The 59,249-nt window shown below is 39.4% G+C and overlaps 4 protein-coding genes and 1 long non-coding RNA gene across 7 annotated transcripts; 4 read left to right on the top strand and 1 right to left on the bottom strand.

The window, feature by feature from the left end:
* The first annotated feature begins 4,390 nt into the window (after positions 1-4,390).
* add3b (adducin 3 (gamma) b) lies at positions 4,391-28,324 on the top strand. Of its 2 annotated transcripts, none has more exons than XM_034237848.1 (15): positions 4,391-4,799; positions 10,860-11,091; positions 12,222-12,366; positions 13,547-13,698; positions 15,430-15,510; positions 16,495-16,644; positions 16,949-17,092; positions 18,023-18,121; positions 18,854-19,027; positions 20,600-20,860; positions 21,065-21,181; positions 21,669-21,758; positions 22,806-22,929; positions 26,216-26,311; positions 26,593-26,855. In XM_034237848.1, exons 2-15 carry the CDS (start codon positions 10,891-10,893, stop codon positions 26,841-26,843), a joined length of 2,085 nt encoding a protein of 694 aa, XP_034093739.1. In that variant the 5' UTR covers positions 4,391-4,799; positions 10,860-10,890; the 3' UTR covers positions 26,844-26,855. The 2 variants fall into 2 exon arrangements, with proteins under 2 accessions (XP_034093739.1, XP_034093740.1); XM_034237849.1 differs by lacking the exon at positions 4,391-4,799 and adding an exon at positions 9,759-10,053 and having other exon boundaries at positions 26,593-28,324.
* A 3,398-nt stretch (positions 28,325-31,722) lies between these two features.
* LOC117560815 (max-interacting protein 1-like) lies at positions 31,723-40,909 on the top strand. The gene is made up of 6 exons (XM_034237877.1): positions 31,723-32,067; positions 33,130-33,232; positions 33,505-33,534; positions 34,896-35,010; positions 38,039-38,210; positions 38,969-40,909. The coding sequence occupies exons 1-6, from the start codon at positions 31,839-31,841 to the stop codon at positions 39,130-39,132; spliced, it is 813 nt and encodes a 270-aa protein (XP_034093768.1). The 5' UTR covers positions 31,723-31,838; the 3' UTR covers positions 39,133-40,909.
* A 250-nt stretch (positions 40,910-41,159) lies between these two features.
* On the bottom strand, positions 41,160-54,054 carry smndc1 (survival motor neuron domain containing 1). Of its 2 annotated transcripts, none has more exons than XM_034237878.1 (6): positions 54,015-54,054; positions 45,540-45,659; positions 44,913-45,055; positions 44,474-44,629; positions 42,179-42,332; positions 41,160-41,787 (listed from the first exon to the last, which is right to left on the bottom strand). In XM_034237878.1, the coding sequence occupies exons 1-6, from the start codon at positions 54,027-54,029 to the stop codon at positions 41,650-41,652; spliced, it is 726 nt and encodes a 241-aa protein (XP_034093769.1). In that variant the 5' UTR covers positions 54,030-54,054; the 3' UTR covers positions 41,160-41,649. The 2 variants fall into 2 exon arrangements, with proteins under 2 accessions (XP_034093769.1, XP_034093770.1); XM_034237879.1 differs by lacking the exon at positions 54,015-54,054 and adding an exon at positions 45,997-46,252.
* On the top strand, positions 47,551-48,744 carry LOC117560814 (alpha-2A adrenergic receptor-like). Its single transcript, XM_034237876.1, has one exon. The coding sequence runs from the start codon at positions 47,551-47,553 to the stop codon at positions 48,742-48,744; it is 1,194 nt and encodes a 397-aa protein (XP_034093767.1).
* Positions 53,135-54,990, top strand: LOC117560817. The gene is made up of 3 exons (XR_004571244.1): positions 53,135-53,274; positions 54,431-54,486; positions 54,882-54,990. It is a non-coding gene; the product is annotated as an uncharacterized LOC117560817 (long non-coding RNA).
* The last annotated feature ends 4,259 nt before the right edge of the window (positions 54,991-59,249 follow it).

Here is a 59,249-nt window from a genome sequence, read left to right as displayed (position 1 = left end):
GAAGTGTCAGAAATAGTTTTTGATCTTCTCCCAGAGATGAATCCAAATGACCAGGTGGGTAATGTGAAAAACTCAGCGTGGTATTTCAGATCATAAATACTTTTGTTCCTTTGATAGCGCCCAGGAAGATCAAACAAATAAATAAGCACTCTGGGGACAATAAAAAGGTTTTAAAAAACCTGCTTGACACATCCTGGCATTAAATTCTCTCTCAACATTGTTTTTACATAATAAAGTTATTGTATCACTCTTACATCTAACTTATGGCATATCAAAGTATAACAGCCCTCAGAGGAGTGATCGTCCACATCATGATCTCAGTCATTAAAAGTCAGTGAAAGTACTTTTTAATGACATGTTCCCTTGTTATTCTAGAAATAGCAAGAAAAATAATTATGTTTTATAACCCAATGTCAGAAACAATTCACTGACCTAGAAAACATAGAAAGTTTCTCAGTGTGTGTTAAATATGTATCTCAATGAAGCTCTCTTATACAGTGTACTAATAAGGTGAGGTATTTTCCTCTTAGTTATATGTACTGCCGAATATTTTGGTTGTATTATTTCTACAGGTAGGCATAGAGCCAGAGAACAGTTGATTACATTTTGGTAGAGCTCCAGATCTGGGATTTTTACCATTAGATAGTTATTGTTTTTAACCCATATGGATTTAAGGCAGATAGAGGCTTGATTCCAAATGATGAGGGTTTGTTTGCATGTCTTTTATTTTACCAGTTTAAAGTATAAATGACAAAAAAGAATGATAGTTGAGAGCAGGTTTTGGCGGAGTGCGGTCTGAGTCTCTCCCAGTTTGAAGTGTGATGCCTCCATCCTTCTTCCAGGTTTAAAGAACTTCAGGACAAGAAAATGATGATCAAAGGAGGGGTTAGGCTTCGTTTTTTATTTTTAAGAAGTTTGCTTTCCATTCTTTTGCCCTGCCTCGTGACTCTTTGCAGAAGTAGTAATTGCCTCACAGGGACTCTAAGGCAGCGCAGTACTCACTTAGACGCTGTCTTGGATATCCGTCTATGTCTCTGTTCCTGGGGTAATTAAGGCTCGGAGTCACCTCCGGAGATACTGTGGCTCCTCAAACTAGCTTGCTTTTGTAATCCGTGTCGCAGGGTAAAGCGTAATTCAACGACACAGTAAGCCAGAGTATAGGGAAAACGTGCCTCATGTCCTCCTGAGTGAACCTGTCTGAGTTCATTTGTATTGTTTAGGATGACAGAGGCATAATTGTTTAAAGAAAGGGGCTATTTTGGTCGGTATTATGGTGCTGCAGATGGTAATAACACTATATTTGCAACAGCCATTGGGCAGCTACCTTGGGTCTTTTTAGGAGTGAGTCCTCTACCCATCAAACATTAATACTTTGGTGCTGTCTGTTGTCAAGCAAATGACCAGGAGCAGACAGCTAATAAATCCAATTACGGAAGTGAATAGCTTTTGTTCCAGATATTTTTAGGCTGAACATAATATAACCAGCAAAAAAAGAGGATAGTATCAGCTATCAGTTATGATCAAATCAATGAAGAACAAAATCTATCTCAAATTAAGCAGCAGTGCATCCCAGTTGGCTCCATCACAACCACAACAACAATGAATTGCTTTGTGCCCGAGACAGCCTCTTTAAATATTTTTGGAATATGGTCTGACAGCACCCTGTCCTTCCAACATAAAGTGAAACCCCACTCGGGGCTTTGCCTTTCAGATCAGAGCCTCTCTTCTTTTGCTCTGTAGCAGCCAATGAACTCTGGTTAGAGGGCTGCAGGGAGCCAAGAGCGCTCCAGCCAGTCAATGAAGGCAGCCTGATTAACATTTTCATCCTATCTGTGTGTTTCTGTCAAAGGAGTAAATGTGGTGTAAATGACCAAAGCAAACGTCTTGGCTAGTGCTTGAATGACAAGAGCACAACACAAGAATGGCACACTGCAAAGGCTCTTGAATACAAAAACCGTAGCCATGTAGCCTCTGGGGAGAAGCTTTGATTTATTTACAAAACGGTTAGGCTCTGTGATCCCCAGTAGCTAACCTAGACCTCACCGAAGGTCCGAATCCAAACCATGGCTGTTTGCTGCATCTTGTCCCATCTCATTCAATTTTTCCAGTCTATCTTTATCCATATAATAAAAAGGAATAAAAAGACTAAAGAACATCTTAAAAGTAGCAGCAACACTGCTGGTGCATGCTCATGTTGTTGTCTACATGAAAGCAGCTCAAGAAAAACTCTGAACTCTCATCTCCAGCGTGTCTTCCTGGGGAAGAAAAGGCTCATCTGTCTCCGACTATCTATGCCAGTGCCATCAGATGATCATCCTTTCACTGCTAGATTAAGGCGATGCACTTCAGGTCAGCCTATCAAAGGTGTGTGTGATTGGTAACATGTTTTAAGGTGATGTCGAGGTTTGATGCTAGCGATTCTGACAAGTCAGTCACTGGTACAAATGATTTCTTTCTAAAAACTCTGCTGAAAAATCTCTTAACTTGTGCAACTCTTAAGTTTAATTCACACAATGTTCGGGTTTCTGCTGGGGAAAAAAATGTCTTTAAACGTAATGCTTTGTAGGATTTAGATCTGTGAATATGACCCACATCCCAACCAAAAATGTATTTGATCACATCTTAAAAGATCCTTGACAAGTTCTGCTCATTAGTTTAATTGAAGCATTTCAAAGTCATTTGTGGGGCTTATATAAAAGACCATGTCAGATGAAACTGAGTTGTTTTTTGCCATTTTGTCACAACTGTTACATCAACATACCTGACATGTCCCCTCATACTCTGCGGAAAGCCCTTCTGTAACCAATTGTTGTGATCATGTCATCACTTTTCTCTGAGGAATATCCTTTGTATATTGAAGCCTTGTTTATGCCTACATACTCATGAATCTGATATTCAGATAAAGGTTGCTGCAGCAGGAAAGCTATCTGCTGTGAACACGTTGCTATGAAAACAATTTGTTTGTGATTTCACTGCATAATATAGTTGAAGTATTTACTTCTTTGACCTTCTATATGTGTGATCTATTGTATAAGCAATAAACTTCACATAAAAAAAATAGATTCCGGTCTCTTTTGCATGTAAACAATTGCTAGTGGTGTTTTGATATTATTAACCTTCTCATTAAACGTGAGTAACTCAATGGTATTCATCCCATAAAACGTAGTTATTGAAATAACCTAATAATCACACACGCAGGTGTATTTCGACTCAAGCCAGCATGTCAACAGCACAGTATCTGACTCACAATCCTCACAGAAATAAACTGAGGTATGTTATTCCAATTCTGATGCACAGCCCAAAGCCACCAACACCAGAGTGACGCTCACTGCCCCCAGATTCTTATTCTCTTGATTTTCCAGAAAGCTGGTTCAGCCTGTCCAAAAACGAATTGAGAGAGGGAGTGTTTGTGACAGGAGGAGACACAGGCGGTGAGGTGACATATTCTGCTGTCATTATGTTTGCAGAGTCCTCACTAGATGGCAGTGTAGTGTAGGAATATTGTTTGACAACTTTTACCAGACATGGCATCATTTCAGAAACGTTCCTTCTGAGTGGGTGTGTGCTGGTACAACAAAAATGCAATAACTGCTCAAAGATATGGCAGTATCATGTTGATGTTTATTTTAATAACTTCTCTTCATCTGACCGTGACCTTTGACCTCACTGGCCACACTCTTTGGCTGAGGCCATCCTGTGAGTGGGAGTGGTTCAGTGGTTTCAGAAAGCTCAGGAAATGAATGTTTTATCAGCCTGTGCAAAGACAACAACAACAACAGCGTGGTGGGGAGGAACGTTTAAATTTAACTCATCAGTTGCTGCCAAGTTAAATAAAACCATCAGAGGACGGTTTCCTGTCGGTTTCTCCTCCAAAGCATCTGGACTTTCATTAGATGGATAATATATATGCGTATCGAGAACATAAACATTAGATATGTACTATAGATATAGCAGAGCCTTGTTGAGCTGGAAAACGTTCACGTATTTCACTCTCTTGGTGTTTCCTGATGGGTTTTTAAGTGCTCTCATTGTTTTGATAAGACAAACTGCACCCAGAGCGACCTATCATTTGCATGCATCCGACATTTACATGTTGATCATTTGTCATCATTTTATGTGCATTTCTTTGTTATCTCTCCACAGAATTAGCATGCACTGTCAGATGCCTGGTGTATTCAGAAGGTGCCGTACCGAGGGAGAGCAGCACATCCTACTCACTCACTGTTAGAGAGTGCGTGGGAGGAGGTGATAGCGGGCAAGCATTCTGTGTGCAATCCTCCTCGACAGCAACATTTAGAATCATGTAGCAAGCTCAATATGCAGAGGAAAAATATGCCTGGCAGGAAATTGCTGCAGTTTTCCTCAATACATGGTTAGATACAGATTAGCTATTAATTCCTGCTTGATACAATATTTAGTGTTACCTTCAAAATATCTTTGATTTAAGGGAATAAGCCTGCTTTAAAGCAAAGAAGGTTATATTTAAATATAACGGGGGTGGAAGCTTGTCCCACCCATTTTTCTTTTCCGTCCACTCCATGCCCATCTCAAAGCTTGGTCTCCAGAACCTCCTCTGACAAGTTTCCTTGCTTTCCTGTGAGAATAGGCAGCCGCCGTCATTGAGGAGCCGAGGGAGTTCAGGAGATCAGAGGCAAGCAGCAGTTGCCTCTCTTCTGGGAAACCAGATGACCCTCTTCAAAGTGATAATGTAAACAGCTAGTAACTGTTGGAACCGTGGGAGTTTGAAGTAAAACCTGAAGAATTCTCCTGCAGGATAAAGTGTAAAAGCAACCAGCACTGTAAGTTGTATTCTTTTTACCTTTTTACACATAACAGCAGGCGTTCGTTAAGTAGATGAGGTATGTGGGTTGTTGCAATTTTGTGATCTGTGGGCTTCGAAGATTTGAAAAATAAGAGATTATTTTCAATGCGCTGATAGAAGATAAGGCACACTTTATATGGTACATTAGAGTATATTTTTTTAATGGGGATCTGTGCTTTATAGAAAGGAAGTCCAGAATATTAACACATGGTGAATATGGTTCACATTAAATAACTTGGTTTGCATTAAAAAAGGGAATTATGTATTTTTACAGCATTTTCTAGCTTTAACATTGTAATACATCTTTATTGCTTAACTGGCCTGTCTGCAGCTGCACTGTCAACTCCAGCTGCAGAGGCTTCAAACAGCTGCTTCCAATTACTGTCAACCTGTAGAAACATTACTCCGAACAAGCATTTGTTGACTTTAGATGTGGGGCTGGGGCCGAAATAGGATTTCATAATATGTGTGCCTGATGATGTGAATTATAGAAAGCCATAAAAGTGAAAAGGCAGGTCATGACCCAAACCCTTTCACCCGTAGCCTACAATTGACTGTTCCTGTTCAAATTTCTACCCATTTTTTATTATATGAATTTTACGCTTAGCTAAGGTTAGATTACGTTTTATGTCGTCAGCTCATGGCTCGGGGAATTCCATAATGAATGGCAGTCTTTTACTTAACTGGCAGGATATGTTTGTGTTTGTAGTTAATGTCAGGTTTTTACATAAATGTTAGTGGTTTGCAGGATTTACAGCATTAATAAATTAAAAATCAACACTTTTTCCCAGTTGTTATTTTGTTACAATGTGACAACATACCAGGGATCTGTTAGCCAGACCGCTACCTCAGCCCTGAGTTAAAGTGAACCGCACACAAACCACTAGATCTCCAACATGGAGGCCCTCCAAATAAAACCACAGTAGGGACTACGACCACTTAGGTAAACAATGTCTGTCTCATTCCACTCCACTGCGATGTGTGTGTGCGACTACATGCATGTGTGTGCCAGTGCGGTTCTACACCCAAAAGCTGTGAAGGCACCGCTCCAACTGTAAATGTAAATTGTTTCAGGTTCAAAGTATGCTCTGTTGTTGCCACCCACCCTGCTGTGAGAGTGTAGCCAATTTTAGCAAGTTGAGCGCTGATATATTCTGTGTGAAGTTATCAAAACAATGGCATTGTTGAGTAGCATAAATAAAAACTCAGTGTTACGAGATTCTTCTCTCTGCAACCTTCCTGAAGGGAAGATGCCGAAGCTTTGTGTGCAAGTTTGACTTAATGCAAATGTTTATTTATATGAACAGTATTCCTGAAAAACTACAGTAGAGAGGTTATTGTTTTCAGTCAGGGAGCTACATGCATATATGCTCAGTAGCAAGCTTATATATGTGTATCTAAGGCTGTGAGAATTTGTTTCAAAAGACCAAATGTCCATCATGTTAGAGTTCCTTTAATAACCACTAAGAGCACAATCTAAACTGCATGACAGAATGACTGGAGAACAACACAGAAAACAGGGTCAACACATTTAAGCTCTTAACTATTTAAAGTGTTAAAAGTATTTCAGATGTGGTCAAAACACTGTTTAGATGTATTCACACATCACTTTCGGGGTTTTGATTGTGGACAATGAGCAGCAATTGGGTAGATACTTGGGAAATAAATTAAACACATTAAAATATTTGGATCTGGAAACAAGAAATAATCTTCCTAGATTACTGTGCTCTAAACAATTGGTATCATTTGCTTGCACTCAAGGGTCAAGGGTCAGGTTGAGTTGATAGAAAATGTGCCCGGCAGTGGCCAAAGTATCATTATCAGGAAATGGTTATCAGGGTCTGGCTAAGCTCTGAAAAGGTTATGGCCAATATTTCAAAGATGTCTGTAGTTGGAAGGGTAACAGTTGTGATTTCAATCTTCTAGGAAATCAATACAGAATGGCTTCGGTTAATGAGAGAGTACAATGAGCCTTGTGCTGTAATTACAAGGAACAGCAGTTAATCAAAGAGGCAGGAAAATGTTTTCTTGTTCGCATTGTATTTCCATGGACTGGTAGAGTTGTGTTTCTTTCTTAGTGCATTTTGCAGATAGCAGCCTCTTGTCTGTAATAGTGGATGTCAGCAACCATTCGTCTCCTTACTCAGCCTCAGACAAGAGACAGCATAAGCATTGATTACCATGGAAACCACATGGCAACAGCCCAAAGACAAAGTAGTCATCTTCCCTCCACATTAATCATGACAAAAATGTACATGTGTTGCTACGAAGCGGTTCAGGGCTTTCTGGAACAAGAGATCTTGTCTCAATGAGACCTTTCAGGCTAAATAATGAAAAACTTTACAGAGAGGTTCTGATAACCTTGATGATGATGCCAATTCAAATTATTACATAATTTCCAATAACAAAGGTCCTGTGAGAGCAGAATCTGGTATGTATTGTACTTGCCCTGCAGTACTTTAGTGTTATTGAGACTATCGTGCATCAGATTGAAGATAAAAGGGTTTCTTTTGATTCCACATCATTTTACAGCAGTAAGAGACGTTGTTTTATTTTACTAAGATATTGTAATAATATCCAATGAACCAAACACTGTTACATAAGTCTGCTTTAATGTAGTACCGTATTTATTCAAATCACCAGTTGTAATCTGTTGAAATTATTATGAATGATCTCAGGATAAAAAGCTATCAACAATTGTGGGAACAAATGAGGCACAAGTGACGCATGGAAATAATGAAAGGCTGTTTTTATAGAGATTGCTTTATTTGGATTAAGGGATTACTAATTTGAGTTCTGGTCCTAAATGATCATAGAAACAAGCTTAATAAACGTTTCTGGTCAACTTGGGGCCTTTTCATCCTGTGTTGGCAGGTTAAACACTGATTTTTTGATGTAAGAGAAGAGGAAACTTCTGTGGATAATTTGGCTACCGTAAAATGTCCTTTACGATAAACAATGAAGAATTTTAACCTAAGAAGCATCCTACAATTACAGCAATGGACAACAACTCCCATATTGCACATTTAATGATACTCTACCAATGTGTGACTAAAGACAACAGTGCAGATAATATCATGAGCCTTCAGTGGCCTCCTTTAAATTCTCCTTTTACCTTCACTGAACAGTATGTGGGCTATATCATGTAAGATACCTCGGCTTTTCCCAGTGCAGAGAAACTAGATAAAAAACCAGCCTGCTGTCATAAACCTCCCCTCCAACCATGAGCAGTAGAGAGGAGACCAACTATAAGAGAGAGAATCTCCAGGTCAAAAGGTTGTTTCATGCATCAACACTTTCTCAGCTCTGCCTGCCAAAGTGCCAGACTTATTTTTAAAGCTCTACCAAAGTTCAACCACAACACGGTAGGCCTACAGCTCATTATTCTTTGCACTGATGTCTCTCTCACAGTTTTACTGTGGATCATGGCTGCATTTGTGTGTGTGCATGCGGAGGTAGTGGAGTAGCTGGTCTGTGACAAGACAAAGGTGTGCTTTTATCTGCGGACATCATTATCTCGGGCAGTAATCTGTATGAATGAGACGTCGACTAATAACACCTGACATTTGGTCAATGCTTCCAAGACAGACGGCCCTCGCTGAAAAGTTCAAATAATCAGCAAGAATGCGGGGGCTGGCGGGTGGGAGGATGTTGTGTGTGTTTAGTGCGTGTGTGTGCGCAGACATTTAAGCCTGAATGTGGTTTCGGTGGGAGCTCCGCCAGAAACAGGGAGGCAGGGATCCAGGGATCCAAGGTTTCAGGGTTCACGCAGTTCTGTAGTGAGAAAGTTCTGCTTTTCATTACATCTATATGTCCACATTATGTGCTCCGCCTCCCAGACTCCACTCTGTTTCCTGGCATTGTTATGTCAATCAGTGATTCAATCCTTCTCTCTATTACTCCCAATAATATTTGAGTGTGTCTGATTGTGTGTGATTAAAGGGATAATAACTCTCTGCTTGGCAGGAGCATGGTGCTGAGAACATAGGCATTCCAGAGTTGTAGTCAGGAGTGATTTTTAATATTGCTGCAATACTCTCTGGAGAGACTGGCCAGTAAGGCAGAACATAGTTGAGAGGTGGCCTGAAGAGAGGAAAGGACCCCTGCTCCGTTAGCAGGATAAAACTGCACCGCTAGGCATTTGCTTTAATCTTGATCTTATTTCCTGTTTACTGTAAGACAGCCAATTAACGTATAAGAAAAGCAGGGTGTTTTCTGCAACAACCTGGCATGAGACTCCATTTGCAGGCGTAGGCTATATTGCTATGTTATCATCAGGTGAACTGTTGTGCTATGTGACTTACAGGAAAGCAAAGCTAGCATATTCAGAGATGCTGATTTGGAGTGTTTAAAAAGACTGGAGGCCTATTAATGGCTATATTAATGTGTTTTGCACATCAACGTGATCGGATTACAACGTGTTTGTGGATGTTGGTAATGTGAACAAATAATCAGAAAGACCATACTATTTCTGTTTAGAGTGAACATCTGTATTCCATTGCTTTCATTCTGAGAGCAAACATCCTATATGTTATAACACTTTTTTCAGAGAGAAGCACTTCCCGCTTTGAAGTGCTCGGTTTTGTTATGACTTGGCCATATAGCTTTGATGAAAACCTCTACTGAGGGGTTGTGGTAACACAGGAGCCTCAGTTATTTATGAAAATAAGTGGTAGGAGTTAATGAATCATACGAGACCCAGAGAGAAGAAGACTAATCAAAGAAATCCCAAACCCTGCTTCAAACTGCAGCAATTGTTAACAAGTTCCTTGAGGGATATTAGGGAAACAATATCACAGACATAAGGTCGTGAAAGTGAAACTACAAGGCCGTGCAGGAATATGACAGTAGCCTAAAGCTTGTATGGTTGTAAAGAAGATCCAAAAAAGCGGAACTGATCCTGAGTGGCCATTCCTTTGTCCCGCTGCACACATAAGGCCTAGTGGGTGGATAAGTGAAGTCACATGGTCACTTTTCCTTTTTCCCACACAAACACACCCATATCGTCCTCCATGCAGCCACTCTTCTTCATCTCACCCGCAGCGGGCAGTGAGTGTGCTCCGGCTGGATACTGTAGCAGCACCAAGTTGCGCTCTTTTCCCACCATGTATCCGAATCGGGAATAACATCCTTCTGGTTTATTTATCATCACTTCTGGAGCCACTGTCGGAGTAATTCGACTTCACATCGTCCGGAGTCAGTTAATTCACGAACCGACCACTTTGTTTCAGGTAATCTTCAAGTTACAGTAACTGTTCTCCTCGTGGGATTGTGTTCGCTTTGTTTTTAAGGAGCGTGTGTACGTTTCAAAGTGTAGCTCCGGCTAATATATCCTCTCCCCTCGGTGTTTTTCGCAGTATAAATGGTTTAAAGTTGTAATTTGACGCAATGCAACGAGTTCTCTGGATAACAGGCTGCTGCTTATTCAGAAGTGAACGTTTGCATTTGGTTTGGTGCAGTGAGACTATTTCATTTGCAGGCCTAATGTAATGTAGAAGACTCTATTGTATTCCTCCACCCCCACATCCAGGTACCCCAGCACTAAAGGTGCTAACTGCTATTCAAACTGGCACGTTTACATGAGGCCTTTGTTTACTGTTGACATTTAATCAGCCGCCTGCTCCTTCTCTCACTCTTAAAGAGTTTGCCTCCTTCTGTGAGAGAATAAGAGACTCAACTTGTGTGCTAAAACCTCCAAAGTTGTTGTTAGAACAACTAAGAATGAGACGTCTGTAAGTGTAAGATGTTCACATTCATCAGTGTGTTATTAAACTGTACTAAGCCTAGTTCAGTAAAAAAAAAAAACTTGCATGATTATGTGCACAGCAACACTGACTAACTCAACCTTTTTGCACATAATCAGCTTTGTATTCACAAATCTGCCATCACGATGAAGTCCTCCTCACTTGTGTCTCCATCCCTATAATTACATGAGTCACCATAACACCCATACAGTATATCTTCTGTAAAAGCAACACTCGCTGCATTGACAGCCCTGAATGTGAAGTAAGCTGCAATGATTCACCCTCTCTTGCAGATCCCAGAGGAAGAATAGGGGCAGTGAAGACATGAGTCTGGTGGAGGTGAGGCAGATGGCGGGGTCCCTCACCCTGTCCCTGTCCAGCAACGACCCCAAGGAGCGATACTTTGACCGCATGGACGAGAATGACCCTGAGTATCTCCGCAGCAAGATGATGTCGCCCGACCTGAAGCAGGATTTCAACATGATGGAGCAGAAGAAGAGGGTCACCCAAATCCTGCAGAGTCCGGTATGTAGCCCGCGGCGCCGTATAAGTGCCCTCCTACACACAAGCTTTCAGTGTGTATGAGTAATAAACAAGGCTTTTAAAGCAGGAGAGGCTTACTTTACCTTCACTCAAGACTGGCAGAAAGGCATTGTTTTGTTCTTGTTTATGTGAAGGTCATTTCATAGTCTTGTGCTAAGATATGGCTTTAGCTGTGAGTTTACAGCAACAAAGAAATGTGGTACTGTCACAGTATTTGTGTTTAATATGGAGGTTTCATCTCTTTATTGTTTTACTAGTGTTATTACAGATTATCTGTACTCACAAATTACCTACATACTTGTTAAATAAAGTATCTATATTGTAAGCTAAAGCTGAATAAACAAATGGATTAAAAGATCAGCTGTTTGAGGAGAAATAATCTAGCAAACACATTGATAATCGATAAAAATGTATGTTAGGTTTTCACCCAAAAATATCAAACAGTCTCTGGAACTTCTCAGATATTTTCGGTCTGTCTTAACACAATATTACATTGAATATGTTTGGGTTTCTGACAGTTGTTCAGACAAAATAAGCAATTTAAATTGGGATTCTCACTATTTCACTATATGCAGATACTTTATAGCTTAAACTATTAACCAAACAATTTAAATATTCTTTGGTTTTAGTTATTTTCTTTCTGCAGATATTATCTCAGAATGGGTGTATTCTGGCTAGATCAAGTAAACGGAGGCTCAATAAACCTGCCTATGAAGTGCATAGAAATAAGATGAGCCCACACTCATCTACGATTGCATAACAGGCCCAACAAGTGGAGCTCATCATCACCATGGGAACCGTGGTAGGATGAAGCAGAATGCTGGAGCTTAGTTGCTGCGCACAGAAAGAAAAGTGCCATTTCAAGAAGGCTCACAGACTAGTGTTGAAGGCAAAAATTGATTGTGAGGTTTAATGCGATCCCCCCTGCTTCTAGTCAAGCCCTTTCCCAGACATACAAAGAGGTTTCTAATGGTCTTTGGTTGATTTGTGTACTGATGTAATAAGCATGCTGTGCTCCCTGACATCTCGAGAAAAGTGTTGGAATGAGGTTAGGGTTGTGTTTATACTGTTGCTAGGTTAATGGAGCTTTACTCTTTCTCTTTTGTCCACAGGTGTTTAAAGATGAGTTGGAAGGCCTGATTCAGGACCATGTGACGAAGGGCACCAGCACTACAGGTCTCCTGGCTCTGAGACAGATTGCTGACCTGGTCATGTCAAGTACCTTGGGAGGGGTAGGCCCCCTGACTTCACCCATCAGTGAGTAGCAGTGTGTATGTGTGTCCCTCTTCAGGCCTGATTGACATTCAGTGTGTTCACTCTGTGCATTATGCAGGCTGAATATCTTCATTGTAAGACTCTTGTGACACTGAACAACCCTGAAACAGCAGAAAAGGCAGAAAGCTGTTTACAGCATTCTTCATTGTCAGTGTTTCTATTAAGTAGCACTCAATACCAGTCTTGATAATGAATTACAGCAGTTCGCAAATTTAATTATGTTAGCCTAACCTCTTGGCCTTGCGTTTCTGTATAGGTCACAGAGTACTCAATTCGAAAAAGTTTGGTAATCCAAACTGTAAATGTCTGGGAAAATGTCACTGTAGGTAAAGGCGCCTGATGACGCTCAAGGTAGGGAAGGCTAATCATTTACGAATTGTTATACAACCACGCAAACACAGCAATTTACTTGAATTCAAATTGTTAATTAAATCGAACACAAAGTTGATGACAACAAGCTCAAACAACCACAATCAAAATCATAGTCACCACAGAAAGTATCTGTGGATTTACAAAGTACTGTAGCAGTGACCGTTAACGTTGGTAAAGCAGAGCCATCAAATAAAATGTTACTGTGCAAACACACATACATCCTGTTCATATATCCTGCTAGCTGTAGCCCAGAGCACATGAGAGAACCTCAGAAGTAGCGTGCTTTAAACACACAGCACTAACAGACAACATAGATACATTTGATAATCTCATGTAGCCTTATACTACATGCTGATATTTGGAGTTATTGAACAAAACAACGTTTAGGGAACATTGGTCATTTTTGTTGTGGATGATGGAGTGCACAATAGTACAGGGACCAGTCATTTAGTAGGTCTTGGCCTTCTCTAGCCTTCATCCCCAGCCGCCCCTGACTGTAGGAAATGGCTTTTAGGGTTGCAAAGGCAGACTTGCTTTTTAAAAAAAAGCTAAAGTGGCTGGAAAAGAAAGCGTCCTGTATCATTTAATGCCCTTATATGGCATCACAGGCCAAAAATACCTTTTTCGGTTTCTCACTGGGAATTCTAAGAAATATCTTTTTTTTAGCTTCAGTTGCGGAGACTTTGGGATGTTTTAACCAAGTAAACAACCTTGTAGATGTTCAAATAATGCATATTTAATGTTGTGGATGCTTTACAAGTCACTGATTATGTTTTAAATGTTGGAGCAGGTGTTGGGACGGTGACTCCAGTCAATGACTTGTATGGCATCGAGTCCCCCTCCTATGTCAAAGGGGAGAAAACAAGTCGCTGCAGACTGGCCAGCCTCTACAGGCTTGTTGACCTCTTCAGCTGGGCCCGTTTTACGACCTCCTACATTACTGTGAGTACAACATCACAAGTTGTTGCCGCTTCAGTGCACATCTGCCTATGTATGCAGCACAAAGTCTGTGTATCTTTACCGGTGACTCATGTTTTCTGGTTATTGGGCTTAAAGTGAAATTCCTCTTTTTTCAGACCCCATATATTATTTATGGTTTAGAAAAGTCAGATCTGTGAATATGTACAGCTCCCCAACAGAAATATGTGATGAACACCTGGGATGTCAGGACAAAAGGCTCAGATTTTCCCAAAAGACAAAGCCTAGAAAGTCCCGTGATAAGGATAAAAATCGCCTTTTTATATATAACAGCGTTAATTTCTCCTATGCAAACTCTGCAAGCACTCATTTCTACACTGTAGAATCATCACTGACATTTTCAGAATAACAAATCTCTGATATTCATTCAATATAACTTAAGTTAAAGATGTTATTAGAGCCGAACAATAAATACAATTTTTATCAAAAATGGACAAATATTTGTTAAAAGCAGAATGTGTAAAAATACAATAAAAAAATTACTATTGTCGTTTGCAGAGATTTCTTGGCATGCACATTTTAAAAGGTCCCATGACATGGCCATTTCTACTGATCATAATTCCATTGTTGAGGTATACTAGAATAGATTTACATTGTGCAATTTTCCAAACTCACATTGGTTTTCTCATACAGCATCTCTGTATAGCAGGGGTATTCAACTAAAATTCAACGAGGTCCAGTTAGAGAAAATGTCCCCATGCAAAGGTCCGGAACATCAAAATGTCTAAGTTGCTTTATGAATTAGTGCGATATGGAAGTAGCCTGTAGCTTTATCAACATCTGCAATCAAATAAAGAAAGTACAATTCAAAAACAACAATATTTATTGTCAATTAACATTGAACTATACAGATATACAGTAAATACTGTAGATATGTGTAATGTTCCTCTCGGGCTGCATTTAAAAATAAAATAGAGAAAATAAATAAAATAGCTTTTGAAAATATGTGCATCTTAAAAGTGCTTAATTTTAGATAAATAAAATAAAGTGTAGCAGCAGCTTGAGTTTCTCTTTTTCTTTGTTAACCGTTTCACATCATGACTTAACAGTTTCAGCCAATTATAGAACAATATCAGTCTTTACACATCATAACAATTGGACAGTTTTAAAGTTTCTCTTTCTTTCCCTCTATATTGCAGTTCCTCTCTCACTTTGTTCTGTTCAGTGCGAGAATTGAGCTGGAGCTTGTCCTGCCAGGAGTTTAAATCTGGGCTGAAATGGTGTCAGGGCCATTCTCATACACACATGCAGGTGCTCATTGGTTAGCCTCGGTTAGCCTGCGCTGCGAATGGACGTGGGAAGGGAGGGGGGTGCTGAGGGGGGCCGCATCCCCAAACGCGGCGCGCCACAGTTTCGCCACGCTGCAAGGCTCCACTATCACCCCCCCCAGCACGTCACATTTTCGCCGCTAAAAGAGTGTGTGTGTGTGTGAGGAGCTCCACGAATTGGTCCATTTGGGTCGTCGTTACGTCACTTAGTACCAGGAAGAAAAAGAGAAATCTCCAACGAGGCGTTCTGGGGCAGCATAGACAGGTATTTTCTGTGTTAGAGTTTTACTCGCTACAGGGTATACTTTGGGGTTTGTGACTTTGCAGACCGTTTACATGCATAAAAACCTTCATAACACACAAGGGGACGGGTGATAACCGGAAAAGCATGACATGGTCCCTTTAAAACATGTTCTTTTTGTTTCAGGTGCGTGTAAGTAAAGAGCAGGACCATGTTCTTATTAGTCCAAGAGGTCTGTCTTTCGCTGAGGTGACGGCGGCAAATTTGGTAAGCACAATGACTTAATGTTTGTTAATATTTTCATTATCTTTATAATTGAATAAAGACTGCTTTGCAATTCAATGTTATATACATAGCATTGGGTAAACGTTTGTATACACAAACATTACATTTTACAGTAAGTGTGCTTAAAATGTTTTGTGATTTTACTCGGACTTTACAAAAAGAAAACACTTTAAATTGAAGGTCATATTAACTGGCATGTGCTCAAATCCCAATTGGACTCCTTACTTTACAGATCATACTATAACACATATTTGTGTTATATAGTCTGATGAGTTTGATATTTTTTTGAAATTATGACTTTTATTTACTTTACATATAAAACTCCAGTTGAGGTTTTCGAATAAAGCTTGTCATTTTAAAGAGGATATTTTCTTCCAAAAAAGGAGGTTATTTTTTTGGGGTGGTTGTGTAAATGTGATTTATGGTGCTGTTAAATTGCTGCTAGACATCGTTGATACAGGTGCATGCCTCCCTTTGTGGGCTGCAAGCATGAAAGCAAATGTTTGGACCGCAGTGAAAATGTTGTGTTTGAAAGGCTTATCTAGTGAAATGGATTGAAGCAAAAATAATTTCTTGGCTGAAAACATGTGATTTTCTGGACCTTGCACAAACAAGGACCTGCTTAACACAATACACATATAGAAGTAATTTGGCAGCAAACAGCAGGGAAGAATAGACCTCGAGCTACTAGGCAAACACAGACGTAAACAATGGAGATTACACAATTAAAAAACGGTACGATAAAGTCAACACGTAGTCAGGCCTCGAGGATAGACACAGTGTTTTTGTTGTTGATTCATTAATGTACACATAGTTTGCTTGTTTAACCGAAGACTCCACGGGATACCTTTTAATGGTTCAGGCATAATGTATGTAATTACTTGCGGGTTGCGTATTTAAAAATAGAATCCTGTCCTGTTCTAAAATAACAATGACTTTGTTCTTCTTTTTTTCTGCCCTGTGTAGGTGAAAGTGAACATAATTGGTGAGGTGGTGGACCAGGGCTCCACTAATCTGGGTATTGACGTCTTTGGCTTTGCTCCTCATGCTGCCATTTACTCGATGCGCCCTGATGTGAGATGTGTAATCCACATACACACCCCCGCTACAGCTGCTGTAAGTACGCTGCAGACCGATATTAAATGAGCTCCGTTCTAATCAAAGCATAAAATCTGCTGCTAAATGCTTATTTTGTACAAGAGAGAAAGGGCTGAATTAAAAGCAGCCCCCTGCTACTTATTTTAGACGCAGACACCCTGTAATGTGCTTTTATCCTTTCCTTTGAAGCTGGGCTGTAAAACGCAAAGCACATGATGAACATCGCTGTTGAAACTTTTATTTGCGCCTCATAGCTAAAAATGTGCCTCTATTTATATGTTAGTGCGTCACACTCTTGCTTGCTTTTATCCCACGTTAACAGGTGTCCTCGATGAAATGTGCAATCCTGCCCATTTCCCAGGAGGCTTTGCTTCTCGGAGACGTGAGCTGCTTTGGTTTCCATGGCAGCCTTGATAATAAAGAGGAGAAGGTGGAGTTTCAGAAAGCTCTGGGCCCAACTGCCAAGGTACTGTCAAACCAAGGGACTTCATTAGTGACAGGCTCTCTCTCTTCTCATGGGACAGAGCAGCCTTTCAACCACTGGGTGGAAGTCATGACTTATTATATTATACTGTATGCACAACTGGCTGTACTGTATATGAGGTCTTTCATATGTGTTGGTTAGCACATGTGAATGAGTTATTGTGCACAGTATTAACATAAAGAGATGATGTGTGTTACACTGTACTCTAACAAACATTTCATGTATTTCTTCGATTTGCAAACCAACTTTAACTAAAAGCATTGTAAAATGAGTTAATTCCTCAATTATTTATCAGATTAAATACATACATAAAAAGGGACACGATATTAGAAAACCCCTTTTAATTATCTCACATTTCATATATCGGTTATCACTTTCTTTTTCTGAAAGAAAGACGAGAAGATACTACTCTGTACCTGTCTGTTAAATATGAAGCTAAAAGCTGTATAAGATTAGCTTAGCTTAAAGTCCGGAAGCTGGCTGAAAGAGGTCGCCTGGCTCTGTCCAAAGGTAAAGAAAGATCTGTCTCTGAATTAGCTTCAGAGGTGCTGTTAGCTACCAGCCTCTATGCTAAGCTAAGCTATATAGCCTTATATTTAAATGACACACATCGTCTACAGTCTACACACCATCTTCCCAGATGTTGTTCAGCTCATATGTTCAGTATTTGGGGACAGTTTTGTTGATTTTGTTACTAGTTATGGATTTCACAGTTCAAAAAAAGGCACAGTGAACATGACATAGACTATTGCTCTGGGATGAACAGATTGTAAGAGCACTGCATGTGACATGTGTTGTATGTTGACATGAGAATATTTGCTGCTTAAGTCACATTGTAATAAGTGTATCTGGATATTGGTTTATCATGTCTCAGATGGATCATTCAGCTCAAGTGTTTCCTGTATTTTTAAGGTATTGATCCTGAGGAACCATGGCCTGATCGCTTTAGGGGAAACAGTTGAAGAGGCTTTTCACTACATGTACCACTCACAGCAAGCGTGTGAAATCCAGGTATAAAAAGCTTGATTTCCATTGTTTACGCTACCTCTTCCTGGAAATGACATGTACTTGCAATATTCAGTTCAAATACATATCTGAATGCGCCCTTGATGCACATTTTACACATTCATCATACTAGAGGGGCATACATCACATTTCCACAAATATCAGTGTGTCTAACATGCAATGACAAAAATCATCTTATCTTATCTGTCTCGATTTTGTTCTTTTACGTATGAATCAGACTTGGTTGCAAATAGCAAAGTATCACTGCAGGGCCTTAGCAGCAAAGCTGATGTGATATCTACCATACAGAGAGATTGGAAAATGCTAAATCAAATATATGCTACAGATCAGAGTTCACGGCCAGCCAGGTGGAACCCTGCAGAGGTTCTAAGAAAGTCCTGTTGCCTCGTGTCAGGGAGACCGTCGGGGGGTTGTTTATTTATCATCCTGCCGTGTCTGGACTGAATTTTCTTCAATTGTTTTTGACACATATTGACAGCCTGGCTGACATATTTACAATTATTGTGAAATGAAATCCTACTGCATCTTGGGAGAGATGGGAGAGACAATATATATGTTGTGAAATTAATGATCTCTGTAGTTAGTGTTTTACATTGCAGAATTATAGTTAATGCATTAGGGAAAACCATCATTGATTTTGCGAAGAATAACTATGTTGCTTGTTACTACATAAGATATGTAAGGGTATACAAGAATCATTTTGTTGTCTGTTTTTAGGTGAATGCTATGGGGTGTTCAGGCGGCGTGGATAATCTCGTTCTCCTGGACAGAGAGAAGTTCAAACCCCTGACTCAGGGCGCGTTCGCTGCCGGGTTAGTGATGGACAATGAGGTCAAGTGGAAAGTGGGCGAGGCCGAACTTGAGTCCCTCATGAGGATGCTGGACAACCTGGTAAGTGAACCCTGACCTGTGCCTATTACCCATGATGCTTTGAGTTTCCTGTTTCAGGCGTTTCCTCTGGAAGTCTTTATTTAAGAACACAATGAAACCAGATATGTTTTTGTAAATCTAATCTGAAAAAAGTGGAACATACGGCTCCATGAAGGCCGTGTAATATTTTTTCTCTACAACTACAGATTCTATTAATGACAAAAACATGTCAAACCATGTTTTTTGTATCTGTGGCCAACATGCTGTCTGCAGGTGTTGTTTCTGTACAGTGCTGCACTTCTGTCAGCTTCATCCCCACTATTCTAACCGCACAGCTAATGACCAGGCCCTGACATGTTCTGTGGACTGGACGCAGCCGATGTCAGGCTGTGTCTTCCTGAGTTTGCTTCTCTCGATAACAACTGTAGCTGGAGTGGGCTGCAGCTGTGTTAGCTCAGTGTGATCATAGCCCGCCCCCTCCTCTCCATCATTGCTTCCAGATGGTGAGGCGTGCTGTGGGCAGTCACATCCACACACAGACCACACAATCACTTAGTGCAAGAACTCTATTGTACTCAATTTAGGAATCAGAATTGGCGTTTTCTCCAAGATTGTAATGTATGACGCTGGGTGAAAAGGCCAGAGCTCTCACTTCAACAGGGGTACCAGTGTCCTTGGATTTGCACTATTTCTATTTTATTTGTATTTATTTGTACATGTCAAAACATTCTCTTGCACTATTTTCTCTGCTTTATGTCCTATATATTATTCATGTTGCACTATTGGAGGAGCCTGTGACTTAACTTATTCATTGTCATATCTACACTGAAGCTACTGTGCACATGAAGTGCCTTGAATCTTGAATTTGCTAGTCAGAATCAGAAACGGGTTTATTGCCAGGTAGGTTCACACGTACGAGGAATGTGACTTATATCATGGTGCATACATACAATTTAAAACAAAAATTGAGTTCTGAACGTGGTGATAATCTCTATGATAACTAGCTGAAAGGGAATACAGATACTGACCTGGTGCTTTAAGCTATTGTTTATAACAATGAATATGTAAATCGAGCGTATAAAAAGTGTTATTCCTCATACCATTTGGAAACTGTGCTTCTGGTGACAGTGAACAACATTGTGAATTAATAATCAAAGCCCAAAGCAGGGATCATTTTCCATTGCAAACTTGTCATATTGCCTGTGAGAAAATGCCAATTTTGATTTTGCTTGTAGCGTTGTACTGCCGGCTTCAGGCTTCACGCTGCGAGTTCTCATCGTCTCTCTCATCTTTGATGTATTGTTAACAACACACTCCTTTAAACCAAAGTGTTATCTATTCCCTCTGAAACTGGGCACATTCTGCAAAAACGCTGTTTGTATATACAGTGTTGTTTAAATATTTAGAAGCATTGTGTTAGTGGATCTTGGGTGGCCTGAACATCCTTTGAGTTTTGTATCTTTTGTAGTTGATAGTTCTTATTTAATGGATTGTGAGGGGAAACTGAAGAACAGTTAAAACTACTGTGTACAATTACACGTAAGGCAAAGAAAAACTGCTGAAGTATTGTCTCCACTTTGTGTGATCTTCTAGGGATACAGAACAGGCTACTCGTACAGGAACCCCATCGTCCGTGAAAAACCTCGCTCTAAGAACGATGTGGAGATCCCCGCCACGGTGTCCGCTGCCCCCCTGGAGGACGGTGAGCTGGGTCTGCGTAGCCCCTTCAAGTTTATGGCCCAGAAACAGCAGAGAGAGAGGACCCGGTGGCTCAACTCGCCCAACAGCTACTTGAGGGTCAATGTTCCTGAACACTCACCCAGCGGGGACGTCAGCCCCAGAACCAGGACCATGGTGCGTTGATTCTCATGTGGAGCTGAAACAAGAAATCAAATAATCTTACCCATGCTGTTTTGGTCTCTAAAGTTGGTCTAAATTCTAAATCTAAAATTGTTATCTGATACTCTCTGTATTATCCTGCCCTCTTGTGGCCTGTTTGCTAAATACAGATAAATACTGATCTTTATTCCTCAATTTGCACTAATTATTTTTTCTCAGTGGATGAAGTCTTCAGAGCCAGGCAATAACATTGGCACACCAATAAAGATCGAGGACCCAAACCAGTTTGTCCCTCTCAACACTAATCCCACAGAGGTTTTGGATAAGAGGAACCGGGTCAGTGGAAACATCATCACATAATTATCAATACTAAAGACTTAATTTGTATAATTGTTATTGCCTGTGTTATATCATGATCACAGCTGATATTGTAAAAATCAGACCCAGTTTCAAACTATAATAAACTATTAAAACATTACATTCTGTATGATAAACTTATGGCATAGAAACTGGAATAAGATTTATTTTTTTATAAATCAATACTGATCCTCTGATTTCGCTTGTAAAATGACAACATATATTAGTCCCTTGTGAAAATATTTTTGTTGACCAACTATTAACCAATTTATCAAGTCTACTAGCTGATGGATTGATAAACCATGAAGAAATCTACTATCATTGTCTGTGTTGTTGTGTGGTGTTTACACAAGTATGTCGAACATGCCTCTTGTCTGCTTTTGTAGTATCATGGTATTATAATATTGTATGAAATGTCAAAGATTCCTGAAGTTTAATATGATTTTTGTTGAATTCATTTATTCAGATTAAAGAACAGCACAGAGGTGACCTGATGACTTCCGGACCAAAGTCTCAGCTACTAGCAGGCATTGTTGTGGACACCGTAAAAGGACCAGTGAGTACATTTATCATTTTCAAAAGCACAAAGTCACTGGTGCAACAAAACTGCCTGAGACACAATATGTCACTGTATTGATTTTTCCTCAATTGCGCTGGCACATTTTCAAAAACACTGCATCAGAGTGTTTTAGAAAATAAAACACTAAGAATAAACTGTTTTTATTCTGAGCTCTACGCCACAACTGTCACTTTATCAACAAGTTCATCACCCACACAAAAGGGGAAACACTTTTTGCATAGATAACATTTTCTCAACCAAAAGACAAAAAAAGAAAGCCAATGTTAGATTCCATCAAGTACAGAAAAGTATGACCACCCATATATGTTAGATTATTCCTTAATAATGTATTAATGCCTAAGCCTCCTACATTGTGCAACAGTCCCTTAGTTCCAGGGTTAAGTCATTTTAACTTAACAGTTGAGATCCCTTTCAGTCTGACCAACAGGGGGAACAAGTGGAACAGGAACCAGAGACTTCCTCATACCTGACAACCTCACAGGGCCCTTTACTAACATTACATCCCATAAGCAAGACATTATACCTATATCATGTGATCATAAAGACAATTCTACACGACTAGCCATATTAAAACTGTCAATGTGACAGAAGACACTGCAATTGTGTATTCTCCTTTAGTTCCTTCCATAAGACATCCAAACAAACAATAACCCAATTACAAAAGTGAAAGATGTTGTTGCTGAAAACAGCTGGCTGAAATCATTGTAATGAATTACATTGATTTTGATGGCAGAGGTTAATGCAATGCATCACAGAATTAAATGAAGACATGAGATAAGAATATAAAAAGCATCCAGAAATGCATAAACCAACCAACATACATTTCTCTGAGATCTGAGGATTGCACACAAGATTTTTAAAAGTTCGATTTGTATGTGCGCCAAAGCATTGCAACCAATGTAAACATCACAGTCTGAAGAAGAAACATTCTGCTTTGTTCCATCAGCAATTATTTATATTTACTCAAAAATGCATTACATCAGTTGTCCAACTTTTTTTTTTTTATCCTCTTCTGTCAAACAGGCTTTCATCATCGAGGACGAAGAGCAGACTCGCTCTCTTCCCCCCAACCCTTTCAATGAGCTCACAGAGAAGATGCTGGAGGAATACAAGAGCCTGGTGGAAAGAAAGCAGCTAGGCCAAGAAGGTAGTCAGACGCTTTCGTTAGCATTTCAAAGCATCAATGTGCACCATTGCTCTTGTGAGGCACGGAAAACCTCTCCCTAATGTAATCCTACTTGGGTTTATACAGCTCATATCTGACATCATCCCCTGTAGATTGAGTGTGTGATGTACTGAAGTTAATCCTCTGCGGTCCCAGAGGTCATTAAAGAAATTGAGATGGAATGACAAAGCAGGGTCGGCGTCATGGGGGGTCATTCGCGGGCCATGCCCCCCCAAATGAGTCACTGTGCCCCCCCAATGCAGGGCGGGTAAGCCTTGCCACTTTGCCGTTTTTTTAAATCATATAAGTGAAAACGTTTCCACTAAAGGTTTTTTGTGTGAAATACATCAGAAATAAAGAATACACACATAAAACACAGCCTGAGGTGTGCTCACTGCTGCTCTCTGATTGGTGCGTTGCTTGACCAATGACCCCCGACCTTTGTTTTGTTATCATTACGTGGCTGTGTGTTTAGATGAAAGCCCAGTGGCGATCTGTTCATCTGTTATACTGATTATACAGTAAAGCCATCGAAAATAATATGATATACAGTACAGTACAAGTAGCCTACTTCTGGGTCTCTGTGTTTCATTCAAGCTCGGCTCTGTGTGTGTGTGGCACGAGCGCATTTTGTGAGTGCGCGAGCTGTAACGTGGAATGTTGTTGTTAGCATCTGGTTAGCTAGCTATGCTAACGGATAAAGAGCTGTTTCTACACCAAGGTGAAGGAGAGTCCTCTCCTGTCAGACTGAGAGGATCGTATAACCTCAGCTCAGTGAGGTAAGGACTCTCTCAGTAGTAGTTAACTTTGGTGTAAGTTATCTCAGTGGGTCTCAAACGGTTTGGTCACCATTTATGTAAACAAGTATTTGCGAGGAACACCTTTATATGATCATTATAGTTATTAAAAAATAAGAGAATAAATGAAAAACGGGTATGAAATACTATAGGACAGTAACACAAGAATACAGTTTAAAAGGGGAGTGATTAGTAAAATATCCATAAAGAAAAAGTAAATCTGTTTACAGTTCTGTTTAATATGGGTGTTGAGCAGTGGCGAGCCGTGACTTTTATACCTAGGCCCTCTGTGAATGTAGAGAGGGACCAACAAGCCCTCCCGTCTTCACATAACTCGCAGAGACGGCATTTAACCCTTCACATTCCAACAGAAACTGAACAGGCAGATTTGAAGGATTTATTTCTTTGGAAATATTATTTTAAATACAATTAAATCAAGTTATTTTTGGTAAAACTAATGAAAAATGTAACAAAAAATATATATACAAAATTATATATATATATATATATTTTATTTTTTTTATGTTTCAAATATTATTTTTTAGAATATCTTAGGCCCTCACAGAGGGCCTAGAGGGCCCTTACGGCTCGCAACTGGTGTTGAGAGATGTAGGCTATCCATAGATCTCTTCATGTTGCTCTCAAAGTGCACCAGATTGATCAACTTCAACTTCAATTAACTTCAATATTTTAAAAAAAATCTTCCCGGGGGAGCATGCCCCCAGACCCTCCTAGAGGAGGTTAGGTCCACCCCCACCTAAAACATGTTCACATGGATAGGATACTAAATACATTTGCACACTTTTTATATGGTGGCCTATGTCCATATGTTTCTGTTTTGGTGGTCGTGCCACAACCGTGCATTATGCACAAGTCATAGGTGCGCTATACAATAGCACTACACCCTGCAATGTGTGTGAAAGACAATAGACTTTACAGCATGTTTTTTGAAATTGAAGTTGCGTTGGTGTTTGTGTGTTGGTTGTTGATGGCAGTCCATCCATCTTCTCCCGCTTATCCGTGGTCGGGTCGCGGGGGTAGCAGTTCCAGCAGAGAGCCCCACACTTTCTTTTCCCTGGCGATATCAACCAGCTCTGACTGGGGGATCCCAAGGCGCTCCCAGGCCAGCGAAGAGATATAATCCCTCCACCTGGTCCTAGGTCTACCCCTTGGTCTCTTCCCAGCTGGACGTGCCTGGAACACCTCCCTAGGGAGGCGCCCAGGTGGCATCCTAACTAGGCAGTGACAAAGCTAATATTAAAATCTTAACAGCAATCTCTGACTTGCCAGGCCACCCATTAAATGTAGAATTAGGAGGAATTCTTGAACTTTTTAAATGAAAAAAGACACAAAAATCTATAAACTAATTGCAATTACTTGATATCTTAATGATTATTTGTTTATGATGCTAATATTTTAGCTTCATATTTTAAACACGTTTGCTGTACTTATATTGCATCCCCATAAAAGCAGTCTCATTAGCCTGTTGTCAAGGCAGTTGAAAGTCATTACCAAGCAATGGCATCTTCCTGTATCGAGGAAATGAAACGAGGATATTCCTGTGAAAATGCCTGCACAAGAACAGTGTCAGTTAAAGTTTGAGAAACCGGCTCGAGATACACTTTTTCTTATATTCCATGGAATGCTCTTAACATCCCGATGCAATGAATATCTTAAGTGCTTTGACAAAAAATCCATTAAATGTCTTCTGTGGAGCCGTAGTACTGTAAAAAGCACGACCAATCATCTGAGCCGGCCCGGCTAAAGTAACTGGATGGCCTACCTGCCTGTCAGCCTTCCATCTGGGCACAAACTTATCTCGTGCCCTCATTGGTCATGTGCGCGTTCATGTGTGTTGGAGGAGGGGCTCTGTAAGGAAGTGGCAGATTTCTTCCGGTTGTGTATTTTCAAATTCTAGCGCACTCGAGCTGGTTTCTCCAAAATTACCTACCCCACCTTTAATGGTTTCACTCTTGCTGCAAAGACATTGGTCTTGTCAATCTACTTGTGTTTTAGTTATGGCAGCAGACAAGAAAAAAGGTGTGTGTAGGAGAGATAGATTTATACTGCTGTATATTTGACTGGCACCTTTGTCTTGGAACGCATTGGCTAAATAATGTAACAATGTTCTTTACCATCTAGTGTTTGCTTTTTTACTTTGGAATGCTAGCAGCATGGGTCGAAAGATGTTAATGTCTAAAACCTTACTCTACTCATCAGGTCAATCATTTGTTATGTCTGCCTGTTGGGTTTATGACTAATAACCTGCAACAATATTGATATTTGCAACAGCCTCGGTTGTCCTTTGTGTTTGGAGCTAATTCGAAAATGTTAGCATGCTAACACTTTTCTAGGAGAGTGGAGATGGTAAACAATTGACATTGATATATTCATCTAACATTAGTCTCACTCCCATCAACATACTGGCTCTAATGAATGACTGACCCCTGATGACCTTTATCCGTTTACAGAAGATGATGATGCCACTGATGCAGAAGAGATGACAACATTTGATGGCTCTACTATCTCCCTCTCCCTCTCTCCATTAATGACGCCGATTAAACAAGGTAATTAGTCAATAGTCATTGGAGTCGATAGCAATAGCTGCTTGTTTGGTTATGTGTTTTATATCCATCTGGTGTCATCTATAAAAGGGATACAGTCTCTGTGTGTGTGTGTGTGTGTGTGTGTGTGTGTGTGTGTGTGTGTGTGTGTGTGTGTGTGTGTGTGTGTGTGTGTGTGTGTGTGCGTGCGTGCGTGCGTGCGTGCGTGCGTGCGTGCGTGCGTGCGTGTGATTGCACTTCCTGTCCACATCCCTCTCGGCTGACATTAATTTATCTTTTGACAGACATAATACCCAATGGGAAAGACCACTTAGATGAGACGGATGAGGATCTGAGCATTGAAGTATCAAAGCTGAGTGTGAGCACTTCAGAAACGGTGGAAATCTCCATTACATCGAATGAGAAGACAGGTGAGGCTCAGACCCCGGAGAGCCAAACCAAGTCCCCCAAGAAGAAGAAAAATAAGTTCCGCACACCTTCATTCTTGAGAAAGAGTAAGAAAAAGAAGGATGAGAAAGAAAAAGCAGAAGCCTGAGGGGAGCAACTGTAAAAAACGAAACAATAATAAGTGTTTTGCTAGGAAAACATCAGAATTGCCTTCTTAATTTGCAGCTTGTTGAAGGGAAGTGAAATAAGAGGAAATACTTTAATTTAGTCAGCTAGTCTCCAAGGACTGTGTTGTTTTTACACAGCTTCCTACATTCACAGCTATTATTTCATGTGAAAATGATTCCGAGAAGTGCCAGCAGATGGTAATATGGACGTGTTTTTGTCCCGCGAGAATTTGATATTGATCACTCCTGAAGGGCTCAGTAAAATGAAATCAAATGAAAAGTGAACATAAAACTGCATATTTGTAGTCTTTATTACCCATATTTTTAATGGGGTTTCAAAATGGAAATCAAAGGTTATGAAAATATCAGATTACAGTTGCGTATTTGTGATATATTTTTGCACAAGTTCATTGTTGAATGTATACTGAAAGCTAAGAAAATTGTTTAACAATTTAAAAATGTAACAATCACACAGGTAGTGTAACAATGGCTGAGCATAACAAGGTTTTACAACATTCAGCCTCTTCAAAAGTACGATTTGTATCTGAATCTAGTCAAGTTATGCTATCTTGTAATAATATATGTTGATTTATATTATAAGTATTACAATATAGTGTTTGATAGTTAAATAAATGATTTTATAGACTTTAAATATTTACTTTACCTACTAACTCTTATACTAAACATGCTGTAATTGGTAATTCAGTAATATTTCATATTGTTTTTACATTGACGTCAGTGGTATTGTTCCCATGGTTGCTGCTTTATCGTAATTGTGACAAGGAATGGACTGACTAACAGAAAGAGCCCAGTAAAGTGAGGAATGTTGCGTATTGATGTTTTTGGGTGACAAAGTTTGACATTTACAGAATTGAAAGAACATCAATGCTTGTTTGGACGTTGACAATGAAAGTGCCAAGCCTGAATGGCAGGAAGTTGAAAGTGATGGACGTTTTGATTCATAGTGTGAGTTGATGGCTGTATGCTGTGGAACGCTTGTCTTCATCGCCACTGTTAGTGTGATATAAAGTATATTAGAGGATTACATATTTACATCCCAGTCAATAATGTGAATGATTTGTTTTGACCCAAAGAGAGTGAACTCTTTGCCTTTGTAAATAGTTTGTATTTGTGAAGTTGTTTTGTTAAGCTAAACCAAATGTTAAACAATGAAACTTAGAAATGTGACAGTACAATCTAATAACACTATTTTAACACGTCTTTTATGATATTTTCTATTCACCCTTATTAAGCTCCCCATTTAGTGAACATGCACAGCGCACTGTGTTTACAAATTGTATTTACTTATGTAATGTGCTTGTATTTTCCTGCATTGTTTACATAGCTATCTGTATCGCCTGGGTTTTCTCCATGGGGCTTTACATTACAGTCACTGTTGAAGTCAGTCTTTCTAAAATGGCCTTCCACCTGATGTAATAAAAGCTCAGATATATTTCGATAACTGTTTTATTGCTCTCTTGTTTATTGACTCAATGGTATATGACGTTAGCATTTATTATCTTTACTCAAATACAGTTTAAACATTGAGAAGGTTTCTTATGTTGTTGGTGCATTTATTTGAGCCTGATGTAGTTGTGCAGCTCTATCTAATTATATCCAGTTTGAAGACACACAGCCCCCCTCAAGCACAGAATAAAGCTTTCTAGAAAAACTACACAGCCTCCCCTTTTATTTTTAAACCAGCGTACCCCTAAAACAATACAGTCTGTTGAGCGATAATTGACCGTGTGAAGCTGTATAATCAGTCTTCGGTCATGATATGAATGGGTGTTGTCATGGTAATCCACTGAGAGGGGGCTGTGGAGACAAAGGGGATTTGGTGTCTCCAACAGGTGTTCATGTTGGGGGAGTGACAGGATCTATACCTACACCACCCCCAACCCATATACACCTCTCTTAGGAACTGAAAAACAGATAAGATGAGGCCAAAAGGTAGTGCATTTAATTGACAATAAAAACCGCTAAATAAAAAAAAAAAATTTAGCATTTAGTGTACAAAATAAATACATGTTCAGCTTGTTGAAGAGACGTGAACAAGGGAAACGACTATAATTCAGTCAGAAAGTCTCCTGGGACTGTAATTTTCTAACTGCTTCCTACAGTATACTCACAGCTATTATTATGGGGAGTGACAGGATGTATATGTACCACCCCAAACCCATATACACACCTCTCCTATAGGAGCCCAAAAACAGATAAGACGAGGTCAAAAGTTTGTGCATTTAAATTAACTTAAAAACGAAATAAGTAAAAAAAACATATATGAGCAATTACATCATTATGAGCAATTACAATAAAAAACGATGTGTTCTGCTGGAAAAGCATCTGAATTACTTTCCTAATTTTCAGGTTGTTGAAGAGGAGTCTCCCGGGACTTCCTATACATCATTTGGGTGACAGGATGTATTCCTACACCACCCTGACTGTATACACACCTCCCCTTAGAGATTACTACGAGAAGATGAGATTAAAAAAAGTATTAGGTTTATTTGAACATGACCAAATAAATAAAAAAACAAAACATTTGATTTTGAAGTAAAACATAGCTGCTTATGCTGAACATAAATATTGACGGTTAAAAGGAATACATTGCTGGATGGAATGAGACAGGCTTTTTAAAATAACCTTTGTTTCTCCCTTTCCTATTATCTAAAATGCATGACTACTGCCCGGCTCCAAACTTGTTATCTGAACAATCCCTTTAAATGGGACGATAACAAAGCTTAGCGCTGAGCTCCTGACAGTGCTAAGGAGCAGCTGACACACGTCTGGCCTGCCTGAGTGTCCTTCTGCTGTGACCTCAGGGCAAAGTGCACCCATTGTTTCCAAACAACAGGGGACGGCTGCAGCACAATGCTTCATCTGAGCTCATCTTGTAGACCACCAGCACGTGAGAGGAGAGCATCAGCAGGATAGATAGCTCCTGATGAAAAACATATATTCCATTTCAACAAAATCCCAAATGCTTACTATTCCCTGCTGTTTGGCACATTCTTTCATAACACACACACACACAGCAGCATCGTGTGACTTTGCCTCCTCTGTGACAGCCGAGCCACCGGTGTAATCCTCAGGCTTTTCAGATTACTCCAGTTGGGGTCACATTCTACACCAACCTACAGTGGGTCAGCTTTCCACGCCGGCGCTATCAGCGTGCAGCTTGTACAGTCGGTCAGCTGCACACATCCTCAGTGCACAGAGGAGCTTTTCCCTGCTGAACTCTCTGCCCATGTCACACTATCTTTTTCTGTCCCTTTGAGAAAATGGGCAGCAAAAGATAGGATGAAATTGGATATTACAGTTATATTGGCATTTCGGACAGATGCTCTAGTAACAAGAGACTTATAGTAAAATGCATACTAGAAGAGAAAGTATTCCAAAAATAATCCTGTATTTGTTGGTTTTAGACGTCTTTTAGGGCTTCATGATTATTACAAAGTTATATTATATATATATATAGTTAGATATTTTGACTAATATTGCAAGTGCAATACATTTTGCAATATCAGAGGCAATAACCGTTTTGGAACATTATTCACATTATAATTGAAAAATATATTTAAATATTCCTGGTATGACTTTTAAGAGGATCTCTATCAAAAAAAGATTGTTCTTATTTAGATTACCCGGACTTTTCTGTTTACCAAAATACTCAATTCAGAATGAAATTATCATATATTTTGCATTTAGGAAATATTGCTCCTACTGGGATTTGGATATTGCACGTCTCTATATTGAGATTTCTATCAAAGTTAGATTTTTTTATGCAGTCCTAACACCTTTGAGTCAGAATTTGAGCATGCTTTTTCACTACAGACTTTCTGTTTCAGACCAGGACTGTCTGTGAGTGTCAGGCCTTGCCAGGCAGCTGAAATAGACTCCATGGGAGGGTGTGCTCTCTCACAGGCGTCCGTTACAGGCCACATCTGCAGCGGGCCAGCCATCTGCACCCATTGTCTGAGAGGCACAACACAGCCCTGCACGCATGGCTAGCCTCGTAAAGGCAGGCCCTTTCTACTCTGTCCTCCTCCTTCCCTCAGCGTGTGGGGAAGAAATGACTTCTTAATAAGTCGAAAGGGACAGCAGGAGTAGAAAATCAAGCTAGGAGTAAACCAAATGTCATGGTTCGTTTTGCAAAGGACAGGTAACTTAAAAGATCAGTAAAGTATGGTCGCTTTAACTATGAATTATGTTGTCCACTGATCCTGCTTAGTCTGACATTAACCATAATCTCACTGGTTTACTTTCTTGGTATCGCCATTTATTGTTGTAGAATTGAAAGAATATATTCAAATCCAACGTGATAATATGTGAAAACAATGTGGTCTACTCTACTAAAAAGACAGGGGAAAACAATGGGATTATCAAAATCCAAATAACCTCAAACTACCTCATACATTTTATTAATGTATTGCATTCACACTATAGGGTAAAACACCCCTTAATTTGGGATACAGTGAGTAAGCAAATTTCCTTAAAGTAGCATTTAATAGACTAACCATTTATCTCTGATATACTATCAATATACTGATACATCCTCATACTGTATATGGCCATGTGGTCTAAATGCTTTTCACTTTCAAACAACTATGCTCACATACATTCAGACAAAACTGTGTGCACATTGATGGCAGCTTAAATTTGTAAAACATATCCAGATGATGTTAAATGAAATAAAGCAGTGTTGAAAAGCAGGCATTATGTGTGTTATTTGTTATTCTCCTAGTGTATTGATAATGAGGATGCATTATGGCACAGTTAACAATGAATGCAATGTGAATGCGTTAGTGGGAGGGATTATCCACCAAGTAGGGCAAGTGGCTGAGGCTAAAGACTGCAATTCCATCGAGCCTATTTCATTTCAGTCCGCCGCTCAGATCACAGACGGGACAAGGAGAGCAATTCAGCGCTGCTTTTTTGTCCAAGTCCCCCCCACAAAAAAGCCTAAAGTGAAAATGGTAAAGTACATGCGACAGCACAGCGAGCTGAAACTCGAAGAGGTTCTGTCGGAGTCTGATGCGTCCATGGACCAGCAGGATTTTGGAGAATTGTCCGACTATTCTTTCAGCGACGTTTTATACTCCAAATGTTCCGCAATGGACCAAATCGGCACTTTCATGAAGAACGTGCAAGTGCTGCTCGATGCAGCAAATTACATAGAAAATGTCGAGAAGAACAACGGAAGTAAGTAAACACGGGCAGCAGGGGATATTAACACGTAATGCGCCGAGCAGACAACAAAAGAGACGAAGGCGACAAAAGACGCGCAGCGGACAGATGAGCTGGCCCGGCAGCAGCCAATGATAGTTCACCTGCTACTGATAAACTGTAGTGGAATCGACCGTATACACGAAATATCCACAGTCGAAAATAAGTTGAAAATTGCCTACATAAATTCAGGAAATTGCATCTCCAGAGACTGATTTGATTGCAAGCCTTAAGCCAAATTACCTTCTGCTCCCTTTAAAACTGGTTATCTGCAGAGGCTTCATCGAACAAGCACGATCATTCATTATTAAAGATCTAAAGGCTTGCATAAGGGCACATTTTAGGTGAATTCAAGCAGCCTATTAGCCTACGTTTTATTCTAGTTTTATTTTTATATGAGACTTGTAATTCTCTATTTAATCTTTTATATCGGTTCGACTGCAGCTCAATTCACGCTTATCCCATGCATTGAGATAGCCTATCGCATCCATTCAAAGATAAATATTGAATCCAATGTCCCTATTTCATATACAACCAGCGATTTAGAGTTTATTTCCTCAACATTTCCAATTCAAGAACCTCCTATCATTTACAGGAGCAGCTGCTGCTTCCTTGTATGTGTTGTTCACATGGTTTCCACATGGAACAAATTGTAAAGTTGTCATTGGTCCGCACACATGTTCCCAGCACGAGAGTCACGGCAGACAGCCAATCACAGCCAGGTTCACGTCTGACGTCGGATGTTACTGGGAAGGAGGGTTCAAGGGAACTGTAGGCGTTTTTGAGAACAGGAAGAAAACTAGAATATAAATGTGTCTTGATATGTGGCTGTATTGATATTAGCGTTTTTAAGAAGGGTTGTGAGTTTTAATTATTTAAGTAAATCCTTGGAGGTTTTGCCACATATTTAAATGTAATTTAGAATTCAGGTCACATCAAGTATTCAAGTCTAAGCCATCGTGAAGCCTTTTACTTCTATCACATTTGTTAAAAATATGTAAAATGTATTTTAATAAAATGTTTATTTTTCATCACCAGAATGTGAGCATGGTTATGCTTCAACCTACCCAGACACCGAGACTGCACATCAACAGAAACAGCGTAAATTCAAGAACAGGAAGTTGGACAATATACACAATAGGTAAGTTAAAGTGTTGAAAAATATCCCTCAAAAGAAATATATTCCAAATTATTACAATGTGTCCTGTGTGTACAGAATTGTCATTAGTAAGCAATTTTTAACATTAAATGATAAGTATGGTGTATAGCAATATGTACTCCACTATTATTTTACATCACTATTGGGATAGGTTTTTAAATATAGATTATATAATAATATAGATATAGATATGTTGTATTTTGCATCATTAGGACTTGTCTAACAGTTTTTTCATATGTTTATAATTTCAATAGGTCAGCACACAATGAACTGGAAAAAAATAGGTGAGTAAAACTACATTGAAAATATTATTTATATGCATGTTTAAAACACTCACTACTGAAAGGTCAAGATTACTCTAAGGGAACATGGACAAGAGCACAATGAATATGAAATGTAGGCACTGTGGGTAATCATTAATTGTTATGCATGCATATGTGCAAAAATCACACAGAAAAAGGAGTGAAAGATCGAATATCTTCAGCATTTTAACTGCTTTAGCAAATGGATGTTCACAGGGAGTCTATCTAAAGAGCCTGCTGCCTCAAAATGGAGCTTCAAGCTGATAAACCAAAAGCGTACTACATTCTGCCAGCTTTGCATATCTTGGTGCATACCATTTTCAAATGAGATGCACTGCAGGCCTATAAATCATCTTATTATCACCCTAGAACTCACAAGAAAGGCATCTTTATCACCATTGGTGTATGATTGCAGAAATCATTTTGCATGGCAAATAAAAGGATGATGTAATGCAGCAGCAGCAGCAGCAGCAGCAGCAGCAGCAGCAGCACTGTTCCTGGAGGACGTGAAGACATTTCTCCAGTCAGCAAATGGGAACCGTCTGTTTACAGGCTCCTTCCTGAGAGAGTCTCATGCGCAAATCTAACAGTAGCTTGCTTCTATCGCCCCAGAATGAGGAAGCCTCTGCTTGAGCTAGACATAAATGTCAGAACATGTTTATCCTTACGATCCCAGATAATCTCCAAAAGCACACCAAGTGTGTGTGAATCTTGGTTTGAGCGATACACTGAGTTATTAGAAAAATGGCATCTTCAAATGCAAGGCTTATTTCATATCAGGCTATTTTAGACAACAAAATGGTTGCCAATGCAGAGAGAAGAGATGACATCATAACTTGACCTACATTTTACTCACTTATCTGAAAGGACAGCGAGTGTCCTCCGCCAGTTACTGCATTTGGTCAGACCACAGGCCCAGAGGCCTTGGTGGATCAGAATCAGTATTGAGCTGACCTCAGCAGTTTTACAATCTGGGGCCAGACCGATCTATACGGTATTGCAAAGGAGTATGATGGTGTGGTGGCTAACTAGAATAATGGATAAACAAATAAATCAAATGCTTGAATATCATGATTATTACATTGCTCATTCCAGATCTATAATGCTATTATAATTAGAATCGATCCAATCCAATAGGGATTTGCCTCAACTATTACAACACTAATCAAATTGGATAAGAGGGATATATTATAATCTGACTTAATCCGGATCAGTGCAGAGGAAAATAATATATTAGTCTGGAAATTCATCTCGCTGTCTGCATAATTGCTTCACAATGCATATTACTCCATGCACGCTGTCTCTTAAGAGAAATGACCCGTCTTGATTGTCTCCCCCAACAGACGAGCACATCTCCGCCTGTGTTTGGAGAGGTTGAAGTCCCTCATCCCTCTGGGGGCAGACTGCAGTCGGCACACCACACTAGGACTGCTTAACAAGGCCCAAGTACACATCAAGGTGAGGTGCCCATGCTACCATCATCGGATAAAGGGCTACATTCTGTCAATTTCTATGCTCAAAGGTAATGACTTAAACATATTTAAATACTGCTTCCACTGTTTCACCCACATGGTTGGTAATACTAGTTAGGGAAAGTATGAGTAGCAACCTAAAAGTCCTGAGGCTGAATTCAACAAGAGACTAAAGCAGCTCAATTGAATTGAGCCAATGTTACTTTTTAGTATTTATTTATTTTCTTTTTCTTTTGTGACTCGTCAAAATGCCATCATCTATTCCAACTAGGGCTGTCAGTCGATTAAAATATTTAATCGCGATTAATCGCATGATTGTCCATAGTTAATCGCGATTAATCGCAAATTAATCGCACATTTTTGATCTGTTCTAAATGTACCTTAGAGGAATCATTTTCAAGTTTTTAATACTCTTATCAACATATGAGTGGACAAATATGCTTTATGCTAATGTTTATTATCATTTGAACAATGACAAATATTCTCATGAATATTAAACACAACAACCTCTGAACATTACAAATATTCGCCTCAATTCAACCTGGAACCTCTCTCATACAATAATACAATACAAATGGTGTGTGTGTGTGTGTGTGTGTGTGTGTGTGTGTGTGTGTGTGTGTGTGTGTGTGTGTGTGTGTGTGTGTGTGTGTGTGTGTGTGTGTGTGTGTGTGTGTGTGTGTGTGTGTGTGTGTGTGTGTGTGTGTGTGTGTGTGTGTGTGTGTGTGTGTGTGTGTGTGTGTGTGTGTGTGTGTGTGTGTGTGTGTGTGTGTGTGTGTGTGTGCAACTCCAGGCATATGCTCGAACGGGAGCTGCCTGGACGCTGCAATCATGTTGCGCGCACTATCCGTGCTGAGTGTGCTGACTTTTCGTACAATGTCCCACTGTCTGGCTTCCTGCATAAAGTCAAGTGCTCGGCGCAGTTGTGGCGAAATGTCGCTCCTCTGTTTTCATTTAAACAGCTCCTTAGATCCGTTAGCGCAGCTAGCTAGCACCAGATGCTAACAACAACAATGCACGTAAGGTCTCTCTCTCGCTCGCTCGGGCCACACATACACACACCCTCCCGGTCCTCCCAATAGCCAGTCGGTGCCTGCCGGTGAGCGTGGAAGTGTGGTCTGCCACAAGCGGGGCTGTCAGCATCAGCTTGTAGATGGTATTTTAAACTTGATGCGCTCTGAAACTACGGGGTGGCCGAGGAAAAAAAATACACATGCGTTAATCGCGTTAAAATAATTAGTGGCGTTAATTTTTTTTTGCGTTAACGCGTTAGTAACGCGTTAACTTGACAGCCCTAATTCCAACATAATGGAGTTTTACGCTCACACCTTTCACTCACATATATTGAATTAAGAGATATCTAGTGTTCCCTTGAGTAAAACAATGTTTGATGTCATATTGACAGCAAATATAGATCGGTGGTACAACAGAAGATGACTTTGACCTAGCAGTAGCACCCATTCGATTTTTATCTGAGACCCAATCTAATCCATAGTGATGGTTTACAAAAGGCTGACCAGTCAATATACTGATCCTGTTTTTATTTTTAGAACACAATTGTATGTTAGTCTCTTACAGCAGCTCTCACCCTAGGTGGCCCACAGCCTGAGTATGTCTGAACTGCAAATATGATTCTGTGGCACTAAAGCATCCAAGACTCAACACTTTGACCCCCTGATGGATGCAGTCTAAGCCAGATCAGATATTTTTGGGGAAAATCTGATTTTCTCAAGCTGTGTCTGGGCAGACTCCAGTAATGGGAAACAGTAGGGATGACTGTAGGCTACAATATGAAAGCAATCCTCGCAACAATCTGTGATTTTATTACAACAGGGGAAATGGATTGAGTACCTACTATATATTGTCAACTGTTGACTTTGGACCTGCCTGTTTGAAGTCCAAGAAATGTGGTCCCTGAAAGCTGCTGTGTTTTATGTTTGGAACCAGAGGATGTGTAGGACAGTAAAAGGGTAGAAAAGGTGCAGACAGCATTTTCTTACAAGGAAGTTAAGTTGTGGGAAACGTACTATCCTTTTTACGCTATGCCTTCAAGCAAATATAATCCTTATGCAACAGTAATTTGGAGAATCAAAGAGAAAAATTAACCATGCATGGAAACTCATACAATACAGCACGTTACTGTGCAAAACTATAATACAGTATGTCTTATTTTATTAAATGTATCAAAGTTGAGAAATCACCACAAAGCTCTAAGGCACATTCTTAACCAATTAAAAGGCCTAATACAGGATGTTGTTGCTTCTTTTTGGAATAATCAGCAGAATAGTGGCATTAAAAATGTTTTTCCTACAGCAGTAAATATACATCATTTGAGTAATTATTAATATGCTACTGCAGCAGTATTACATTTTAAGATGTGATGATTGGGATGAAATGATTAAATGACTGAGGTTCAAAGTTCACCTTCAGGACTTTGGTTTTATATTAACTTTTCACACATAGTTAAGTGTGCCATTTGTGATTGTCGTTTGAGGCATTTAAGCAGGCTTTATTTAGAATTGCTATTAAATAACACACCGATTCTATCGTCATGTTTAACTTGAATCCAATGGACACAGACACACCATCTACTCATCTAGAATCCACCGAGCAACGTGCTGTCCTTATGCGTTAAATATTTCATTAGAAGGCACAGGGGGGCGTCACATTTGATGGTAGCTTTATAACTAAATATTAACACCACATCACTGCACCCGAGACAAGTTCACCATCCTCTCATGCATATAGTATATTAATCATAAGGAACATCTAGAGAAATGCGTCCATCACGGTTTGATTGAATTGCTAAGTAATTAATGTATGCCATTTTCTTAATGTCTTTCATTTTTTGTAAAGCACTTTGAATTGCCTTGTGTTGAAAAGTGCTATATAAATAAACTTGCCTTGCCTTGCCTAGCCTAAACACTAAATGTGCCAGGTTGGTTCTGATTGTTCTGATTACCTTTACATAAAAACGAAATCATTAACTGTTTTGCATTTTCCTTTTTCTACAGAAACTTGAAGAGACGGACCGGAGGAGTTTGCACCAGCTAGAGAACTTGGAGAGGGAGCAGAGGCACCTGCAGAGGCAGCTCTCCCAGCTGCAGCCTCATGGAGACTGGGAGAGGGTCCGTAAAGACAGCCTGGGCTCCCGCATGGACTTTGACCGCTTAGAGTCTGACAGAGGTTAGTTTCTGATTAAGATCCGTTACCCAGGGGCAAGCTTTGTAATCTAGGACTGCACAATTCATCTATTTTAAATATGCATTTTATATTGTCTATCGCTATATGACAGATAAGTGTATTCGATGGCCTCTACTGTAACCAAAAATATTTAGGGCTAATATTCATGTATTTTTTCATATAGCAAAGAATATTGCAGAGAAAGTAATAATGTTAGTTTTTCTCTATATAATGCAGCCTTAATTTGTATTGGAGGATTTGCAGGAATGGAGAACAACATGGAAGGGAAGGCAGTGATCTTAATGTGAAAGTGCAATACAATTATTTTGGCACTAAAACATTACATTACATTACATTTAGCTGACGCTTTTATCCAAAGCGACTTACAATAAGTGCGTTCGACCAACAAGATACAAACTTGAAGAAAACAGAATCATATAAGTACATCAGGTTTCATAGAGCCAAACATTTCAAGTGCTACTCAACTGGCTTTAGATAAGCCAGTCCTTTATTAGTATATAAGTGCTTCGTTAATAGTTCTATCGCTCGAAGTGGAGTCGAAAGAGATGAGTTTTCAGTTTAATTAATAATCAAAAAATAAATAATCCTGACCTCAATATGAATCATAATGGGCATAAATATAATGTTTGTGCATCCCTACTTTAGAATATAATTATGGTTTGTCACCATATTCACTCAATTACAAATATTTATCCTTGCATGATTCAGAAAATGAATCTGTTCTTTTTTCTTTTCTGCAGAAGAAATTGAAGTTGATGTTGAAAGCACTGAGTTCTCCCATGGAGAAATGGACAGTGTGAGCACCAGTGGGGCGAGCGACCTGGATGACCACAGCAGCCGGCAGAGCACGGCCAGTGACGAGGGCTACTCCACATGCAGTCTAAAACTGGCCTTCTCTGCGTAAAGCACCAGCCTATATGTTCACATCAGCTGCAGTCTTTTATGGCTTTCACCTTTCAAAGTACCAGCCAAAAGCTCCACTCTTTTCTGCAGTTTAGGTTAGCTGTCATCAGAAGAACAACCCGTCTCAATCCCACTTATACCTGACAAATCCAACATCTACACCCAATGAACCAGCCTTAAGGTCAACTCAGTCTAAACGCTGAAAACGTCTCCTTCCAAAAGACCTGTTAGAGGTGCTCTTCTACATCTGTCTGAAACATGTAACACTATCGCCTCAAATGTAACTTCGTAGGCCTATAATACAGTATCCTCAGTTTAAGACTGACCCCTCGCCTGAATGTCCCTTAACCGATTACCAGCTTGAAATTAACCATACCTGCAAGACCCATTACCCGTACCAGTGTCCACCACTGAAGAGGAAACTCTACCTTTAGCCAAGATGACTCTCTCAAACCAGCAAAAAAACTAAAACCCCAATACCAGCTAGAAGTTCACCATTGGGAACGTTTGCTCCATTTGCCTTGTAAAAACATTGCCCCTATTCTTAGGATAATATATCCAGACAGCACTTCTTGTCAGTGTACAAGCCAGTGGCAGGGGCTACGATGTCTGCATTCCAAAATGTTTATAACACTACTATAACCTCTGCTTTAGGAGCCACAACCACCACTGATCCAAGTGGCGTCCCCTTTTTGACTGAAATGCAGTCGTATTCAAACTGGTGGTGTAGTCCACTTTTGTTATTCTAATTTATTTTTACATTATAGTATGATTATAGTATTTATTTTTGGTATATTTAAATTTGACTTTAGCTAAGTCTTGGTGTTGCTTGAATGTTTAATGTCTTATTTTTTTTAAATGTTTACCAAATTACATGACGTAAATGATTAACCCCTACAGAAGCAAACGCAGTGCTAAAGGTTAAATGCATTGCTCAAGGTCTTGTCTTCTTTTACACTTTGCACAAATTCTCTTGTATTTAGACAGCAATAATCTATCCCACAATTGTCCAAGCACAAGGCTTAAAGCATATATTTTCATCATATATTAAATGTTGGTTATGATTAGCACTCTGTCCATCCAACACCAAATTGCAGTTTGCTTGTTTTTCCACTGACTCCAGTAGTATCAGTTTTAATATTCAGCAGTAACACGATTGTAATTGATTTAAAAAAAACTATGGGGCATGTGTATTGAATGTAGCTTGTCTAATCATGTTATGTGCTTTGGTTTGACAAGTCTTTACAAATATCTGTAGCATGAACAACAAACACTACAGGACACTAATTTTGGTTCATACTTCAATGTTTAATACCGTTTCTTTTGTTGTATTCTAGCAGAAAACGATCACATACTTAACATTTGGAGATTTCGAATTAATAAGTCAATGTCTATTTTACATACTATTGCACTGCTGACCTGTTAGAATCCATGAAACCAAATAAGGCATTTCAATATGACCATTTATCTGCATTTGTTTTGGTCCAAGTCCTAAGGAGATCACCACCAAATTGTGTCTTAACATGGGTATTGCACAAAGTTCCTTGTTCCAGGTCTTTTTCCTCCCCAACCAGTTTGGGAAACTATCAAATGCACTATGAAAAAGACTGTTGCTAAGGATATGTCAAAGCACATCCCAGAATGTTTTCTCCCGTGTTTAATCAGCCATCCAAGGTGACATTTTGCAAAACATGCTGCTGGTCCCCTGCTAGTACGATGTTACAGACCCTGAATACTGTCCCTGGAATCGTAATAAACCTCTACCACCCAGACATAAATCTGTGTTGTCTTTTCTTTTCTTGGTAAGCCTACCATAAATGCTCAAATCATCATTAGATAAGTCACGTATACAATTAGACAAGTAATGAACTAAAAAAGTGAACTAACAAAAAAGAACACGTGACATAAATGGGAAGAGTGGTTGAATAAACAGCTGCAACCCACGACTTTACTGCCACCTACAGGACCCGACAGAGCCACAATAAATATATCATTTTAAAATTGAGGTAAATGACGTGGAAGCCGTTATTTAAAAAAACTGAAAACAAAACAATGTTTATTGGACTGTTATATACAGAGAAATTAAAAACGTAAATTCAGCCATGTCAAATCAACATCATTATTGAAGTGTATACCCCCACCCCACAATGGGTCAGTGTTCAAAATACAGCTTCAAATGTACAACAAAATAAATCTGCAGGTGTATATTTATTCTCGTCTTAGCAGGTATTTGGCCTCAGTGGAACCTGAACACAAACAACAAACTACAAGGTTGATCTAAAACACCACTTCCTGTTCTTACACAACAGGGGACTTTGTTCCAGTGCTGGGAAAATCTGGGATTTTTCTGTTGTACTTTGTAATATATAAGAAAACTACATCAATATTTCAAACATGGTGTGCAAGCAATTCCTTTCAAAGCTTTCTTTACTTGGGAAGTGAGACTCATGTATAAACACAATGGAAAGCACTGATACAGGAAGTATACAGTGGATCAATATATACAGAATATATCAGGTCATTGTGGCATTAGATGTCTAACATTATATTTTGCTGTGTCACTGTACTGCGTCATTGGCTTGTCTGCAATACCACATGTTCCAACTCCCACCTTTCCAGAGACGCTTTCTGGAGATGCAAATATGCTTCTCTTGACCTAGAAAAACAAAAAAAGACAGTGTTAATTATTAAATATATAAAAATGGCTTAGTGCCCATTATTACTATATACATTTACAATCCTCCCAAAGCAATTCATGGACAGTGTTAAAATGAGTTTCAAGTTTCTAACCCTCCAGTACTGTACAACGGTGCAGTATGCAATGCAGAGTGATTATATTTTACATAATATTTATTTAAAGAAATCTATGAAACTTTATGAATGTACACTTTTACTCTTCTTTGATTGTTTGAACTAAAGTTCTTAATGTCTTGCTTGAAAGCAAAATAAAGACTGGTACACTACAACCTCACCCACTGTGTTTTATCAGTGCACCATGGATTTCCCAGCACTCAAATAAAGATATCTGACGAAGAAAAAAACCGTACCTGTCCTTTCTTGTTCTTTGAGTAGGCTTTGTTGTTGAAATTCTGCCACTTTGACTTTTGTTCCTCCCTCTCTGTCTCCAATTCCTTCATCCTCAGAACCTTTTTCTGGGCTTTTTTCTTCTTATACTCTCTCTGATCTGCTATCTGTTCTTTCCTAGAAAGACAAACAAGGAGAAGAGAAACATTTAACATTGAGTCCATGATGTACAAATGCAATACCAAAAACAGCCTTAATGAAACCATGGTTTATACTGAACTATTTAATATCAACTGAAACTCTGCTGAAGCCATGAAAAATCTTTGTTAAACCGTACATAGTAGAGGTATCATGCATTCATCTTGTATGTGAAGAAACAAGACAAAGCCAGGTCTTGGAAGAGTTTGTTTTTATGTCTATATAAAGAAAAACGTACAATCATCTGTGCAATAACATTGAAATTATAAGCGACCTCCTTCAAATGTACCTGTGTCATTGAAAGGCAATACAAGAGGCGCTTTCACACCAAGTACTTTTCCCAGGAATAGTTCAAGGAACTTTCCCCCGGAACTATCTAGTAAATCGTAATAAATGTTCAAACTGGAATAAGTCCCTGAGGGAGCCGCTGACGTCACTTCTTCTGCTTTGGGTTTACTGGCAGGCCGCAAACAACTTCACGACGTAAACTGCCACCCGAAGTCCCTGAGTTGAGGACTGGCTTCAGTAGAAGCTGTTGGGACTCCCAGCAGCTTCTACTGTAGCCTTCAGAGTAAATAGCCAGAAGCGCCGACACCTCCTCATCACTCCACCGCTCCCATGTTTTATTTTGTGTTGCCATAAGTTAGTCTCTCTCCGTTGGTGCACTGGGCTAATGCTAATAATGCTAATGCGAGCAAATAAAATGGCGGCTTCATAAAAACTTTTCCGAGTTCTACAGGGCGTGGTTTGCAATTCGCCCAGCCAATCAGAAACTGGAACCTTTTCCTCCCCAGGAAAGTCCCTGCTCTCTAGCAGGGACTAAAAAGGGATGCAAAGGTTCCCGAAAAAGTTCTAGTTCCAGATCTTTTTTATGTGAACGCAAAATCCCAGGAACTATCGGAACTACTCCTGGGAAAAGTACTCCGGTGTGAAAGCGCCTAACGACACCACAGCAGTGTTTCCAGAAAACTACTCCACTCAATAGTAGGGTTGGGTACCGAGACACTTTTCATTTGCCCTGTAAGTGATGAAAATGGGGGATGTTGGCTTATCTGGCACCCGCAGCTCACAGCCAAAGTGAGAGCGTGGGAGCGAGCGAGTGCGCTGTTGTTATTAGCATGAGTGTTCTCTGAGTGTTTAGATAGTTCACTTTAGTCTAAGTTATCTCAGTGGGTCTCAAACGTTTTGATCACAATTTATGTAAACACATATTTCCAAGGCACTCCTTTATAATTATTGGGATAAAACAGGTTTGAAATCATTCCAATGTATACTATAGGACAGTAAACCAGACATATTGTTTTAAACTGGAGAAATAAAAAAATATGCATCAATAAAATAGTAAAATAAGATATGAATGAACAACAAAAATAAAATATGTTACATGTATTTGTTATTGGCTATGGTAGGTTATTGGTTATGTTCACATACTTATTTAATTATTAAAATGTAAACCGATCTTTTTCATATGGGTGTTTAGAGTTGTACCCCCTAGATCTAGTCTCTAGTAATTCTGCTTAAAGTGCACCAGATTGAAGCATTTTACTTTAAAATGTTCAAACATTTCTTCCCGGTATGCCTGAGAAGGCAGATATGCTTGTTTTTCTCAACAAGAACTGTTTTTAAATGGGGGGGGGGGTTTCCTTTAAAAGTTGGACTGTTGCCGCTTCAGTGGTTCTCAGGTTACAGTTACATAGCAGTGAATATAAACAGACTGATTAATGTGAATATTACTGTAAACTAACCTGTGTAAAAGTTTCTCGAATAAATGTAATTTTTTTGGTGGAAGAAGCATGTATCATTTTTTTACCCTGCCCCTCAAAGAATCGGAATTGAGAACCGTTAAGAACCGGAATCGAAAAGTAGAATCGGAATCAGAATCGTGGAAATTCAAACGATACCCAACGCTACTCAATAGTGATAAAGTTCTAGATTTGTATTCAGAGTAAAGGTGGATGCTCACAATTATATTAACTACGGTAACATATTTAGACAAAATATATGTAACTTGCAGTGTAATGTCAATGCCAAGCATTCCCTTAAAATATGAATAGGCTGGAAGTAAGCAAAGGTTTATATGTTTGCATATAAAGTAAGTGAGATGTGTTTTCAGTTCATACTTTGATTTAGACTTCCCATCGTCGGCATTTCGTTTCCCGTCCTCGGATGGCTTGAGGTTCTGCAGAGGAATCACTTCAGCGTTCCCGTACCCGGCGAAGGTCACGGCTGCGGTGCCATTCTCCCGGTCTATCTCCTCAATCTCAGCCTCATAAGTCCTGCCAAAGAATCACGTCTGTAAGCAGGTGAGTATGAGCCAAATACTCAAGCTCTACAAAATAAAGCAATCGTTTACTCATGTATTATACTTAATGACAAGTTAATCGGTACAAGATGTAATTATTTCAGCAATTTGTATAATAAGAAGTATTTACAGTTGACTTTTGCTACACCTATATTTATAGAGACTGGTTGAATTTAAAAACATTACTTTTTAATAAAAGTGAAATAGAAAAGTGTACGGGAATTGCTTTTTTACGAAAAGAGGCTGGTGATACTCACTGTCCGTCCCGATTCCACACAGCCAGGCAGTTGTCCCCCACTTTCCAGCGCTGCTTCACTGGTACTGTCACTGAACTATTAGTAGTTGAAGTACTCTCAGCGGGTTGTGAGGTAAGAAGGTCTGTTGTCAGATCGATGACTTCCTGCAGGAAAAAAGTAGGTTATTTCAGTGTTTTGGCTTTTCCTTAAAATCAAGCCCTGTGGGGAGCTCCAACATCATACTTTTATGATTTGGATGTACGAGTATGAACATCTTAAGACCATGGCAATACTAACACTAACTGTAATTAAGCATTTAAATAATATTTGCATGTAAATTAAGATGCTTCTCTTTAACATGAAAGTATATATTTCACATGACAAACCTGCAAATGTATGACAACAAAAGAGACCCTACGGATAAGATTATTCTGTGTGATTAGGATAATTATTTTTGCTCCAAAATCTATACAATGTGTAAAAACATACACATTCAGATAGCTAGTTTTCACAGTGAAGTATTTCAATGTTATGATTTGGTATTCAATGTTTCCATTAGAAAGTGTTTAAGCTTTATTTCGAATCCAGCTATTATAAATACTCTTAAGTGTAATTCAATATACTTTACTACATTATAGTCACACAAACCTGCAAGTCTTTCTGGAGTTTAAGGAGGTCTTCATTTTCTTCGTCGGTAGATAAGGCAACTTCTACTTGCTGTAGCTGGGCTTTGTAGCTGTTCAACTGTTTCACCAAGTCTTCCGACATCTGTTCGTATACAAAAAGAAATAGCGTGTTTGGCTAACGTTAGCATATCCCAAAAGCTAATCGTAAACAACTTTCAATATCGAGCCACCACACATGAACGTTACTATAATCAGACTACATTTTCGTATCGTGTTTGAATGCAACTGGGTGAACCGTGGACACATCCACATCTAGCGTTAAATGATAAACAAGATGAATACATTAGCTTGACGCTAAAACTGTTAGCAATACCCCTCGGCCTTCTTTCGTCGACGTCAATTTGACGGACAACGGCTAATGCTAGCAACGAGTGGCCGAGGCGCAATCACAAAAAGCATGGGTCACGGTATAATCTTACCTCAGTATATATGTTCTTCAATGATAAATACGGCAAGCATTCAAATTTCAAGTCGAAGATTTCCTAAATCGACTGCTGAAAAGAACAACAGCAATTCGTTTCTTCGTCCCGTACACAAATAGCTAACCGGAAGACGGCAAACGAATTTCTCGCGATAACAAGAGATATCAGAATAAATACCAAGCGATGGCTCGTTAGCCCCCCTAGCGGCAATGCTCAGTGCTCAGTAGTATCTTCAGTCTGCTGATCATTTTCCCATAGTGGAAGCCATGTAGCTATAATTAACTTACAAGTGTGGGACATGACTGTTTGTACTGCGACTATAGCCATCCCATGAATAATGCTTGGTGTTTGCCTGTGCTATGAAAAAACTGTTTTTGTACATCAAAGTTTAGGTTACTTATTGAACTGTTAATCCAGATAATATATGGTAAAACTGTGCAGATCATTAGAATGCTCCAGAAATAAAAACACGTTTAAAAGAATAGTTGTTATTATTTGAAGGCATAATGTCACAGTAATTGTAAGCTACCACAATCAAAAATGATGACATCAGTGTATCCAAAATCTGGCACATATACGGTATTGCGAAAAATAATTGAAATTCCCAATAAATGTCATATTGAAGCATTATGTTGCGTAGCACAAGACAGGAAAACACATTATATTTGTGTATCAAATACTCGATACTAGGTGTCGGTGATGTATTCACTATGTCATTGGAAAAACAAAATGTGTCAAGCTACATTTTTTATTACTGTAAATGTACTGCTCTAGTGAGTGATCTCTTTAGTTAAAGGCTGCGATCTCTACTGATTCAGATTTTATTTCCAGTTATTTTTCTCTCAGGATATACCTCAACAATTTGTTCATAAAGTAGGACAGATAACCCATAAAGAGTGTGATCTTAATCTATTGTAATTTAATAAACTATAGATATTACTTCTATAAATCAAATATATTATTAATGTCATAATCAGCTAATGGTTTCAGGGTCTGGGGGCAACAACAAATTGCTTTAAAATCTCCACTAGCAGATGAACTCCGCCCATTCCCGATCTCACTGAAGTGGAGCCGGCATCACAGATGCTCAGCGTCAGATCAAGCCCATATAAAAAGAAGAACTCTCCACTTTACCCACAGCAGATGACAGGATCTCCCTGAGCCGGCACTATCTGGAATGTAAGTCTGTATTATGATTTGTACTTTGCTATGGTAAAAATGTTGCCGGGTAAAGATTTTCTTTTTAAAAAGGTTAGATCTATTTTAAAAATCATCATCATCTTATGTGGGAAACTGGGAATACATCAGTTATCTTTATTCCTTTCATTGTTGGTTCATTGGTCTTTTGTAATACAAAGAGACATTCTCATAATTGTTGTTGGTGTCTTCTTTTCTCAGTGAAAAAGAGGAAAGAGTTATTTGAAGAAAATCTCCAAGTGAAGAAAATGAAAAGACTGAATTCTCTGAGGCTGTATTGTTGAATGGATAATATCAACATACTGCTGGCAAGCACAGCTGCACTGTTGGGACAATATCGTAGACACCCCAGCTATGGGTTGTCTTAACTTAACCAGTGGAAATGAGACTGGCAGGCACCCTTATACTGTGCAGACCTCTGTGCCTTTAACCATCCTAGTGGGTATCCTCATCCTGCTAACTGTGTTTGGCAATGTCATGGTGGTGATTGCTGTGATCACCAGCCGAGCCCTGAGAGCGCCTCAGAACTTGTTTTTAGTCTCTCTGGCATGTGCGGACATTCTGGTTGCCACCTCAGTGATGCCTTTTTCTTTAGCCAATGAACTGATGGGTTACTGGCACTTTGGGAAAGTATGGTGTGAAATCCACCTGGCTTTGGACGTGCTCTTCTGCACCTCGTCCATCGTTCACCTGTGTGCCATCAGCCTGGACAGATACTGGTCTGTCTCTCAAGCCATCGAGTACAACCTGAGAAGGACGCCGCGCAGGATTAAATGCACAGTCCTCATAGTTTGGGTACTGGCGGCTATTATATCCTTCCCTCCACTTATCACAATGAAGAAGGACGAGGGTAAAGAAGATCGTCCCGAATGTAAAATTAATGAGGAGAAATGGTATATCATATTCTCCAGCACTGCCTCTTTCTTTGCACCATGTGTCATCATGATCATGGTGTATGTTAAAATATACCTGATTGCCAAGAAAAGAACCAGAGCCCCGCCAGGTGAAAGGAAGAGAGGATTCGGAAACACAGAAGACGCAAAGTGTGGTTTGGAGAGAAAAGACGGAGAAGAGAGGGAGGAGGAAGAGGGGGACGGAGGAGCAGAGATCAACGGGCTCGATCTGGAGGAGGAACCATCCTCGTCTGATGGGAATGACACCGTCCTATGTTACCTGAAGAAGGGGAGTTGTGTGAGAACAGCCAAAGGGGCTCAGGTGAAGCCGGGGGAAACCTCTCTGAAGCCAGAGGCGCAGCCCTGCGTGGGTCCGAGCAAGTGGAAAGGGAGGCAGTACAGAGAGAGGCGCTTCACATTTGTTCTGGCTGTGGTCATGGGAGTGTTTGTTCTTTGCTGGTTCCCCTTTTTCTTCACCTACTCGCTCACAGCTGTGTGTGACGCCTGCTGTGTCCCAGAAACACTGTTCAAAATGTTCTTCTGGTTCGGTTACTGCAACAGCTCACTAAACCCTGTTATTTACACCATATTCAATAATGACTTTAGGAGCTCTTTTAAAAAGATCCTGTGTAAAAGGAACAGAGTACGTTTATAAATAGGATTTGTATGTATTTTAAAATACAGCATGTTTGGTCATCTGTACCTAAGCTCAGATAAGTGTACATTTTACAGATATTTATGGAATATACGAAAAATGTGAAAAGAAGCATGTTTTGCCATTATGTTTTAACATGTTGTGTATTACCACATCAGTAAATATCTGTAATATTAAAATCATGCCAGATATCTTATGTGAAGTGTATCACAGCTAGTATTATAATACGACAACTTTTGAGTTTACATTGTACAATTGTGACAACATGGATGATACATTTTCTACATGCATTTGTACATTTGTAACAGTATTCAGTCGACCTTTAGATCTTTTTCATGTTTTGGGTCTTAACGCTTTAAACTCTTAATGCTTTCAAGACGGACTGACAGTGTGAGTTAGAAAAGAGAAAGATTCAGAAAAATGGTGATAGACAAAAACATCCACTATAATGGCACTAGTTTGTAAACAAGCATGGCCAATAATTCCATTATGACAGATAACTTAATCAGCAATTACTCTGCCGGAGAAATGTTGAGAAACTATGCATGCTTTTTGGACCGTTTTCCTCTCTGTGAATTACCATCATAATGAAATAAAAAGCATACAGGAAAGTGCACAATTGTAAATGCTGCAGGATTGCAAATGAAAAAAAAAATCATCTTTGCATAACAGTACAAACTTTAGCAGAAGCAAATAAAAGCATATTGTACCATAACATATATTATTCCTATCCGTCTAACCATCTCCTTCACTCCTAACAAGCACATGAACATGACAATTATATGAAAATAAATTACGCCTCGGAGGTACGGCACGACAATATTGAATGGAGTCTGTCTTGAATTATAGCGCTTCATATCAGGATATCATTAAATCTTCCCCTGGAGTCAAACACAAAGCGTGCAGTGATAGAAATATGAGTGGCTGCTGCAAATTACACTGCAAGGTTAATATCCACACTAGGTGTTCAACATGTGGTCTCTTCTCCTTTTGTAGCACACTGTTAACAGCAGATCTTTATATCCACTTTACTTTAACAAATAGACATTTCGACCATTATCAGTCTGTGAACCTGGAAAAAGTCAAAGCACTATCCATTCCTTCAACTTACTGTACCACATGTTTACAGGCTGGACTTCTCACATACAGTAAGTAACATTGAGTGATTCCCATGACTTTTGGGACTCTGGTATTTTGAGTTTCCTGTGGTACACATGTTTGGATTCGAAACATGTCTCAGAGTCTTAAAATACAACATCCTTTCTCACCACAAATGGTAAACCATAGATTCAACAGTTTTGCTAATAGAGTTCCCACGAACAATTTGACACGAGAAATATTAGAAAGCAGTGGTATTTGTGGCTTTGTGGCAATGAGAATCCATGCAAGATAAATCTATTCCCGGGTGGTTGTAAAATCATCGCAGCACTTTGTTAGGATTCTGACAGATAGTATCAATATGTGTAAAACTGTACAGGAACAGCCCTGCCATTGCAGCACTTATGAGGACTGCAAATAAACAAAAGTTCTAGCTTTATACTAAAGCTTATCAATCAACATGATGTAACATTTAGTACCATAAAACATTAGCCAGACAAAAATCCTTCAGATATTTCTCCTTGACATCAATATGTCCTGAAAGATTAAAGTGCATGCATTACTATCTGAATGCATTCTTTTATTAGAATGACAACTATAATGGAGTCGGCCTTCTTGAGCGGCACGATGCATACATTACATTTGTAAAGCACTCTAAGCAACAGAGATTAAATACCAAAACACTAATGACATTACATTCCTAAAAATAATAATGAATACAATCCTAAAGAGTTGACTTGGCCATCATTGTAATTAAGTTTGTCAAATCCAAACCACAGAAACATTCATGACATATTGAATGAATCACGTTACTAAAGGTTTTCCAAATTGTCTGTGAACTTTAGGCTAGTTTTCAATCTTCTATGCCTAACTGCAGCTCCCTATAAATTATGGCTTGTTACAAAATGTAAGCAGTTGGTTTATTATTGCTATTCTCCGTGTATGACACACACACACACACACACATATACTTTCGCCGCCTGCCGAGACAATGATTTATTCCCCCCTCTAAAGGCCACTTCAGAGCATCACGATTTATGATTGTGACACTAAGCTAATAAAACTATGCTTTATAAGCTCTCTCTCTCTGGCAGGCGTTCCCACAACACAGCGCCTCAGTCAGACTTCTCCATTTCCTTCTTATTTCTCTCACCTATAGTTCAATAAGAGCTCTTTAAAGCAGCGAGTCACGCATCTCAGGTGAACTCAAAGGCAATTAAAGACCAAAGAGAAAACACATTGCAGACAATGAGATTGCCAAGGCAGGATTGCACAGACAGAGACCTCAGTAACAAGTTTAAAATCATAGCTAGTGATGAATAGAGTGTTTTTAATTGAATGTTGGGTAATTCATTATGAATTGAGCACAATGCATCAGGCACACTGGGGCATGCAATGCTTCCCCCCTCTTGAATTGATAAGGATGTGAGATAATCAAATAACATTGTGAGTGATGGGAGCAGCAGGAAGCTCCTGTTTAATTTGCCTCGTGCAATCTCTGTTACTTTCCATACTCCCTCTGCTCCCTATTGCATCTGCAAACCACATTTTACTGAATAAAAAGTCGTATTCTATCCCCAATGTGTTTACTGGATAATATTGCAACATTTCTAGCAGTCTAAATATGCAGAATATGACCAACTTTCAGTAAGAAAACATTTTATTTTTCCAGTACTATGACAGTATTTTTCCGAATGACTTGCTGGGCCATTTTCAGCCTTCCATTAGAGGCCATTTTATAGCTCTAGTCCTTGAGAAAGGCATTATTGTTATTATTATTTAGGATTAAAAAAGGTCAACTAGTAGGTTATTATATTTTCTTAGCTCATCTAAAAAGCAAAACATGCTCGCCCGGAAGGGGCTCAAGAAGCCCCCAGGGGACTGAGGACATACTGGGAGTTAGGCGAGCTAAAGCGCATGGATAATGTGGAATTTACTAAAAATACCATCAGTTGGAAGTTCATTCTTTGGGACAGCAAATACAGTCTTTACTCATTCATGCTTTCATTTAAATCATATCTGACCTCCTCCTTTTTCCAACATTTGAAAAATAATCTCTGACATTTTATTTTTACAAAAGAACAAAAGCTGTTTTACAGAATATTTTAAACTTCTTTACCTACCCTAAATGCCTAGGGTATGCGTGTGTGACAGAGAGAGAAAGAGAGGGGCAAAGGGTAAGGGCTAAACTGTTATGTGAATAGTCACAAAATAAGGGTCTTACTCATCTTTCTTGAGTTCATCTGTCCCGGTCCATTTCAATTTAATAAAAACTATAATGAGTTTTAAAACATTGATTTTCCATGCTTATTACCATCAGAAGTAGAGATAATCTCCACTCTGTGAAACTGGAAGCACCGTCTACAGCAATGCGTTCTTTGCCCTGCAGTGAATCCTCGCTGATACTAAATTAAGCTCTGGCAAATCTCCTGCTCCGGACACCATAATTCTTCCTCAGACATCTTGTCCTGTCTCTGCTATCGATCGTAACCATTTCCAGTCTGGCCTACTCTCCTTCTCAGTCTCAAGCTTCTGCACAACACCCCCGCCCCACCCACATGCTACTGGATGATGTCAGGACACACACAAAGTAAACACAACTGTTAAAGCTTACTATGAGTTTGCTTCATCTCACCAGCTAGGGGTTATTATGTATATAAAATGATCCCTCGGTGTGCTGTCAGGTAACACACACCTTCACATCGATAAAGAGCAAGCTGTCCCACACTATCATCTGGGACTTCTCTATATCCCTGTATTCCTTTTCAAATATGTCATATACTACGAGGGTGTCAACATTGACAGTTTTACTTCTATCAGGTTACTTTGAGCAGGATCTCAGGCAACAAAGCAAACATGCTGATTATACTGATTGATGAATCAGACATTAAAACGTGACATGAATACTTGCTAATGAAAATCCAAAGCCAAAATGATTCAATTATGTGTGCCTCGATTTTTTTGATTCATCAAAAATGTATAAGGCAAACTTGGCAAGAGTTAAATGCTCCTTGACTTCGCATTTATTTTTACATTTTATTCTATTTCATTTTAAAATATGTTGGTAATGTTTCACCTTTAGCACAGCTGGGAACACTTTATCTGTGCTCCAGTATTTAATTGTTATTTATAATAAAAGTCTAAGTTTTGGAGTTGATTGTATAAAAAGGCCTTGCTTTGGCACAGTAGCCTGTCATGAAACAACAATTATGAATAGAAGTGGTTTCAGTAAAAAGTAAAGTATACCTTCTATGATTACTAATACACTGCCATAGTTCAGTGATGGCTTTGATCTATGGATCGAGAAGAGTGTGTTGTGGTACTTACTTCTACTGGGCAGCAGATGGAGCCTTGTGGGGTTATTTTGCAGGTGATTTGTTGACAGGTTTCCTCAAGTGCTCAGAAAGTTCAGTGAAGATCCATTTTGAAAAGGTAAATCATAATTTTAAAATGTATTGATTGTGTAACGTCAGTTAGTTTCAGATGTTGGCAGTGGTGCAAAGTAACCAAGTACATTTACTGAAGTAATGCTCTTTACTTAGTATTTCAAATGTTTGCTACTTGTACTTTAACTTCTACCCCATTACACTTCAGAGGTAAATCATGTACTTTTACTTCACTACATGTATTTAATATCTCTAATTAGTAAGTATGTTCAACACTTAAATGAGACTTGAGTTACACCTTGAGTACCATTCACAAGCTACCCTGCAGTATACAATATAATTATAACTAGCTTTATTATATTATTATAATTATATTATTATATTATATTTATTATATTATTATATTTATTATTAGCTTTATTATAACTAGCTTATTAACCAGCTTTGATAAACACTTTAATGAATCAATAATAATAATCAAAACCGATAATATATACTTTTGCACTTTACTTGAGTAACATTTTGAAAGCAGGACTTTTACTTGTAACAGAGTATTCCTACACTCCTGTACTTTTACTTTTCCTATGTACAAGATCTCAGCACTTCTGGCTGTAGCTAGCCCCTATGTGCCTCTCTCGAAGCTAACTCACCTAACGTCAGCTGACATTAGCTAATTATTAATTTAACACTTGTGACGTTTGGATTGATTGATTAATTAATAGCAACACAGTGATAACATTTGTTTAAGCAATTTGAAACAAATGCAATTGGTTAAGAACCACTTACATGTATTTTGAGCATATGTTCGGGTTCCTCAAAGAGAAGTTATATCCATTCCATTAAAACACAAATATTAAGTAGCTAGCTTCGCGTGGCTACTAGCATTGACTGCTAATGGTCGCTAGCTAGTTCATTTTAAAGTCATGGCAACCGGAAGTCACACAACTTCTTCTTCGATATAAAAAATTAGGGAAGAAATCGAATCTTCTTACTCGATTTGTAATAGGCTACTACCGTACTACTCGAGTACAACACAGTTAAAGAAGTACAGGGTTTGAAAACATAAAATACGTGTAAACAACATTAATAAAGAAATGTGCTCATGGAAGTGGAACAAGATTTAGCTAATGTGTTTTTGCTTAAACGTGCAACTTAAATATAGATAGCGATTGTTTAAAAAGCTTCTTTATTCTGTTTAAAAGTGCTCCACTTGGATACAGGAGTCGTTAAAGCATCTGGAAATGCTATTAAAACAGAGGTAAGTGTTTTCCGACCAAATATTTACTTACTTTATCATCCAAAAAACACTTAAGCTAGCTTGTGACTCAAGTGTAACTTTTGCTGTATCAATGCTTGATAATGGTCGCAAAAGCACTGCTTACTTACTTGATTTACACTAAACTAACATTTATAAAACGTATCTAATGTAATTATGTATGTAATGTATTTTAACTAATTAGTACCTCTTTTATGAATTGTCTTTTTTTTTTTTTATTATGTGTTATTGTACCTTGAATTCTCTTTGTGTCTGAAATGTGCTCTAAACAAACTAACCTTATTATCATACTCTTTTTTATTATCATACTCTTTTTGCAACCCATTGTTCTTATACATGGCAGTGCTATATAAATAAACTTGCCTTGCCTTATACAGCTCACGGTCCAACACACAGTTTGCATCAGGTGTTGGAGGGAATTTCTGGGGAAAGGATATGTGGTTGCTCTGCTTGACGGTATACCTACAATAAACCGTACACCTTGTGGGTAAGTCTCAAATAAGCCTATTACTTGGCCTGGTAAATATGTACTCAATACAAACTTAATGACATTATGTGGGCAGAAAGGTTTGGGCATTGTTAACAATGCACAATTGTTAACCTCTTGGTCCTGACAATGGCAATATTGCTTACATGTTTTTCACAATATGTGGATGATTAAAAAGTGAGAGGATGGTGGTGTGTTCCTTGCTATGTGGCAGCTGAGACATACCTCTTATAATGGTAGATTCGGCTCTAGAACAAATCGAATGGGGGGGCAATCATTTACAAAGGGGGGGCACACACTGCCGTCAACAACCAACACACAAACACCAACGCAACTTCAAAAAACATACTGTAAAGTCTATTGTCTTTCACACACATTGCAGGGTGTAGTGCTATAGCGCACAACCACCAAAACATATGGACATAGGCCACCATACAAAAAGTGTGCAAATGTATTTAGTATCCTTCCTATCCATGTGAACATGTTTTAGGTGGGGGTGGACCTAACCTCCTCTAGGAGGGTCTGGGGGCATGCTCTCCCGGGAAGATTATTTTAAAAATATTGAAGTTAATCAATCTGGTGCACTTTGAAAGCAAAATTAAGAGATCTATGGATAGTATACATCTCTCAGCATCCATATGAAACAGAACTGTACACAGATTTACTTTTTCTTTATGGAAATTGTAGTAATCACTCCCCTTTTAAACTGTATTCTTGTGTTACTGTCCTATAATATTTCATACCCGTTTTTTATTTATTCTCTTATTCTTTAATAACTATAATGATCATATAAAGGTATTCCTCGCAAATACTGGTTTACATAAATGGTGACCAAACCGTTTGAGACCCAATAAGATAACCTACACTAAAGTTAACTATCTAAAACACTGAGAGAGTCCTTACCTCACTGAGCTGACGTTATAAGCAGGGGTGCACATAACTTTTTTGCCCTGGTTCTCAAAGGAGCACCTGGAGATGTTGCTTGGTGCTCATCCTTAAAATGAAATAAACCGTAACTTTTGAGGGGGTCTTGACTTTATTTGCCAGACACACGGCACTGAACACACATGCAGAGGTGAACACAGAACACACATGCAGTGGTGAACACAGAACACACATGCAGAGGTGAACACAGAACACACATGCAGTGGTGAACACAAGACAACATTAGCACGACCAGTAATCCTACAAGCTGTCATCACTGTTCTCCTCACTGTCAGACATGCTAGCTGATGATGTAGGCCTACTACTTTCTCTCTGGTTGAGTCTGCGATTAGCTGCTTGCATCCACAAGTCAACAGTTGGTTTTGGGTCGAAAGTCTCTGTTGTCATCTTAGACAAGTGGATGTAATCAAATAAGTATGTGAACATAACCAATAACCTATAGCCAATAACAAATGAATGTAACTTATTTTATTTGTGTTGTTCATTCATATCTTATTTTACCTTAACATTTATTTATTTATGCATTTTTTTTTTATCTCTCCAGTTTTAAAGGATATTTTTGGTTACTGTCTTATACATTGGAATGATTTGAAACCTGTTTATCCCAATAATTATAAAGGAGTGCCTTGGAAATATGTGTTTACATAAATTGTGACCAAACCGTTTGAACTTAGACTAAGATTCCTTACCTCACTGAGCTGTAGTATCAGCCTCTCAGTCTGACTGGAGAGGACTCTCCCTCCACATTATTGTAGAAACATCTTCTTCTTATATCCGTTAGAGCAGCTAGCACGGCACCAGATTCTAATAACAACAGCGCTGGTACCGGTGCACCCTCCCTCTCTCCCTCGCATTTTGACTGTGAGCTGCGGGCGTCAGATAAGCCAACATCCCCCATTTTCATCACTTACAGCGCCCATCGTACAGGGCAATTGAAACGTGTAACCGGGGTGAAAAGGGTGTTACATTTACTTAATTGTGAATATTGTTACATCAAGGCCGAAAATTAGGATGAGCCCCAACGGTCAAAATGTTTTTTTCCCTCCCAGAACTGCCAGCGCAGCGACTCCCCAGATCTGGCGCCCTAGGCGAACATCTAGCCAGGGCTACGGGCCGGCCCTGAGTTCATATCATGGTTTATATGCAACTCGCAAATATCTTTCTTTCTCTCTCTCTCTTCTCTCTCTCTCTCCTCTATTTTCTATTTTCTCTTCTCCCTTCTCTCTCTCCCTCTCTCAATGTTGGTACGCAAATGCGCTTTGTTTCAAATGACCCGGTGCTCTATTTTTGGCGGAGGTGCGCATGCGCACCTGCGCACCAGTTATGTGCAGCCCTGGTTATAAGATCCTCTCAGTCTGACAGGAGAGGACTCTCCTCCTCCACCTTGGTGTAGAAACAGCTCTTTAAATCCGTTAGCATAGCTAGCTAACCAGATGCTAACAACAACGTTCCACGTTACCGCTCGCGCACTCACAAAATGCGCTCGTGCCACACACACACAGAGCCGAGCTTGAATGAAACACAGAGACCCAGAAGTAGGCTACTTGTACTGTACTGTATATCATATTATTTTCGATGGCTTTATTGTATAATCAGTGTAACAGATGAACAGATCGCCACTGGGCTTTCATCTAAACACACAGCCACGTAATGATAACAAAACAAAGGTCGGGGGTCATTGGTCAAGCAACACACCAATCAGAGAGCAGCAGTGAGCACAGCTCAGGCTGTGTTTTATATTTGTATTCTTTATTTCTGACGTATTTCACACAAAAAACCTTTAGTGGAAACGTTTTTACTTATATGATTTTTTTTTTTTAAACTGTAAAGTGGCAAGGCTTGCCCACCCTGCGTTGGGGGGGGCACAGTGACTCATTTGGGGGGGCATGGCACGCGAATGACCCCCCATGACGCCGACCCTTTGTGATTGATGTCATATATCCAAGTTTACATTTTTGGTTCAATTTAATGGCTAAACGATTGGACTTATTTCTTGACCCTTCGGGCTGTATTGTATTTGTTGTGACCATAAATATTGCATGTTATGTCAACTTCTTGACTTGACTGGACGCTGTTTCCATGTTTGAGCTGCTTTGAGTTTATTCTTCTAAAACTCTACAGACCTTGTTGAAGTGGCAAGTGCTCATTGCTCATGTGATCCCCCAAATGCGGCCACTTTGTTTGTTATTTAATACCAGTACTATGAATATAGCTTTTAGTTAAAGCTATGTGAAACAGCTCACTGTAATATAATAATATTACTTGTGATATGGTGATTTATTTTTGTTTCCATAAAAGTTGTAATTGAGCACAAGGTACATTAATTGAATTGACATCAGTTAAGTTTTCTCATATTGTGTGTACAACACTGAACAGTTCTCAATATAATAGACAAAAGAAGCTTGGCTATCAGAATGATATAGGCTTTGTTTTAAGAATGTAGAAAAACATATGATTTCTGATTGGCAATTTGAGATGTAACTACTATTTTGGCAGACCCCCAGTAATTGGAGTTATATCTCTCACAGGCTCCGCCCTCTACTGGACTCTATGGGTAATACCTTACCCTGCGAGCATTCTCCAACTGAGACTTATATAGACTATGGTACTGACACCGGCTACCGGTGTCAGTACCATATCTGCTCGGGGTACTATGGGCCCTTCTCACTTCTCTTATTTTTCATTTCCTCGCTCCTCGGTCTCGGTCTCACCGGAAGTTGATTTGTCTGCGCCATCTTGAGTAGCGTCCCAATGGCCTTATTTTTGCCGGAGGACCGAGGAGCGAGGAGCGATAATGGAGGAGCTATAACCGAAGAACCACCAGACCATCCTTCGATGAAATCCTCAGACACTCGCCCCGCCCCCTTACTGTGTATTGCTCACTGATTGGACGATGCAGTGCATGCACTGATCTGATGAGCAGAGGGAGGTGAGTTGCGGTGAGTTGCCGTACAATATAACGGATATGACGGATGACGGATGCGACGGAAATACACCCGAGCAGATATGGTACCCCGAGCAGATATGGTACCCCGAGCAGATATGGGGTCCTTCTCACTTCGGTTAAATGGATTCCTTGCGTCTCTCACTTGCGTCGTTTCCCTGTGACTAGTCCCTCCTACCAGGGAAGCATGGAGAGACGCAAGGAAACCACGAGAAGCAGGGAAATGAGTTTTAAGAGCAATGGGACGTACTTTCCTCCGGAGAGTCACGTGAAGCGACGTCCGTTTGTGATGACGCTGCACAGCTGATCGTCTGACAGCAGGCTTGTTTGAGACAAGCGAGACCTGCGCAGACCTGCGCAGTTGCGATC

This window comes from Gymnodraco acuticeps, unplaced genomic scaffold (genome assembly GCF_902827175.1).
Source record: "Gymnodraco acuticeps unplaced genomic scaffold, fGymAcu1.1, whole genome shotgun sequence".
Classification (NCBI taxonomy): domain Eukaryota; kingdom Metazoa; phylum Chordata; class Actinopteri; order Perciformes; family Bathydraconidae; genus Gymnodraco; species Gymnodraco acuticeps.
The sequence above is the reverse complement of the archived record's forward strand: the minus strand, read 5'-3'. Positions and strand labels throughout refer to the sequence as shown.

Coding starts and splice junctions, on each gene's coding strand:
- LOC117560815 (XM_034237877.1), top strand. CDS start 31,839: ATGGTAAAGTACATGCGACAGCACAGCGAGCTGAAACTCGAAGAGGTT. Junction 32,068..33,129: donor TGTCGAGAAGAACAACGGAA/GTAAGTAAACAC, acceptor TTTCATCACCAG/AATGTGAGCATGGTTATGCT. Junction 33,535..34,895: donor AATGAACTGGAAAAAAATAG/GTGAGTAAAACT, acceptor CTCCCCCAACAG/ACGAGCACATCTCCGCCTGT.
- add3b (XM_034237849.1), top strand. CDS start 10,891: ATGAGTCTGGTGGAGGTGAGGCAGATGGCGGGGTCCCTCACCCTGTCC. Junction 20,861..21,064: donor GCCCCAGAACCAGGACCATG/GTGCGTTGATTC, acceptor ATTTTTTCTCAG/TGGATGAAGTCTTCAGAGCC. Junction 26,312..26,592: donor AATGACGCCGATTAAACAAG/GTAATTAGTCAA, acceptor ATCTTTTGACAG/ACATAATACCCAATGGGAAA.
- LOC117560814 (XM_034237876.1), top strand. CDS start 47,551: ATGGGTTGTCTTAACTTAACCAGTGGAAATGAGACTGGCAGGCACCCT.
- smndc1 (XM_034237878.1), bottom strand. Junction 45,056..45,539: donor AACTCCAGAAAGACTTGCAG/GTTTGTGTGACT, acceptor TTTTTCCTGCAG/GAAGTCATCGATCTGACAAC. Junction 42,333..44,473: donor GATGGGAAGTCTAAATCAAA/GTATGAACTGAA, acceptor TTGTCTTTCTAG/GAAAGAACAGATAGCAGATC.